The sequence below is a fragment of the Helianthus annuus genome, chromosome 17, assembly GCF_002127325.2.
Source record: "Helianthus annuus cultivar XRQ/B chromosome 17, HanXRQr2.0-SUNRISE, whole genome shotgun sequence".
Taxonomy (NCBI): domain Eukaryota; kingdom Viridiplantae; phylum Streptophyta; class Magnoliopsida; order Asterales; family Asteraceae; genus Helianthus; species Helianthus annuus.
The window spans coordinates 102,059,539-102,131,627 of NC_035449.2; the positions used below are offsets into that span (position 1 = coordinate 102,059,539).

The 72,089-nt window shown below is 39.3% G+C and overlaps 1 protein-coding gene across 5 annotated transcripts; it reads left to right on the forward strand.

Annotated features, from left to right (window-relative positions):
* The first annotated feature begins 24,550 nt into the window (after positions 1-24,550).
* On the forward strand, positions 24,551-28,027 carry LOC110926348 (chloride channel protein CLC-e). 5 transcript variants are annotated; one of them, XR_004887237.1, is made up of 6 exons: positions 24,551-24,922; positions 24,994-25,558; positions 25,672-26,570; positions 27,137-27,381; positions 27,506-27,690; positions 27,775-28,027. XR_004887237.1 is itself a non-coding variant. In XM_022170095.2 (6 exons), the coding sequence occupies exons 1-6, from the start codon at positions 24,662-24,664 to the stop codon at positions 27,815-27,817; spliced, it is 1,938 nt and encodes a 645-aa protein (XP_022025787.1). In that variant the 5' UTR covers positions 24,552-24,661; the 3' UTR covers positions 27,818-28,027. The 5 variants fall into 5 exon arrangements, 3 of the variants coding, with proteins under 3 accessions (XP_022025786.1, XP_022025787.1, XP_022025788.1); XM_022170095.2 differs by having other exon boundaries at positions 24,552-24,922; positions 27,137-27,206; positions 27,591-27,690; XM_022170094.2 differs by lacking the exon at positions 27,137-27,381.
* Positions 28,028-72,089: the final 44,062 nt, after the last annotated feature.

The window sequence follows — 72,089 nt, forward strand, 5'->3', positions numbered from 1 at the left end:
TCATACAATCACAAATCAAATAGGGGCTACATCACCCCTGTCAAAAACAATATCACATCAGTGTCACATACATCCAGTACATCAACAAATATCAACAAAAATCAGTATCGTCAGATGGTCTCCAAAAGGCTGTGCAGTCACAATCGCGGTCGTCTCACCATCGTCTACCACTATGGCACCAATGAGCCCTATGCGGATGGGGGTGGAGGAGGGGGAAAGTGAGTGTAGAGCAAGCGGCGTAAATGAAGCCAATCCTCCTCCATCGCCTGCTGAGTGCGAATAACAGATGCAATCTGCTGCTCCAAGGTCGTAAGTCGTGCAACATAGTCAGGAGGTAATGATCGAAAAGGCTGAAAAGATGAAGATGTCTGACCAAGATATGGACCAAAAGATAGCTGAGCTCTCTCGAGCTCCTGGAGTCGCTGTGTATGGGAATCATGCTGATGGACAAAGGACATCAAGACGTCCTCTATGGTATGTCCCATATGGAATGGATGATATGGATCAGTAGGTGGCATCGGTGAGGAAGATGACCAAAGCAGTGGCATGCTGGTGGGATCGAATGGTGCTACATGAACAGAAGATGGAACAGGTGTCACCTGAGGTACGAAAGGCATAGGCATCGGTATGTGCCCAAAGGGGTGGGCTGAAGAGCCCTCTCCAGGCCCTGCTGGAGGTACAAATGGTGGGATCTGAAACGAAAAATCAGTATGATGTGCCTCAGTGTGATGTGGTGGAAGCGGTGGAACATCCTCGTCAGCCGGTATCCAACCGTGCTGAGCCTCCTCATCGGGTGGATCCATATGCTCTGCAAATAGAGCGTGCTCAGGCTCAATGGGTACAGGATCAAAAGGAGCAATGACAGGATCAACATGATCAACATGGTGGTCAACAGGGACGTCAGCAATCAAAGGTGGGTCAACAAACGGGTCTACAGCATGATCAGCAACTAACAAAGGGACATCATCAACAGGAAGATCGCCAACAGGCGGGTCAGCCAAAACGGGCTCAACAGGAACGTCAGCATGTACCAAGTCATGCTCGTGTACAGGATCGAGAGCAGCTGCCTGCTCTGGGGCTACGGCAGGCTCCGGGTCGTCAAAAGCCATGTCAAAATCAAACTCTGGATCAAAGGGATCTATAGGATCAACGGGATCAACAGGGTCCTCCATATGCTGGTCCATAGGAATATACTCAATATCGCGGTCAGGATCAAATCCTGGAGGAAAAACGGGATCGGAATCCTCAATATCATCGTGCTCGAACACAAGGCTCGGAATGGGGGCGGCAGAAGATGCCTGATCGGGGTCCGAGTCATGAACAAAATGCTGAGTGCTCACCTCGTGAGACGATACCGATGCCACATACTCAAAAGAGTCTGGGACTGGTGAGTGGACGGGCGAGTCTCCAGCTGGGGCACCAGCGATCATCAAGAGACCGCCAGCGGGTAAAGGGGCTGCATCAGGAACCTCGTCCTCAAAAGGCTCGTCCTCGTAGAGATCAATGTCGCCGTCAGCCTCGGCGTCTGGTAATAGCTCGTGTGCTGGGTAAGAAGAAAGAGGAATCGGAGCTGGAATCACAACAAGGGGAAGATACTCAGCAGGATCGCCATCAATAGGCTCATAGGCACCCTCGGGTAAGGCGAAGGGCAAGGAGTCATCAGTATGCTCATCAATGTCGTCGAGTAGAGCGAACGGCTGGAAGTCATCATCATCCGTGCTCGTGTAGTCTGAGGTATGCACCTCATGCTCCGATGACACAATGTCATCCGACACAATGGGTAGAGGTCCAGTGGTATCTGAGTCACCCGTGGCTGGTGAGTCCATGGGTCTGTAACATAAACACAAAATATGCACAAAAATTAGTAAATCAGGTAATCACATAAGTTACCAAATAATAATCACATAATCCACCTAGTCCCACTAGCCTCCCAGCCTCCCAGACTGTCCTTCCTAGTCCCACTAGCCAACTTTCCCAGCCTCCCAGACTGACTCCCTAGTCCCACTAGCAAATTCTCCCAGCCTCCCAGACTGACTCCCTAGTCCCACTAGCAAATTCTCCCAGCCTCCCAGACTGACTCCCTAGTCCCACTAGCAAATTTTCCCAGCCTCCCAGACTGACTCCCTAGTCCCACTAGCAAATTCTCCCAGCCTCCCAGACTGACTCCCTAGTCCCACTAGACAACTACCTCGATCCATCAGATCGAGCCTCGGCCTCCCAGACCGAGCCTCAGTCTCCCAGACCGAGCCTCAGCCTCCCAGACTGAGCCTAAAAATAATAAATAAAATATGCTCAACATTTGTTTATAAAAACGTTTTGGATCTGGACTTAAGTGGTATGCAGTAAAAATGTTTTCGTGAGAGCCCTAGTGATCATAGTCTAGACTCGAGAAGGAATCCTAGTTCGCTATGATCAGAGCTCTGATACCAAGCTGTCACACCCTGGCTTTGCGGAAGCGTGGTTAATTTGGTGTGACTTCTTAATACCATAGCTTAATCATAACAAGCTATATGAATTAAAAAGATGCAAGATCATCCATTGATATTAAAAATAGTAAAACATTGTCTTAACGGGTTAACACCCAACAACCATAACTTGTCTAAACATTACAAATGCAACTTAAAGTAAACATGGTTCAGGGACTGTGACTTGTCCAGGAAAGAGTCACAAGCCTCGAACCCTGGATGACCTCGGGCCTAATGCAGCGGAAAACAAGCCATACCGCGCCAGATCGTTAATTTCCTGAAATACATGTAAGTTGAAAAATCAACAATAATGTTGAGCGGGTTCATGCGAAAGTGCGTAAACAAACCTTTATCTTTATCAAAAACCTGGTATGTAGCAAATAAGGAAAAAGAGATCACCAATGGTTTGCAAGGCCATTGATATGTGTGAAGTGCAAGTAGGGATGACTCAAACCTAGCGGATTTATGCGTCGGGCACTAAGTCACCCCGAGGTCCGTTCAGCTGGACCTGGGGCTGGGCTCGCTACACCCAGATAGATCTACCGCTCCTGTCCCTCGGTCCTACTACGAGGATTAATGGCCTCAAGTTGTGCCTACCCACTCACATGATCTGAGTAACAAACCTCCTTACGCTAACCATACCATGTATCAAGTATTCATAATCATAGTAACATGTATTTCACCCCCGCAGTTTATAAAACTGAAAACAGTTAAGAGAAAAGGGGGACATGAACTCACAGTGAGTGCGTCACAATACCAAGTAATCCAAATATCCAACTGCTGCGCAACGACCTACATGTGCTAATTCTATTAGACGGATGGCCGTGCCTTAGCTTTATAGTTTAATTTTCGGGAAACGGTTAGACAACCGTTCCGTGTATATACTTGGTAGAAAATCTCCTTCCCAAGGATGGGGGATTTAATACATGTGCGTTTATAACATTAAGTCTCACTTAATATATTTTATTTCTCATTCCCAAAATATAATTATTTTTCTCAAAAATAATATATTTTCTCTTCACATAATACTTTCCAAAATAATATGTTGACAACATACGCGTTTATGAATATTTCCGTATAAAGCGTAAGTTACGTTTTGGCGGTTATGTGGTAATAGTAATTACCGTTGTAACTTATATGTTCGTCGTGTAGGCGTTGGTATTATTTTGGGTTCGACAAAGTTAGTAAATATTATTTTTACTCTAAAAATAATATTTATACATTTTCACAAAATAATCATAAACAGTGTTGTGAAAAATATATTTACCGAATATATATTTATCACGTTTAGTTTCTGTGAAAATCCCACCTCCGATTATTTAATAAATAAAGTCATGGCGAAATAAATTTTGTAAACATTTCAAAAATAACTCTAACACTTGTAAATAATTCTAAGTGTTAGTTTTTAGAAAAATTTCGCCAGAGTTTCCCCTGTAACTGGAGGTGGCCACGCTTTCAAGCGTATCATTTTCTTTTACAAAATCATTTCAACAATTCTTCAAATCAACCAATCAATTTCCAACACATTAAACAAGTTTCAACAAATCAACTTGTAGACTAGTATGTAAAATCGCATTATTACATGAACTTGTAATTTTTCTAGAACTATTGTGTAGATCTCGTTATATTTAGTGGATCTATGTATAAAATAGTTTAGTCTTGCAAAAACCCCGTTTTTGGAACAAATCACTCTTTACAACTTCCCGACAATTTTTATAAAAATTGCTATTTTGTCGGATCTTTCGTTTCACAAGTGTTTATACACTTGTAGTTTATAAAAATCATCTTTGTTAGCATGTTATCCAACTTATATAAAACATGATTTTCTCGACACTTGGTTCTACGATTGTACCACTTATACATACGTAGATCGGCCCGTTTTAAATACCATTTTACATGTCAAAACACTTTTACACAAGTTCATGCTTCCCGTGTGGTGGAGTTTCACCTTTTAACCCTTGTACAAAAGAAACAAGTGTATGTCAAGATTCGGGATCTTAACAAAGTCGGGTTAAACGATGATAAGAGCCACCACATCGTAGATCGGGTCTCTACAACCAACATATTCAAATACTACGACTTTTACACGCGTTATATGCTTTTAACCAACAATATTCGAGTTTTAGTAGACTTTAAAGATTCAAAAGATGGGTTACCGACTTTTAACCGTTAAAAATCCTTTTAACCACTTTAGATACGATCAAGAACAAGTTTTAAATGTTATACCTCTAGCTCGGGGCTAGGGAAGATCTTTGGCGAAAACGGCGTGGATAAAAGCAAATGAACGTGGTCCTTCAACTTCCGCTTGCTTCAAGCTTCCTCGTACGTGATCCCCGACACTTGTATGAGCTTGGAACTTGCAAGATGAAAACCGAAACGGATGGATGGCTTGTGGATGCTCTCGGCCGAGAAGAGAGGGAGCAAGAGAGAGAGTGAAATGTTGGTGTTTGTGTGTGTGTAAACTTGTGTGGAGTGTGTGTGTTTATATAGAGAAATTATGCTCTTTTGTCCATCGGTTTCATGCTCTAGATATCCACGAACCCAAATAAAATAATAAAAAGTGTACTCCCCTTGTCCTTTCTAGTTGGCCGATCCCATTAGGGGGGGGGGGTATCCGGTTGGGTCTTGATCGTTCGGTTAGAGTTTAGTTTGGTTAAGTCGGTTAATTTTAGGGATTAATCCCGTTAGTTGTTTAATGCGTTATAAGGCGGGTGTTAGGGTAATCAGGGACCCTAACTGGCTCAGAAAAATACCAATAATATTTCTGGTAATATTTTTATGTTCCGGGTATAGTCCGGTTGTTCGGTTGGATAGTAATCCGTTAAAGTGCTTAAGTAATCCTTTAAGCGTCGTAAATAATATTTTTAGCGACACAATTTATTCTGCAAAGTGTCAGGAATAATTCCTCATGTTTTGGCACTTTATTAATTAGCTAGAAGCTAGTATGTAAATAAAAGTGTTGTGTTTCGTGCTTAGAGTACGTTTTAGGCACATCCAAATCTCTATATCTTATTCCTAGAGACGCAATTACACAACCCTTGTATCTCTACACACACTATGGGTGTAGTAAAATATTTCTGGCTCATACAGGCCTTTAGAGGCAGTGTTTGCCTGATGCTGGCTATATCAGCATGTTCAATAGGTTATCCGTTCAAGTGCTACTGTGCTTTTGTGCATCATGTTTGTCACTAGAGTTCAGTAAGTAAATAATGTAGTGACAGGAAAATCAAAGTATGATGCAGATAGGTACAAGTATCAAAAATCAAGTAGCAGTTTATCAGTAATCTCAGTTAAGCACAGTAATTAGGCAACAATTAATAGTTAATTTAGTCGTACGGATACCTGGTTTTGTGAGGGTTGTCACAACGCTAGCTACCGTAACTTACGGTAGCTTCTGCATTATTCTTGCTGCCTTGCTGTTTTGACCCGTTCACGTACAAATCAAACAAATGGGTTTATATGCTCCCTAAACTCATGAAATTCATAATTTTATTATCTCCTATCATATTAGGTTTAAGTTACGAGTTTCTTACGTTCTTAAAACCCGTTTACGCTCAAGTGCTTATTTTGACCCGTTAAGGGTATTTAAGCACTTTCAAACCTAAAATCGCATTCGATTGCTTCTAGCATTTCATTACCACATTTCTCATCATATAATCTTCCACCACAACTGTATTTATGGTGGGTTTAATGTGGTGATCTATATAAACCAAATTTTACCTCTCGAATCATTATTTTACGGCAAAGACTCAAATAGTAACGTTTGACTAACGTATTACCTCTTTCAGCTTCTACACTTATTCTAAGTATTTATCAAATCATAAAACTTGTTTCCAAACAACCTTTAAGGGTTGTTTGCTCAGTTTAACATATAAGGGCGTTTTAGTCCATCTTGGCCCTTCATTAACGATGAGGGATTACTATAACATGTTTGACCCGTAAGCCCTCTTTTTAACTATGATTTTATTTGAAAGGTCAATAGGCCTTTCAAACGTATTGACCATCATTTGTAACATTCGGTTTACCTATTTAAGTGACCAAAATCTATTTTAGACTCCAATTAACTCTCATTAAACCTTAAGTTTAAATGGGAGTTATCCTATTATGCGTACCTGGCTCGGATCATTATGTTGACCCATTTAAATACCTTGTCTCAATAGCCGCTAAGTAATAGCGATGTAAATAACCACTCGATAATTATTTCTGTAATCATGCAACTCAACAAACCATTAGTCGATACTGTGAAAAAGTGATATTTTCACCTTTTGACCCGTTTGGTCTAAATGACCGATTATATTAGCGAGATGAAGCTTATTGCCATCTCGTCTACACGACTCGCTCCGGTTTACACCGCGCGGTCATTTTAATTGTAAGTCACCTCTTAACGCTTTTTGGCCTATTAAGGCTTACGAAATAAGTATCTTTCAAGACCAACAATTATTGTCAACGAGTGACCAAATTACAATTTTACCCTTATTGGTTATCATGATTTACCTTATATTATAACCTTTAAAAGTACATGTTTCATTCGTCATAATATGATTGAATTACCGATTTAACTCATTTTTAACCATCAATATGGTTTCTTATCCTATTTGGTTATCTTGTTCCGTACAACTACACGCCGGAACATCGTATCTCAATTAGGCACTTTTTTTTATTCGTAATCAATACGACAAAAGAACATTCTAAATTTATGACTAGTGTAAGCTATACTTACCTTGCATCCGAATTATGCTTTTCCTCCATCCTTGATTTGTTTGACCCGCTTTCTTTCCAAGCTTCCACCTAGCTTGTTAAGCGCCAAAACTATCATGTAATTTCCACAAGGTGGTTAGATTAGTCATTCAAGATCATAACCTTTACGCCTTATGACACTTTATACTACTTTTCTTACCGAACTCTATTATAGGTCGGTTTGACTTCCTAAGAGTCAAGCCGCCTTTTAGCATGTGAAATTGAGCAACTAAGTTTAACAAACTTATGTTGGCGTTCCACCCTTTACTCGATGGCTCTATTCTTAGGCCACCAATTGAACTAATATTTATTCCGAGTTCATGCTATTTTAATGCTAAGTTATCTTAGCTCTCAATTATTAACGTTACATTATTCTTTCATTACGCAAAATCTACGGGTTTTCATCTATAGATGAAACCCGTTTCACCATGCCATTAGGCGTTTATCCAAATACTTATTCTAATCAAGTTCTATCTACGAACTAGTAGGTACCCAATTTAACTTAAGCATTTTATCGAACACCTTATGGGCGAAATTTGTATACTTCTTTTATCAAGTTCATGGTTATTGTTTTAACCAAGTTTTAACATCGAATTCAGCCCTCTATGTCTAGTGTATATAGACATCATTCAGAACTATTATTACAACAATAATTTCACATAATTATCATCACTTTTCAAGTGTTCATCATAGTACCATAAAACCCACTTATCACCTACAAGGTCATTAGTTAAATCTCTAGTTTTATGGCACTATCAAATTTCACAAGTATCATCAAACATCGAAATTCAACATACCTTATGATCCCCTAAGCTTGGTGATCACGATTTTATCAAAAGCCCCAATTTCCCGCCTCGATTTCTCTTTGATTTTGGCAATTTTCGTGAGTTAGGGTTCTTGAAGAGAAGCCCTCTTTCTTCTACTGTATATATCGACCAAACACACACATATGTGTGTGTTTTGGTGTTTTTAAGTTTTAATTATAAAACTTGTTTCCAATTGCCCACTTTTAGTCCCTCAAAGTTTTATTTCGATCAATTCAAGCTACAATCCACTATTTATAACTTAATCACATATTATTAACTAGGTTAATTATTCCTAGTTAATTTAATGGGTTCGGGAAGTCATAACCCGTCTTATTTTATGTCCCGTTAACTCGGGCCTTTTTTTATATACTTTGTTTTCTCATGGTATTTATCCTCCTTAAAATCTTTTATTCACTTTTTATTTAATATTAGGATTATTTATTTAAATCCTAATATTTACCGGGTTACTTTTACCGCTAACGGTATTTTACCCATCTTTTAGTATTAATGGGGTTCGATTACCAAACCCGTTTTCGGGGTGTTACATAAAACACCCAAATTATCACTCATCTCCCCAACAGGAAAATTCACGGACCCTATTCCCATAGCTTTCCCATACTGCTATTGTTGACTATAATTCTCTTCAATGTTAATACCAGCATAGGTGTATCATGATGATGTGACGAATTTGCCCAAAACGGTGGCCCATTGTCACTTTTAACTCTCAAAATAATGAAACCCACTTGTTTCATCTATCTGGACATCTAAATTTCGATTTGAGGAATCCCAGTTTGTTATAAATCTACAAACATCACAGCCCAAAAATAATAAAAAAAAAACTTTTTATATTCTCGGCCTAGTAATCTTCCCTTTTAATCATCTAGATTTCAAATTCCAAGAGTTCTCGACATGAAATAGAATTTAGAGAAAACGTAGGTGATTAGATGGTGGTGCATGTGATTCGGAGGTGGAAACGGTGGTTGAACGTATGGTACGTTGGTTGAATCAGTCGCCGGAGGGGGTGGGGGTGGATTGGGAGTGGTGGTCAGAGTTTTATATATCTGCAGTATTACATAAGGAAATGACCCAATACAAAACAATCTTAACCTAGGAAGTGTAGGAAACCAGGTCAAACGAACACCAATTGACCTCGTTCCAACGACGTGGAACCGACTCGTTGAACCCTATCCATAACCCTAATTTAGGGTGCTAATCCGCAAATGTACTAATCAATGCGTTTCGATTCAAGTATGACCATGTTGGGCACTAAGCGTGACAACTCATGAAATCGGTTGGTGTACTCTAGATGCTCAGCTCGAACCTTTGTGAGATTCTAGAATTCTTTCTCTAACTTTTGCATCTCATTTTCAGGGCAATACTCCTCGATTATCAGTCTTGAATTCTTCCCAAGTCATTGTTTTACCTCTTCTCTACCCCTAGTCCGGATCTTATTGTTTCACCAAGTAAGCGCTTTGTCTTACAACGAGCATGAAACATACTTTACTTTCAGATAATCAGCACAGTGACTAGCTCAATCTTTTCGATCCATTTAAGATGCCAACAACCCCTTCAGTACCATGGAAATTATTGGGATTGCATGTGACAAATGGCAAATAACCAGAAATTCCGTACAGTCTAATCACTATTTTTAGTATATAATCTCATGCATTTAACGTACTTTAATTACGTAATTGTGCCGAACATTAGATAACAATGTTAGGACAAGAAAACAATGATATAACATTTGTTGGTTTTCGTTGTGTCGCGAAACCAATTAAACTATGTCCTAAAAATGTTGGTAGAAAGTGTTGCGCGCACTATTCACGGTTACACTATTCATTACAGCAAAACCGTGAAAACAGAACGAAACAATGAAAAATGACACACGAATAACATAACTGAGTCCATATATATAAAAAAACAGAAATTTTGTACAGTCTAATCACTATTTTTAGTATATAATCTCATGCATTTGTTTGGGTAAGGATAGATAAATGGTTTTAAAGGAAAAGATTCACCTAATGCCTTAATCATTCTCGTGCTTGTATTCGATCTATGGTCTCAAACGTATCAAAAGTTACAAGTTCTACAATACGTAACTAATGGTCCACTCAAACAAAGAAACATGTATATATGTAAATCTATGATGTAAAAGTGGCTTAAAACCTCACGTATAAAGGGTATGGTAGGTGACATGCATGATATGTTAGTTTCTTAGGCAGATTATTCCCTAATAACCACCCGCTAAATACCCTTCATGTTAATTGTTTGAACTTGACCATGACAATAGACCAAATGGGTGTGTCATCCCTCATCGATTTAGTTACTTGTGTTTTTTAGATCGCTTCAAACAAAGACATTTTTTTTTTGAAAATTTCCCCCATCCCCACACTTGAGGTCAACATTTTCCTCAATGTGTAGCGTTTAAATGAACGGGTCAAAAATCGAAAAACTTTTACTCCCCCATCCCCACACTTGAGGTCAACATTGTCCTTAATGTGTAAGAATGGAGCTTTTAAAACGCACAAGGGATGTGACACGGCTAACCTCTCCAAAATTTCACCCCGGTCAATAATGTACAAATTACAATCCACTTATTCGCTAACTAAAAATCAAAGATAAAAAGAAACATATGCACCTGCTTTTTCGCTAGTTCCTCGTTTGCTCTTCATCTTTTCAACAAAGCGGTCGTCTCACGAACATAATGTACCTACAAATCTTAACCCTTGTGTAGAAGCATGCTTCTCACAACCATTAAAATTTGTTAGTTACCTAGTCCTTCCACTTTTATGAAAATATTACCAATCCATACGTTAAATTGCTTTGATTTATGTGAAAAAAAATAATGTACAACAACAACAAACCTAACTCACTATCGTAGGAATCACCGTTGCATTTAGCGTATGAAACAAGCCCTTTTAAATCTCCCGATAACTCAGGAGACGAGTATGTCTCGTGAGGGTTATATAGGGAACACACCCACAAAGTTCATTTAGCTACTAAAACGGATAAGAAAAAAATAAAAAAATTAAACAGATAATAATACGAACTCTACAACAATCATACCTGATTTGCCTCTCATGGTGGTCGAAGTGAACATTTGCCAACCGAGTTTCCAACATACGCTCGGTAGTTGGCATGCCGAATCCACTCTCTTTTTCTTTTACACGACATGCGCACAGTACAACTTCGGGGTCGTTTCTTAACAAATTGGCCAATGTCTTGCAATGCCACCCTTCGAATCCTTATACCCGAACCCTCATCCCCAACTTTGTTGGTTGGAGTGGTAAGTGTGGGAGAAGGATAGATATGAATTTGGGATTCTTTTGGCTTTGACCCGTCTCGTGGCGTTATGTCTTCCGCTCGGTTCAAACATTCAGTTTCTTGCTTCGGAAGATCTATAACCTCTTCCACCACATCACCATCCACCATTGCACCATCAGCCAAAACCTCTTGGTCTTGCCTAAATTGGGCCATCTCCTCGGTTGGTTGACCAACTTGAATAACCAAAGCCTCAAATGATTTGTCTCTCAGCTCGTCTTTCTTTTTCATTTCTATCATCATGTCCATGATTGCATCGATCTTAGAGTTTAATGAATCTTGAGGCTCCTCGTATGTCGGCTGAGGGGGGTCATGATAATAGTCATCATACTCCTCCTGGTAATTTGGGAAATGTGGCAAGTCGGGTTCATCGTTGTTGTAACCCTGCCCTTGCTCATAATGGTAACCCATCTCTGAATAGTAATAGTCTTGATAATTTGGTGGTGATAGTGGTCTAATGTATGGAGAATGTGAGGATGGACCATTGAAATCTTCATAATCCGCCCTCCCATATCTGTACAATCCGCTGAGGTAGTCTTCCTGATCCTTGTAGGCTTGAACTTTCTCGTAGAAAACAAAGCAATCCTCTAATAGATGCTCTCCGCTTTCGCAACACTCACACAGATCATCATCTACCCAATTCATATTGAAAGATGGTGCCTGCAAAACATGTACCTGCACAAACAAACTCGACCACCCAAAGTAAAATCACACAAATACAAGAAAGAAAACTAACACTAAAATCGAACAACCAATAAAATACTAAGCGCACTAGCTCCCCAGAAACGACGCCATTTTGATAGACCGTGTCGTCCCGATCAGTCAAAAACCCAATTAACCTAGGTACCTAGGGTAAGTCGGGTATCGTTTCCACGAAGAGCATGTGGTCAGTATCGCACGACCTGTTCGATTATCTAAACTATTTTACAAAGCACGTCTGCAAAGCAATTATGAAGTTTGCTATAAATGATTTTTGTCTTTAAAAATGTTTGGTTAAAGTAACTACTTTTAATTTGGTTGAACACAATAATATGGGAAAACAATCACACCCGGGTTCGAAATCATAAGCAACAAGGGTTCCTACATGTTTTAGACTTAATCTAGTTGCACTTGATCATTAACGGGTTTAGTGTTACGTGCCTTAGGTGCCGATAGCTATCAACGTCACAATGAACGGACAAAAATGCACTTTGTTACCAAGAACATGTAAACCCTAGCCTATAGCAAAGCATAATTGCACATATTCATTTCACAAAGTCAAATTTCATAACTCACTCGACAATTCGTGAATTCAATACAAATGCAAGACAATTGATATAAGCTTCAAATATTTAATCACAACTAGTCACAAATTAAATCATAACAAAATATTGAAAACCTAGAACGCTTACAACCCTACACCCGAGGATGACCACAAAAGATTAGTCGTTCATCTTTTTGCTCTCGGTTTCCGTGCAAAAAGCTAAGACCACCACAGCCCTAGAGGCTTGCGACCTCCTCTGTGCATTACCTTCTCTCGTAACCGTGCCCCCCTCTTGTTTTCTCTTTTTTTTTGAATGGCTAAATTTGCATGTCTTGGGAATTGAACCCATGACCTTCACCTATTCTACACCTTATCTAACTTACCAGTTCTCTTTTCTTTTCTAATAATACCATGAGCAAAAGGCCTTGGAATTGCAGCCCATTGCCACCACACAATTCAACCGAGTGGTCTTTTGATTTAGATCCAATATTACGAAAGCCCATCTTCATTTGTTTTAACTCAAGCCCAAATCCAACTTTTTAGTTTTAGAGTTTTCATCTCCTGAACATAACCCTAGTGAAACAACAAAAATCAATGTTTCTTCAACAAAATTAATTACACATTCAATTTAATATATAATTGTTTCATGATTATTTATTCTATTCTTTTGTTTTCTCATGAGAATTATCATGACAATGAAACAAAGAAAGGTCAACATGCATTCATCATTTATTTACTTTCTTAAATGTGATGAATTTCAACGGTTGTAAATATGCTCTGCCATTTAGTTTTCAACATTTACTTGTAATCCACTTAAACTGTTAATCACTTTGGCTCATTTTATTATTCAACCTATAAAATATAAAAACTGACTAAAGTAGTATTTTTTTCACAACAATGGTACATTTTTATTATAATTAATATCAACAAGAGTGTACCTGTAGTGCACCGATTATAACCGATTTGATCTTGCAACCGTTTTGGAATTGATGGGTGTTATGTTTACGAAAAACAAGAAAAGAATTGACTAGGTCAACCGCACAGTGCTGCTCGCACACTCTTAGCCGTACAGTAGGAGCGACACACTCCCGGACAACACACAGATTATTCGACAATCATGCTTAAACATGTCGCACGCTTCAACATGTATACCCTTGATACACACCGCACACTGAAGGGTCGCACAGTTAGGGTTGTACAAACTATTGATGCACCAAAATACAAATCAATCATGCATGACCGCACACTATCAGGGACCGCACACTTTCTGGCAGGCCGCACACCTGATAGTGGGCCGCACAGTCTTTTAGACTAATGTCTATATGGGCCGAACACATTATTGGGCCGCACACTGGCAATTGGGCGACGAGTAGAAATCAGACCGCACACTCAGGACCCAGCCGCACACCCTCGTTGGGCCTTGGACTGATTGAGCCGCACACTTATTTGAATGACATATTGAGTTGTTAAGTTGATATTGTGTTGTACGTTTGTGTGATGAGTTGTATGGGGCCCAAATGTGCACTATGTGATATGTGATGACTTGTATTGTTTAAAATATTCGGATCAAATCCTAACTGTTATTGATAACCATATTAGGACGTGGTTGATCAACTATTGAACAAGTAACTAAACTTACCGAGCAACCTAAGGTGAGTTCACTGCTCTTTTCACAAGCATGCGTCCTGTGGGGACAAACAAACAATCTTGCATCCCTGTAGGGGGTACTGTACACACTTACATCCCTGGATGGGATACGTTATAACTATTGATTAATTTTGATGTTGGATAATACACTCAAAACTATCACCATAAGTCCCATCTTACTACCGAACTAGTTGCTTGGAGGGCAACAGGGTTATCAGTTGATAGCGCTATTAGGTTTGGCACCCTCACGACGTACCTGGATAGGACAGACGTGAACTAATGACCTTAACCACTCGACCAATGTTGATAGGCATTGGGGAAGGGCAAACAAACAGCCGTCTTGCGATATCGAGTTATTATCAACATGTTTCTAAACTAAACACTTGGCAACTAAACGTTTTTCAAAACTGTGAACTCGCCAGCTTTATGCTGATACACTTGTCTGCATGCTTGCAGGTCGTTAGATATGTTGATGAGGAACTTGCTGTCTGGGATGCTGGAGTGGTTATGGGTTGTGATACAAGGGAATCCGAGACGAGTCTATCTGTTTCATACACTTGAATTTTGAATTGCTTAAACAATGAGTTATACTTCCGCTGAACATATTGAGTTTTAAACTACTGTTTTGTGATAAACTATTTACATTGAATGGAAACTTTATTTAAAACTAGTATTAAGCCCCTGCGTTGCAGCGGTTGACAAAAAACTTTGTTAAGTAGTAGCACTACACCATTGTCAGCGACCACCAATACCGGAAAAGCTCGTAAAACAAAATAAATAAAAACGTGAAAAAAATAACGCCGAGCGAAAAGCAGACGTAAAATCTTTGAATCACGCACGCTCGTTGCTGAGAAATTAAACCGAAACGTAAAACATAGAAAAAAATAACTAAGTCCATCCAGGACCCGCATGTTGGACGAACTTGTCAAACACAGAAAATAGATTTGACGCGATGGACCAGTCAAACGGGAAAAAATATACGAAAAAATGTTGAACCCCACACGCACGTTGCGGTGTGTTAACTCACAAAATTTAGAACGAAACGAAAAACTTGGGAAAGATGAAAAGTATGGTGAACCAAAATTGAAAATAAAAAAGAGTTGGGATTAAATTGCAAAAGATGAAAAACTTTGGGTTAAAAGTAAAAAAAACAAAGGGTCTAAATTGCAAAATTAAAGTTATTTATTAATTTAAGATAAAGATAAGGATAAAAATTAGTGTTATCTATATATTGGTTATTAATTAATATTAATATTAAAAGAAATTTATTAAACAAATATAAATAAAATTTATGAGGTTGAAGTAGAGAATGCCATGTGGCATTATTTGGAGTCTTTTATTATAAGTTAGATTATATTATTAGTTCAATGTGATTAATGGCTAGATCCTGGTACATCACATGCCTCGCTGTTGGTGCACTTATGTCTGTACTTTGTCTGTATTTCGTCATGATACAAAACGATGTCTTTTGTTAGTCTGGGTTACGTCTTAGGTTTGTTAATATGTGTGTTTCAATGTAAGTTTGACCAAGTCAACCATCCTCCTGGTTTGACTTGGCCAAACAGTTAACACATAGTTTGTAAGCTTGTTGTGTCGAAGGATGTCATCGAAGGATTGTTTGTATCCTTCGATGACCTCGAAAGATAACCTTCGATGGATACAAATGGACCTCGAAGGATATACCATCCTTCGAGGTGTATGTAGATCCTTCGGTGAGTTTCTGGTCGATAGATGATCTTTCGACCAGACATTCTGATCCTTCGACGAGTGTATCTGTTATGGGTATATATATACTCATGTAGTGTTCACTTAAGACATTGAGAGACAGAAGACAGAAAGATACGAGAGATAGAGAGAGTATTCTGTCAAGAACACACACACACTTAGAGAGTTTACAAAACAGATTTGTGAACATTGAGCTTGTAACCGAACCTTTCATTCGTATTAATACAAGTGGTGTTAATCGGTGAATATTGTGTGTCTTGTGTTTGTGCTTGTTTCATCTCGGTTTGCACTCTAGCTTGGATTCCGCACTTGCTAGTGTGTTTCACATAACAAGGTTAAGGTTTGACCTCATCCTCCGAGGGACCTACAAGTGGTATCAGAGCTAAGGCTCTTTTCCTTGTTAAAACCGAGTTTTTACAAGACTTTGGAGTGTTTGAACACATGGTTTAGCACCCGTTTTTAGTGTTCTCTCGCATTTCTAGACGTAAAAACGTGTTCTAAACTAACCGGGTGTGTTCAAGGACGGGTTGGGTAACTTAAAACTTGTTTTTAAGAAATTTGGTGATTTCCGGCCAAACTCCGGCTTGCTCCGGTGACCGGATTTTCTGGATAAAACTTTCCTTTTAAGGAATATTTTATTTGTCAAATCTGAGTTGGTAGAAAGTAGGGTCTGACCATACCTTTCTGCCGAAAGTTGACTACCAACCCATCACCTTTTTCACCAACCTGTCATCTTTCTGTCAACTGTGTCAGAAGAGATCGAAGGATATCCTTCGAAGTCTAAAGTTCATCTTTCGATCAAAGGAAGTTCGATAGATAAGCATCTTTCGAACATCCTTCGAAGTTTGTGACATATCCTTCGATCCTAGGAATATTTTCGAAAGATATATTCGAAAGATAAGGATCCTTCGATTGGAGAATCTTTCGAAATCGTTGTTCGAAATTCTACAGTGATCTTTCGAACACTGTTGATCCTTCGAACAAGTACTATTATTCGACCCTTATCTGTTTAAGTTTAACAGTTTGTGTTTTTCAGGTCTTTCGATCAAGGATCTTTCGGCTGTTTGTTATCATTCAAGCTTTTAACATAGTTTGTGAAAAGTAATTTTTCAAATTTTAAATCAATTTTCACTTAATATATTAATTTTTATAAAATGGGAACAAACGGTCAGTGGGATCCATCCGCGTGGACTACAACAACCTTGACTCCACAATCATCAGCTACGCAATCTGCGTCAGATTTCGACAAAACTGCATGGATGCGAGCTATTACCCCACCTCAAGCTGCAATGATAACTGCAAATCAATGGGCATTGGTCACAAATCAAAGCAGCAGCATTCAAGCAATGATGCAGAACGACATTGAAACTGGTACAAGCACAAAACCGCCAAAGCTAAATCACATCAATGATTGGGGATGGTGGAAAGAAAGGCTGGGAACTTATGTTCAGGGGCAAGGTCAAGATCTATGGATGTGTTTCTTCACTCCATTTGAAAATGAGTTGGAAGTTGCAGGATCCAATCCAGAAACTTACAGCACTATGTCTAATGATGATAAGAAGAAATATGAGTTAGAAAAGAAAGCATTCATGATTCTCACACAAGCTCTTCACAGAGACATTTACCACCAGTTTGTTTACTGCACGACCACTAAAAGCTTGTGGGATATGCTCACGTTACGATGTGAAGGAAAAGCTCAATCTAGAAAGATCAAGCAAGAATTACTGAAGAAAGAGTTTGAAGGATTCACGTGTATGGAGAATGAGACTTTGGCAGAATTATCTACAAGGTTCCATCACTTGTTGAGCGAGATGTTTGCCTTTAAAGTCACTGCCACTCCACGAGAAATGGTGCAGAGATTCGCTGATAGCTTACCAGCAAAGTGGAGCAGTTTTCTTGAAATTCTCAAAGAAAATGGTGTTCTAGACACAATCACCGTTTATGAGCTAATTCAAAAATTGGAGAACAAGGATGTGGAAGAAAAGCTTAAGGCAAAAAGAACACTAACTCCTCAAAATCCAGAGATGTACTTTGGGATTGCAGGTGGTATCAGTGGAGAAAAACCAGCCTCTCAACATGCGAAGCTTCAAACAGCTTTTATCTCAAACACCGGACCTTCCACAACAAATCAGTTTGATCCTTCAGCATACACGAAGATGTATTCAAGACCAGATTCTTCTTCTCAACAACAGTATGTGCAACCGCAACAGCAAGGGTTTTATGGAAGTTCTTCAAACTTTCAAGCCACTTCCAATCCAAACACAGTCAGATTAGACACTTCCAACTTTTCAGTCACTGTCGAAATAGCCAAGGAGCATATGGAGATGTTGAATACCTTGGTTAGTGCTTATTGTGGATTAGTTGCAGGTCAGATTGGGAATATCAATCTAACCAATGAATATTATCAGCAAGTGGATAAAGAAGAGTTTGAAATGATGGATATCAAATGGGCTCTTGCTAGTGCAATTCGAAGAGCAAAGGAGTTTATGAAAAGGACGGGGAGAACCAACTTGGAAAGCAACAACAACACCAAGTATGGTTTTGATAAGAATGCTGTCACTTGCTTTAATTGTGGTGAAAAGGGTCACTTCAAGCGGGAGTGTCAGAAGCCACCTAAGCAAGGAAATCAGAATCCCTTCAGGAATCAAGGACAGCCACAACAGCAACAGAACAACAATTCTGTCAGATCAATAGTTCCTGTTGGAGGAAATGCATCTGGATCCACAAACACTAATTCCCATAGAGGATTGGTTGTTCAAGCTGATGAAATCTGCAACTGGAATCTTCAGCTTGGAGAAGGAGGAAATGGTGGAACAGCATGTTATGCTAAAGTGGTTGAGAAGGTAGTAGAACCCGTGTCTGCTGGTGAATCTTCAGAAGATGAAGATAGTTCGGGTTATAGTGGGAGCATGAATGGGGAATCACGTGATGCTGGTGATTTGTCAAGTGATGCTTTGGATTTGGAAGTTGATGAGCTTTTGGCTGAAGCTGAAGCATTATGCAAGAGGAGATCTATTCTCTGCCAGAAATCTGCTGGAACTTCCGAAAAGCTTGCTAAGTTTTTCTCTGAAAATGGATCTTTTTCTTTTCATACAGCCTTTATGGCTCACGTAGAAGGTCAGACTTCTCAGGTATGTGATACTAATTCTGACTCTATTTCTGCTCCTATTGAATGTGCAAAGTGTTTAGAATATGCAGAAAAGGAAATTCAGTTTGAAATCACACACAAACACAATCAAGAATTGATTGTAGATCTTTCTAAAGCAACTGAAGCTAACTTGTTTTTAACAAGAAATGAAAAGGAATTTAAAGCAACAATTGCGTCATTAAGACATGATGTTTCAGAATTACAAAAGGCTGTTTTGCGAAAACAACATGCTAACAATAATCTTATTGACACAATTGAAAAGCAAATGGTAGAGTTAGCAACAGCTCGATGTGAATGTGAGACAATTAAGCAGAAATTGGAAAGCTATTCCAATTCCCGCTATGTATTGGATCACATCATTGATGTTCAAAGGAAAAAGGGGGATACAAAATGTATAGGATTCAACTCATGTCCTCCCCCAATGAATCACAATTACTCCAAATTGCCCGATGACGAGGATATGCCCCGTTTTGAACCTACTGTGCCACTCGGTCTAGATGACTTTGCAGCAGGCCTCGGGTTCACAACTGGTACATCATCCTCGGGTCAATCAGAATCTGAGAATGTGACAGATTCATCATGTGTTAAGGAACAGAGTCCTCCCATTATTGAGGATGCTGATTCTTCGGACGATGAATCGGAAGAAATTGTGAAACAACAGTCTAACTCGGTTACAACAGATATTCCTATCGAGAATCACATTCTGTGTGATCCACCAGTGAAACCGAGTAAGACTGAAATGTCAAAAGCAATGGAATCCCTTGTAGTTAGCTCTGAAGGGAATAACTTGTTGTATACGCTCAAAGGAGATAGCAAAATCTACTCTAACAAAGATTTTCCAATTAAAAATGTAAATCAAGATTTAATTGAGCAAATTTTTGAAGGATGCACTGATAAGTTTTTGGGGAACAAAAGTGCCAAAGTAACAGTCACTCAATGTGATCCAATTCCGTGTGAACAAATTAGAAAACAATACGGAAACCAAAAACTACCTATTGAGCGAAAACAACAAGTCAACTCCGGAAAGGGTAAGGTACAGGGAAAGAAGGCTCAGAACAAGAATGTTCAAGCACCTAAAGTCCAGCAGACTAAGACTGAACAACCAAAGGTTCAACAACCTAAAGTTGAACAGTCTAAGGCTACTCAACCTAAGGCTGCACAACCTAAAATTCAACAATCAAGGGTTGAGCAACCCAAGGTTCAACAACAAAAGGTGCAAAACAAAAGAGCTCCTGTTAAGAAACAAGAACCAAAAATGAACTTTGTTGGATCCACTGGTTCAGACAAACTTGAAACATTTCAGGATAAATCTAACGTTGATTTTGTAAAACAAGTTAGAATTTTAAAACGAAATGATCAAAATAATTACACCCAACACACCAACGGATGTGATTTAGGTCCTAGTACGTCTAGATCACAAAGTTCATTGTCTGGTTCTCCGTCTGGTCATCAACATGTTTCTCCGAGGTTTGTAGAGCGGAGAACATGTTTTGAATGTGGCACATTTGGGCATATTGTAAGATATTGCCCATACCTGCAAAAGCTGAAGTCAAAAACGAGTGCTCCCCAAGAAATCAATTACCAAAAACGACCAGCTTCCCCGAAACAGGACCCACGTGTCTTGAAAGAAAGGGAAAAGAAGCTAAAGCAAAAGAATCAAAAGGTAATTGAAAAGGCCTTAAAATCAGAGGTCAAAGAAGAAAAACCTGCACAAGCAAAACCTGAGACTGTAAAACCAGTAAATGCTAAAACAATAAATTCAAATACTGGTAAACGACAAACAGCTTGGAAGCAAAAGCAGGTAATTCAATCAGGGGTAGCACCACAAGTTCTTTTTCCTAATCATCAAGTGATTGAGATCACCTTCCTTGATGATCAAGGACGACCCAAGTCCACAAAGGCTTGGGTCCCCCTCTCCAACTAATCTCTGAATGAGTGTGCAGGATGTTCCAGGAGGAACTATTGATAGTCTTAGGATTGTTGATAGTGGAGCGTCCATGCACAAGATTGGCGACATAAAGCTCCAAAATATTGTTACAAACTAGGAGAATATTGTTGCCATTGGTGGAGAAAGGGAAAAAGAAAAAGAAGACAAATATGTTGGTGAAAGAATGTGGTTGAATGAAGTTGCAAAATTCGATCAGATAAAGAAAGTGCCAAAATTTGGTTGTTATGGTTTTTGATCGGGTCCTCAGGAAAGATTCCAATGAAATGTGTGCGGATGCTTTGGCATGGATTGAACAACCGTACGCCACTTCTGAAAGAGATAGACAAAGACCTTCGCTGGTGGAATATGGAAGACCAGCCGGACCCGGAGGTTTATAATCTTGTTGCTGTCAAGAGATTTCTCAGTAGCTGCACATTCGACTTTGAAGTCCACACCGGGAGGATATCCAATTTGGGAGAGCACTCAGATTCCTTGCAATGCATGAAACAGTTGCAGGATACGGTTTTGAATTTCCAATCTCTCCTATGCTTGTCGATATTTAAGCTGCTTTATGAATTATTATCATCATCTCATACAGCACTCTTTGACCTGACACATTGATCTCGAATATCACCTTACACGTGATTGTTTCACTATGAAACTCGTCAATGTTGTCATGGTCCGCACCGCTTACCGACGTGCCAACTGATTTTTCCAAAATTCGATAAATCTTTTCTGATAAAAACTTAATTTTGGTAAACGGCATTAAGGTCAAGCAAGAGTAAAACCAACATCGGAAAATCATTTTTGCAAATATCTTTGTGTCTTTTAAATTTGTCTTAGTTTATTGATTTTAGGGGGAGTAAATCCAAAATTTGAAAAATCCAAAAACATTGAAAAATTTCAAAAACACAAAAACAATAGAAAAACAAAAATGAGTTTCCTGGCGAGCAAAAGAGAAAATGATAGTACATCAGTGGTCTATCCAAACCTCTTTAAACCTTAAATGAAAAACGATAAGCAGCTCTATATAAGATGTATCGGTAGGCTCACAATCATTTTAAAGTGTGCAGGGTGATATAAACTTAAATCGACTGAAGACTAGGTGGGAACCATTCATTGGCATATGGTCTTAGTACCGAAATTTCGTTTGATAGATTGCCGAGATTCTGAGATATTCGGTCTTTATGCTGCTTATCATCTGGGTATCATGGTTGTTTCTTTTACCGAAAAATAACGGGGACGCAAGTCTAGATCTTCCATGATACTATACATACGTGTACATATTGCATACGACCTCAATAAGTGATAAACAATCACATGTCCAAACAAATAAGTGATAAAATATCACATTTATCCGGGAGTCAAGTTCGCCTCTCTGCTGTACGGAAGTACTGACCTGTTCACGGACTTGCTCCTGTGCCCTCATGCATATGAAAATCAAGTTCCTCATCAATAAGTGATTATATCACATAGGGCTTGTTTTCAAATCAAAATAAGTGAGAATCTCACATCATATACGGTCAAACAGATGATAATCGGTATACTCACCGGTAAGATGAACCCTCGTGCATACCTTGATACGGGAATGTGTCGTGATGTGGATGAACACCGGTCGGTAAGTATAAATCATACCTTAAACGTATCCCCTCGCCATGATTACATCTGATAAGTTGAGCTTAAGTGGACAACAATACCGATAATTGTTATAGGATGCTTATCTTAATGTTAACTAACTGAACAACAAGAGCGTTTTGGCATGACCGTACACTGATATGATTCTCTTACCCTCGAAACTCGCAAAAGGAATGTCTGTATATATTTATTTACTATTTTCAGTCTTTACATTTCGAAATATTAAAACACACCTAAAATCTGTTTTAATATAAACTTTATAAAAGCCAAAAATATTTTATTTCTATTTTATTTTCGATCGTACGATGTTGGATCTCGAGTCTTCGTTACCTGAAACCTGACTGAAAACCGAATTGACTAAATCTTCATAAACGGTCGAAATTTGCAATTCTTTGAAAGTTAAATCTAAAATTGACAAATTTATTAAACTTTCAAACTGTCGGACGGTGTTTGATTGAAACATGGTCATACGTGTGTCATTTGTTTATGTTAACTATATTCCAAGCAGTTGTTCTCATTACGCGTTTAGATTTCTTGCATGTGCAGATTCTAAAGGCAAGGAGAACATAGTCGATGACAAGCTTCGGAATGAAGACACGACGTGAAGGCCCTCAAAAGATGAAAATGATCGAGTTGCCGCTGACCATCATCAACACCACAAGGATCTCAAGCTTTAAGGATCAAGTCTTTCACGAGCATAACTCAAGGGGGAGCTTATGTTAAGGGGGAGTTTGTCAACACACTTCCTACATGAAACAGGGAGTTTGTTGATACACTTTCTGCTTTCAAGACGTGAAGACTTTGAAGATCCTCCGACATTGAAGACTTGAAAAGACGTCAGAGACTTGAAGACATGAAAATCGAGACAAAGCTACAGCCAAGGGGGAGTTTGTTGGTGCACTTATGTCTGTACTTTGTCTGTATTTCGTCATGATACAAAACGATGTCTTTTGTTAGTCTGGGTTACGTCTTAGGTTTGTTAATATGTGTGTTTCAATGTAAGTTTGACCAAGTCAACCATCCTCCTGGTTTGACTTGGCCAAACAGTTAACACATAGTTTGTAAGCTTGTTGTGTCGAAGGATGTCATCGAAGGATTGTTTGTATCCTTCGATGACCTCGAAAGATAACCTTCGATGGATACAAATGGACCTCGAAGGATATACCATCCTTCGAGGTGTATGTAGATCCTTCGGTGAGTTTCTGGTCGATAGATGATCTTTCGACCAGACATTCTGATCCTTCGACGAGTGTATCTGTTATGGGTATATATATACTCATGTAGTGTTCACTTAAGACATTGAGAGACAGAAGACAGAAAGATACGAGAGATAGAGAGAGTATTCTGTCAAGAACACACACACACTTAGAGAGTTTACAAAACAGATTTGTGAACATTGAGCTTGTAACCGAACCTTTCATTCGTATTAATACAAGTGGTGTTAATCGGTGAATATTGTGTGTCTTGTGTTTGTGCTTGTTTCATCTCGGTTTGCACTCTAGCTTGGATTCCGCACTTGCTAGTGTGTTTCACATAACAAGGTTAAGGTTTGACCTCATCCTCCGAGGGACCTACACTCGCAGAGATTTTTCGCAGGTGGTAATTTGGGGGTGTGACACCCTTCTTCTTTTGTTTCTTATATTTTTACTTTTAATTTTTTTAATTGTTGAGGATAATTTTGTTATTAAACATCAACTTAACTGAGAAATTTAACTGAGCTTAGTAATAAGGACTATCCGAGTGCAAAAATTACCAACTCTGTAATTGATGAACTACTGAATTCAAGAATGTAATTTTCTCAAATGCACAAACCAACCAGGCATTTAACTCTTTTTAAAATCTCAAAAGCAAAAGAGCATATTTAAGGGTTACTTTTGAAGTGAAAGTTTCCCGGAATGCTTGGGATGTGAAAAATAAAAAAAGGAAGAGTAGAGATAAGATGATGGTTTAGTGGCATGGAAGAAAAGAGTGGTGTGAAAGGTTTAAGATGTGGTGGGGGTTTGCAGAATGGGGAGCGTAAGGGCGTGTGGGTACTCTCCAATAGTTGTTGTTCGGGCGTCGCGTCATCATCGCGTGGGCGGTAAGAATGGTTTATTAAGTTTGCAGCCTCAGGGGGCTCGTGGGCACTCTATTTCATGGGTTGTTAGAGCCGGAAAGGGTCCTCCATTATTGCCCCCGAAGAAGGAAGTAGTAGAAGGCGGAGGCATAATTTCCGCCTGTTTTGTTGGTCTGCTCACGGGTCTCTCTGTCGTCATCTTTAACAACGTGGTAAGTAATTCTATCCTATCCTCCAGTGTTGGAATTGGAACGTAACAATCAATCTTTTGGTCTGGTGGTAGGTGCATGAAATTCGTGATCTTTGCTGGGATGGACTTCCGTCTCGAGGAGGGTTGAGAGAGTTGGCGCTTGAGAATAAATGGGAGCGCATAATCTTGATACCAACCTGTGGTGGATTGGTTGTTAGCCTGTTGAACGTTTTTCGTAGTGCTTTGGAAGATGGGAATTCAGGCTTAAAAGCTCTTCTCAAGGCGGTAGCTGCTGCTGTCACACTTGGAACTGGGAATTCTCTTGGTCCTGAAGGTCCGAGTGTTGACATTGGTACATCAGTCGCTAAGGGAGTTGCTTCATTGTTTGACAAAGATGCTCAAAGAGAACTTTCTCTTAAAGCTGCAGGCTCAGCTGCTGGAATTTCATCAGGTTTCAATGCTGCTGTTGCAGGGTGTTTTTTTGCTGTCGAGTCGGTTTTGTGGCCATCACCTGCTGCTGCTGAGTCATCCTTATCACTCACAAATACAACATCAACAGTCATTCTTAGTGCTGTGATAGCCTCTGTTGTGTCAGAAATTGGTCTTGGATCTGAGCCTGCATTTACAATTCCAAACTATGATTTCCGTTCACCAACTGGTATCTTTTCATTTCTGTCCTGTTTTTGTTATATGGATGGATATACTTGAGACCACAAACGAAGAAGAAACTATTCTAAATTGCTTCATAGTTTGTTTGTTTGTTTGTTTCAGAACTTCCACTGTATCTTTTGCTGGGCATCTTTTGCGGGGTGGTTTCTTTGAGCTTATCTTGGTGTACATCGTGGATGATAGTGGCTACTGACAAGATTCAGAAGACACTTGGGATGCCAAAGGCAGTTTTTCCTGTAGTGGGTGGTTTTAGTGTTGGAGTGATAGCCTTGATATATCCTGAAGTTCTTTACTGGGGTTTTGAGAATGTGGACACCCTCTTAGAGACACGGGCATTTGTGAAAGGCCTGGATGTAGATCTATTGTTGCAGCTAATAGCAGTCAAAGTAGTGGCAACATCCTTGTGTCGTGCATCTGGATTAGTAGGAGGCTACTATGCTCCGTCGCTTTTTATTGGGGCGGCTACAGGAATGGCGTATGGAAAATTATTATCTTCTCTCATTTCTCACCTCAATCCAATCTTTCATCTCTCAGGCATTCTGGATGTTGCATCACCACAAGCATATGCTCTGGTTGGCATGGCTGCTACTCTTGCTGGGGTTTGTGAGGTGCCTCTTACTGCGGTTTTACTTTTATTTGAGCTTACACAGGACTACCGCATAGTGCTACCACTTCTAGGTGCTGTGGGGGTGTCTTCCTGGATCACATCTTGGTCCGTTAAGAGTAAAGATAATTCACCCAAACCTGACACTGACCACCTAAGCATGCATAACTTTGATCAATGCATCACAAAGAAGCTTCTGGTCTCACAGGCCATGAAAACCCAGTATGTGACTGTGCTCATGAACACTCTGCTAACACAAGTAGTGACTCTAATGCTAGCAGAGAAGCAATCTTGCGCTATCATAGTTGATGATCATAACCTATTCATAGGTTTACTCACTCTAGGAGACATACAAGAATTTTGCAAATTATCAAAAGAAACAAACAAAATTCCTGAGGTATTTCTCTCTCTCTCTGTCTGTCCCCAATATAGATGTAGGTAGGTACTTGTTGATGGGTGGGTTTGTTATTACTCATATCTGGTGCAAACTGACTGATCGATCACTGGAGAATATGATTCTTGGAAAGGGTACTAATTTAGTTAAATAAATAAGATAATATAATCAATGGGCCAAAAGAAGAGAACCATGTAACATCTCTACAAGAACACTCATTCACTGCATCTTGGAGAAGTAGAGGCTATATTAGCAGCCAATGATAAAAACTTCCTCATGAAAAAAAAAAAAAAACCTGTAACATTTTGTATTATCTCAATGACATCTCTCTTCTACCATCACATGATCAACTCCGTTTCACGACCACCATTTTGCTTACTCAAAACACACATGTTTCTTTAGATCTACCTCACATAAAAAACCTTCATAGACCACAACAGCAATCAGCTGTTGTATGTCAGTCATCTATCAAAGCCATAAAAAAAACATTCTCTTTTTAGATTTGTTTGGAAACCGTTATTGATACAGTTAGCAATCCATCTCACATAGATTAACTCTAATTTCAAAAGGAAATGCTCGGCCAACAACTAATCAAGAATTCAGCTTTGGAGTTTGGATCTCTACAGTGGATCTGGAAAGGTGTTTTCAGCTACTACGTGTTCATCTTCAACTAGCCGAAGATATAATAGGATTTGACGCAGACTGACCACAAGGCTGTTCATTAGTCATCTATCGAATGCCCCATACCATATAGAAATCAGATTTTACTATTTTGATAATAGAATTTAGTACACCCATGTCGATACATATACAAGTAAGTTGTATAGTTGATATTGTCCATTCCTGCTCTTTAGCTTTTGAAAATGTAAGATTTATTATGTATCTAGAGTGGAACAATATTTTTCACCTAATAAATGAGGATGGTTTTGATGTTTCAGGAACTCAAGGTGTCTCAAGTATGCTCTATAAATGATTTTTGTGAGACTGCAACACTAACACCCATGATGAATTTACACTCTGCAGAGCTGATTATGAATACACATGGTGCAAACCAGCTCCCAGTTATTTCAGAGGACCTCCCTGTTGGTATTTTAGACAGAGAATGCATCAATATAGCTTGCAGGTACCTACAAATCTATCTATCTTTTTTATAAACTCAAATGATCATCTTCCTTGGTTAAATCAATTGTCCTTTGTCATGGTGCAGGGCTTTGGCAACAACAGAATACCTTTCCACACTCACAAATTGATTACATTGTGTTTCCTTTTCTTCTTACACTGCTCATAAAAACACCCTCTTGTGGTGAATGTAAATATTCTCACCTGAGTGTGAGAATTTTGCACCTTATCAATTGGTCTCAAGGGGGAGCATCGTGGGGCTTAATAATCATATTAGGTCATTTCGATTGTGTTGTAATGAACTGTATTCGACTTCCGTGTCAAAGTTTTTCTTTTAATTTTCCGGAGAACCGAAACCAGCTAGGTTAACTAGGCGTTTCGATTACGCGCGTTGCGAGATAGTATTCGCATAACGTAACAGAAGGATAAAATTCAATTGCTGGTTAACTACTAGTTATAAAGTAAACAGTAGTGTATGTTTTAGTTAACACCAAGTTATAAACCGACCAGGGTTATCAAAATGGGAGGCTGTGTCTCAACTCAAAAGCGATAGAGAGACAACACACACAAACTTAAAGAAAAATTACAAGTTTTGTCCTTTATCTATATACTTTTTTTTTTTGCCTTTTCAGACGGTGTCCTTTTCAACGATTTTTTTAACAGGTTTTGCCCTTTATAGGGAATTTTGTTATACATTTTGTCCTTTAACTCTAATCAAGTTAGATTTTTTTTTTGTTAAATTTGGTTACCTAAGGGTATTTTGGTCTTTTACCTTTTTATTTAATATTATTTAAAAAATAAAACAAAACAAAACATTTTTAAAATTATTATTATATATATTAAGTCCCTTTCTCTCTCTATATACCACTCTCTCTTCCTCTCTCTTTGCACAAACTATCTCTCTACCACACACTCTCTCTCTCTCTCTCCCTCACATATTCAGATCCGACCACCCTTCTCACCACCATCAACCGACCACCACCATTAACCACCTGCCACCGCCACCGCCACCGCCATCAACCCACCACCACCTGCCACCCACCTGCCATCAACCCACCACTATAAATTAGAATATTGCATAACTCACAGTCAACATGAGTAAACATTTGAATCATCCATCATAAAGTCAGATGTAACATACCTATGATTCAAAATTCAATTACACCATATCCCCTAAAAAAACCCTAATTAAGTAAACCCTAATTAACAGGTAGCAATACTTCGAGGACTATTCAGTGACATATTCGAGGACCATGTTGACATAGACATCAAAACCCTTGAGGGTTCCAACGAGCTCCTTGTCCCCTTTCATTATCACCCATATCTTGGAGCCTATGCATCGATCTATCAGCTCTACATCAACAACACAATATTTATGTTTGATTTTCTGTAAGATGATAAAATAGGGTTATGAGAAGATGAAGAGAACCCGAAGAAGCTGTGAAGGATTGTGCGCCATGGATTCGCTTCGAAAACTCAAGTGGTGTGTGTTTCGGAGAGAGAGCCCCTTTGCCCCTATGAGCGTCGAAAGTTGAATTGTGGGTAGATCCAGTTCACTTTTAACTTTATACTCTGCTCCGAAAGATCGTGGCTACTCGGTGGTGGATGCAGGAGAGGCGGCAGAGAGAGAGTAGGTTTATTTTATAGAGAGTGAAGAAAGACAGAGATATCTTCAAATTGTTTGATAGAGAGAGAATATACAGAGAAGAGGGAGAGTAGGTGTTATTTTATTTGTATATCTTTTTTATTCTTTTATAAAATAGGCCTTGAATATAAGTTATTTACATAATATACTCTAGAAATGTGAAATTACAAGAATGCCCTCATGTGTAACACATGATCAAATTTAACAAAAAAATCTAACTGGGTTAGGGCTAAAGGACAAGACGTGCAACAAAATTCCTTATAAAGGGCAAAACCTGTCAAAATTCGTTGAAAAGGAGACCACCTGAAAAAGGGTATACAGATAAAGGACAAAACTTGTAATTTTTTGCAATTTTAATACACAACTTATACAACAAAAGCAACAACAGCTTATAGATGATCAACAACTGCAGGTGGTGTCCTTCTATAAGATCAACAATTGCAGGGGGCGTCCATCTGACATCATCCCAATCTTCTGGTTGAAATGTTAGCTATCTTACTTAGAAATTCAATAGATAAAAGGAGCCATATGAATCCGAAATGTAAAATGCATTCTATCAAGTCCCTGAATTCTGGTACGTTGTAACGGATCAACCTTGTCCACTTAGAAAACAAAACACTGTTAGCCTCGCCACGGAGGACCCCGGGGGGGGGGGGATCCGTGACCAAGCTCCGACGTGAGAATAAGAAAACTTGCTAGAGAAGGAGTTTATTCCGACGAGTTTGCAGTCGCCGGAATATCCTTTCGGTGTGAATCCTAGGCGAAGAGCGTTAAATGTTGTCCAAAGAATGTTCGGATTAAATGTGTAGTGCAAATGTAATCAATGAGAATCGGTATTGAATGCTTACTTGGGATGATATTGGGCCTGACTTATATAATAGAGACGACCTATCTCCTTGGTGGGAGCTCCGATGTCATCTAACGGTATTGTAAGGTCTTGGGGAGACTCAAACACGTCTCCGATCCCCAATAGCTTGATGCCTTGATCATTAAATGAAGCCAGCTCTTTCATCGTACCTTTTTCCGACGAGACTTGTTTCACAAGTGCAGGCATTAAATGCCTCCTGCAAGGGAAGTGACAACCACTTTCCCGCTCTTTCTTTGTTTCTCTTTTATAAGGATTAATAACCGTCTTTGGGCCTGTCTGGGAATCCCAACTGAAAGAAGCCCAAGACGAGGCATCCTCAATCTAAGTGAGCCTCGTCGACAAGTCATCTCTAGTCCTGAGCTACAGGATTCGAGACATGTGGGCTTGGACTGAATTACCGCGGTGCTTCAACTATAGGAGTGGGGCCCTCCATGATGACGATAGTACCTGGCGATTCCCAGCATCGAGAAACCCCTCAATCCAACGGTCAGGGTTCTCAACCTGTGTCCACGTGCATCAGATCAAGGGCTGTGTTTAAAATATTGATTTGACGGTTACCGGCTTGATCAGAGAAACTCTTTAAAACCCCTTGATGGTTTTCAACGCCGCCATTACATCCTCTTTTTTCTTTTATCACCTTCTTTCCGATCATCTTCTCCGTATTCCGATCATGAGTAGAAAAGGACGATCATTGATCCGTTCCATTGTTACCAGAGAGGAGAGGATCTGGAGTCTTTTGTTACTGTTTATAAAATCCCTCGGAGTTCACTCCGAGTCTTCTTGGTCCGAATGATACGGCCGTTTGTTCGCCGGAGAGGATCGTCGTCTATACTGTTTTGGTCAAAAATCACACAAGGATAATGCAACCAAACTCTTTGTAAACGGGGAATGATGCTTGGTATGATGAACAAAGTAAAGGATCACTTAAATGTAGATTGCACAAGTGACACAAAGATTTATACGAGGAAAAAGCCCTTGATCAATGAATGATCTCCGGCATAAAAAACCTCGGGTGATGGAAACTACCGATCACCAAACTCCAATATAAGAAACAATGTTTACAACTTCGGATGGTAACGAGCTAGGTACAAAGATCGCTATGGTGTGGTATGCTAGAGTGTGTAAGAAATGTGTTGTGTCTTCCAAATGGCGAAGAGTGCCTTTTATATAAGTGTGTGGGGTCGTATTTTAGGTATATTACCTAACTACTAGCTCGTTACCCCTTTAGAAATAGAAGTAAATTTAGCCTAAATAATTGCCCTTGAATTGTGCTAAGTTTCCATATTCTCCACAACGTCTATTTCTGGTAATACGTGTGCGAGATTAGCGTGGAGGATTCCTTAATTACGTTGCCAAGACCAGGTCCAACTCGTAATTCCTGCAAAACAACATTAAATATAAAGAGAACAATCGTTAGTATGAGGATCCTTAGGATGATCCATGATCCTGATCCTGAAGCTCTTCTGAGGATCACTATCTGCCAAAGAAACAAGGATCACTTGTTAGGATATCATGTAAGGATCATATGTCATTAAAAATCCAGCCCTAACAATTGCCCCCAAAATATAAGGAGTATTTATCTAATATAGACGAGTTATATTTTGCCGGTCTTATCCATAACTAACTCAACGGATATATAGCCGTTAAGATGGAACTATCCGTTGCGATCTGACGTCATGGAAGTAACAGCCCTGCACAAATCATCATTATAAATAGAAATAGGGATAGGATCTGTTAGGGCTGGATTTTTATTATAGGTGATCCTTATACGTGATCCTAACCAGTGATCCTTGTTTCTTTGGCAGACAGTGATCCTCAGCAGGACTTCAGGATCAGGATCATGGGACATTATAGTGATCCTTATACTAACGGCCACTTCCGCTTAATACAATATTGTTTTGCAGGAACATCTAGCAGGATACGCTCTAGGCATCATGATCAAGGGACGCGTCTTCACAATTATGGCAAGAGCTTAATTGAAGATAGACGTTGCACAGGATATGGAAACTTGGCTTGATTTATGGGCGGCTATTTAGGCTAGATTGTATCTCATTTCTAAAGGGGTAATGAGCTGAAAATTAGTCCTTTTACCTAAAATAGGTCACCTACACTTGTATAAATACCACTCTCCATCATTTGGAAGGGGACACACGACATACAACGCAACTCTCACACACTTAGACACCAAAAGCAATAGTGATCCTTGTACTCAGCTCATTATCATCCAAAGTTGTAACCATTTTGTTCTTATATTGAAGTTTGGTGATCGGTAGTTGCCATCACCCGAGGTTTTTTGTGCCGGAGATCATATATTGATCGAGGGCTTTTTCCTCGTACAAATCATTGTGTCTTTGCATCTTTATCACAGAAGTGATCCTTTACTTTCATAATTAACCAAGCATCATACCCCGTTTACATAAAGTTTGGTTACATTATCCTTGTGTGATTTTTGACCAAAACAGTTTGGCGCCCACCGTGGGGCAATTGGTGCTTCATTCATAAGAAAATCTTTTGTTCGAAATCATTTCAAAGAGTTACATGGCTTCATCATTGAAGAACACGTCCACGGCGATGTCTGCAGTCACCTCATCACAGACCACTTTGCCTCCTCCACCGGCAGGATCTCAGAAAAATACTGAGAAGAGATCAACTCCCACTTTCCCTAAACCTCCATCTTCTTCTGCTATGAATTCTTCTATTCCCAGTACTAGTGATGTATTTGCTTTAATTTTGCAGATGAAGGATCGTATGCAGCGGCAGGATGAGACTAATGACAGGATCCTCAGGGAAATTGGAGACCTCAAAAGACAAAAGAAAGCGGCAGAGGATCATTCCCCACTGATGCCCAAATCCTTGAGCTTCGATACTCCAATGATCACTTCCCAGCCATCAGGGATCCCGGACGTGCAAATCATAGGGGAGTCAAGAGGATTACATCTCAAGTCGGCAGCAATGACTCAGACATCAGGTTCACATTTTCAGCCAGTAGGATCCTATCCTCAGTACATGGGATCCTTCATGAATTCAGGAGCCTATCCGGGGGCACAGCAGTTTCAAGGATCCTACTTTGTTCCAGGATCATTCCAGGGCCAAGGATCCTCCTTTGTTCCAGGATCATCCCAGGTTCAAGGATCCTCCTTCGTTCCAGGATCATCTCAGACACCAGGATCCTTCCAGATACCAGGATCCCTAAAAAGTTTGCAAACAGGAAGTCTAGATGTCCATCAAGGGGACTTCATTCCAATGCAGACCATTGCTTCCACTGGTCCCTCCGTTGTTCCAGAATCCCAGCAATATGGGTTCCCTAACTTGAACCCAATGGGAGGTAACACTTTAAATAATTATCCTACCACTAACCATGGATTCATGCAGGATACAGGTACCAATCATGCTATGGCCAGGGAGTTGCAGAAGCTAAAAGATATGATCTCAAGTGTTCCAGGGGTAGTCAAGCCTATCCCAGAGATTGCAGATGGAAGCCACAAGGTATCTCGCTTTGCACCACCAATTTGTGATGCAGAGGTACCCAAAAGGTTCCATATCCCTACCATGAAGCTGTATGATGGCACAACGGATCCAGAGGAGCATATAGCACAATACAGGGAGAGGATGGAGATCAATCCTATCCCAGAAAAGTTGAAGGAAGCATGCCTATGTAAAGGATTTGGATCCACTCTTACGGGATCAGCTCTTAAGTGGCTGCTAAGTCTTCCCCCCTACTCTATTACTTCATTTGCTAATTTAGTTAATTTATTCAATAACCAATTCTCTTGTAGCAGAAAATTTGAAAAATTAACTAGTGATTTGTACAGGATAACTCAAAATCATAATGAATCATTAAGGGATTATATAACTAAATTTAGTAAAGAATCCTTGGACATTCCCAACTTGGATATGGCTACGGCTGTTGAAGCCTTCAAAATGGGACTGCTTAAGGATTCATTATTCTATGATGATCTTGTTATGACACCATGCAGGAATCTAGATGAAGTAAGAACTCGAGCACTCAGGTTCATCCGGCTAGAGGATGACAAGAGGATCCAGGAGAGACAAGTAGGATCCTCAAAACAGGAGAAGCAAGGATCCTCCTTCAAGAACAACAAATTCAAATCCTACCATAGAAATGAGAACAAGAATGTGCATGCTGTTGACCAAGAAGAGGATGATGAAGAATATCCTCCAATCTCAGAATATTGTTTTTCCGTTGATAATCATGAACTAATCCTTGCAATGCAGAATCTAGGTGAAAAAGCTAGGTGGCCCAGGAAGAATGATAAACCATCCGGGACTAAAGACAAGTCAAAATGGTGTGCATACCATGAGGATTTCGGGCATCTAACTGAAGAATGCATAGCTTTAAGGAAAGAGATTGGATATCTGTTAAGCAAGGGGCACCTAAAAGAATTATTGGGAAGAAAAAAGCAAAGGGCTCAGGATCCTGAAAGGATCCCCGAAAAAGCTCCAGCACCTCCGGCAAATGCACAAGTGATCAACTTTATATCCGGAGGATCAGACATCTGTGGTACATCCTTCTCGGCGGCCAAAAGACATGCAAAAGAATCAAAAATGGATAATGGTGAAAGGCCTATTAGAACATCAAGTGTCTCAGAAGGGAAGATGATAACATTTGATGAGGATGATCGCATTAACATTCAGGATCCTCACCATGATAGTTTAGTTATCACTCTCTTTATCTCTAACCATTTTGTCCGCAGGATCCTTATTGATGGAGGGAGCTCAGTGAACATTATCCAGCTTGATGTCCTGAAGAAGATGGGAATCCCAGAATCAGACATCACACCAAGATCCTCCGTGCTTGTAGGATTCAGTGGGGAAACGAAGAAAACTCTGGGGGACATCAAACTCCCAATCTACGTGGAAGGATTACATAATTACCAAAAATTTTGTGTTATTGACTGTTTATCTTGTTGCAACGTTATCCTTGGCAGGCCTTGGATACATGATATGAAAGCAGTCCCATCTACCTACCATCAATGTGTGAAGCTCCCTAGCCCATGGGGAATAATCAAGATCGACAGTGATCAGCAGGAGGCTAAGGATTGTTATACCTCATCCATGAAGCCAACCTCGAAGCCAAGGGAGCAATAGCAATTACAGTATCCTCCGAGGGATGTCTTGGAGGCAAGGGAACAAGATGTGGACGAAATCCTTTTGGATCCTAATGATCCTGAATCAAAAATCTATATCGGATCAGGGATCCTTGGCAAGATGAAAGAAGACTTAATATCCTTCCTCAAAAGAAGAAAACCTACCTTTGCTTGGAAACATGAAGATATGACAGGTATATCTAAGGATATTATTACTCACAAACTTGGCATTGACAGGTCTATCAAACCAATCCATCAAAAAAGGAGGAAGTTTGCATCAGAAAGGAATGCCATTATTCAAGAAGAAGTAGAGAGACTACTTCGAGCAGGTATGATCAGAGAGGTAAAATATCCAAAATGGTTAGCCAATGTGGTCGTTGTCCAAAAGAAAAATGGAAAGTGGAGGGTATGTGTCGATTTCACTGATTTGAATAAGGCATGTCCCAAGGATCCTTTCCCATTACCCCACATTGACTCCATGGTGGATGCAACAGCGGGACATGAACTGTTGACCTTTATGGATGCGTCATCTGGATTCCAACAAATTCAGATGGAACCATCTGACCAAGAGGATACAGCCTTTATGACCCCAACCGGTTTATATTGTTATATTGCCATGCCTTTTGGACTAAGAAATGCAGGTGCAACATATCAAAGGCTGGTAAATATGATGTTCAAAGATCAAATTGGAAAAACTATGGAGGTGTACATAGATGATATGGTGGTCAAGTCAAAGAAAGCTGAGGGTCACCTAAGGGACTTGGAAGAAGCATTCGATATCCTTGATAATTACAACATGAAACTTAATCCTTCAAAATGCCATTTTGGTGTTAAGGCAGGAAAGTTCCTAGGATACATGGTAACTCAGAGGGGCATTGAAGCAAGCCCGGAACAAATCAAAGCATTAGTAAATATCAAATCTCCTGCCAATGCCAAGGATGTTCAAAGACTGACAGGCAGGATAGCAGCTTTGAACAGGTTCATATCGAAATCCTCAGAAAAATGCAAAGAATTCTACGATATCCTAAGGAAGAATAAGAAGTTTGAATGGACTGAGAAGCATGAGAACGCTTTACAAGCCCTTAAAGAATATATGTCCTCAGCACCAGCATTAGCAAAACCGGAAAAAGGAGATGTGTTATCCTTATACCTGGCGGTATCCTCAACCGCTGTAAGTGCTGTCCTTGTCAAGGATCACGAAGGTACACAATATCCTATCTACTATGTAAGTAAAAGTCTACTTGATGCCGAATCCAGGTACTCACACCTCGAAAAACTTATTCTTGCATTAATCATGGCATCCACTAAGTTAAGGCATTATTTTGAAACCCATACTATTGTTGTTAAAACTAATTTTCCAATTAAGAATGTCCTCAGGAAACCGGAGATGTCAGGGAGAATGGCTAAGTGGGCAGTGAAGCTTAGTGCCCATGATATAAGATATGAACCAAGAACAGCCATTAAATCACAAGCCTTAGCCGACTTTGTGGCTGATTTCAGTAGTGATCTACAAAAAGAAGCAGAATTGGAGGTCCAGCAGCTGGATGAAACCAAGGATCCTTGGATATTACACACTGACGGATCCTCAAATGTCAAGGGCACAGGGCTCGGGATCCTACTAAAATCGCCACAGGGGGACATAATACCCCACTCCATAGCCTGTGAATTCCAAGCAACTAACAATGAGGCTGAATATGAAGCCTTAATTGCTGGCTTGCAAATCGCTAAGGATATGGGGGTAAAATATCTCGAAGTATATGTAGACTCATTGTTGATCACTAATCACTTTAATGGGTCCTATGCTGTTAAAGGTGAAAAACTAACCAAATATTTAGAGATAGTCAAAAAATTGGCACTCTCTTTTGTTTCTTTCAGCTTAACACAGGTACCGAGGGAGGATAACACGGAAGCTGATGCATTGGCCAACTTAGGATCATCCTTAAAAATTCCAGAAGACATAAGTATCCCTATCATCCATATCCTAGCTCCTGCTATTGAAAATCAAGTGGCCATGGAAATAGAAGAGGATACTGCAATAATCCCTAGTGAAGAAGCTCAATCTTATTCAGGATCATGGGTCTCACCAATCATGAAATACTTGCAAAACGGAGAGATTCCAATGGGAGAAAATCCTAGAGCTTTCCGGATCAAGGTATCTCAGTTTACAATCTTAAATAATGTGCTATATAAACGATCCCTTGCAGGACCATACTTAAGATGTATTGAGGATCCTGAAATTGAAGAAGTGTTGAGAGACTTCCATGAAGGAGATTGTGGAAACCACACTGGGGGCAGGGCATTATTCTCAAGGATCCTTAGAACAGGATACTACTGGCCAACCATGAAAAGGGATGCTGTAGAATATGCTAGGAAATGTGATCCTTGTCAAAGACACAGCAATATCCTTCATCAACCACCTGAACTGCTACACCCTATACCATCCTCTTGGCCATTCATGAGATGGGGAATGGATATAGTGGGCAAACTTCCTAAAGCACCTGGTGGAAAAGTATTTATGCTTGCCATGACTGACTATTTTTCTAAGTGGATAGAAGCTGAAGCCTTCGCCCAAGTCAGAGAAAAGGAAGTCATATCCTTCATCAAAAGAAATATTATAACTAGATTTGGCATTCCCTCTGAAATTGTATGTGATAATGGCTCCCAATTCATTGGAAGCAGAACCACTAACTTTTGTGACAGTTGGGGAATCAAGATGATAACATCAACACCAGTTCATCCACAAGCCAATGGTCAAGCAGAATCATCCAACAAGATCATCATTAACAATCTGAAGAAGAAGCTAGGATCCAAGAAGGGGAAATGGGCAGAGGAGTTACCTTATGTGCTATGGGCTGATAGAACAACTCCCAAGAATGCCACTGGTCAAACACCTTTCTCTTTAGTATTTGGGGCAGAAGCAGTGATCCCAACAGAAATGGTGATCCCAACTGCTAGAACAAGTACTCGTGATCCTGAAGAAAATGCTACAATTCTAGCTCAGGATTTGGACACTATTGAAGAAATCAGGGATCTAGCTAGGATAAGGATGGCAAGCTACCAACAAAGAATGGCTGGTGCCTACAACAAAAATGTCAGATTAAGGAAATTCCAAGTCGGAGATATGGTGTTGAGAAAAGCATTTCAAAATACTATCAATCCTGCTGACGGAAAGTTAGCACCAAAATGGGAAGGTCCCTACTTGATTGAAGCTGAAGCAGGAAAGGGGGCATACAGGTTGCTAACCATGGAAGGAAACTTGTTGCCAAGAGCCTGGAATGCTGTTCACTTAAAGAAATATTTCATGTGAACATGATCCTCCGTGCACGAGATCCTTACATTGAAGTATCCTTAAAGGATCCCGGTGATATCAGTGATCCTTACTCTGGTAATATGCTTATCCTAGAAACTATTGCATTTTCTTACTTTTTACCTAAGGATAAGGATCATGTATCCTTCATCCTCTACTCACGAAACATTTGAGTTACGATAAGTTCAGGTATCTTCAGCATATCGTCAAAGATCTTCAAAAGCACCGCAGATCCTTGGGTCCAACCCCAGTTATCCTTGGGATTATCCCCAGTTTCCGCCAGCAGCGCACGACGATCCTGATATAGTTCACGTCTTTGGGACCAGTACCCACTTCCGGGGCTGACAACCTCATCGTACTGGCTATATTTAGGATCCTACGTATAATGGTAGACGTACCATACATCCGTTCCTAAGGTTTCTAACGTTTTCACGTTAGCTAAGGTTTTGACATTTTCATGTCACTAAGTTTGGATAGTCGCCGGAAAGGGCCATACTCCAGTTTACATACGATCCTTTGGGCTTGTCCCCAGTTATCCTTTGGGCTTGTCCCCAGTGATCCTCCGGGATCATCCCCAGTTATCCTTTGGGCTTGTCCCCAGTGATCCTCCAGGATCATCCTCAGTTATCCTTTGGGCATGCCCCCAGCTACTAATTTATCTCTTACATTGGCTTAGTCCCAAGATATGTTCCATTTTTCAGGTTCTCGAAGTTAAACAAATAAGGATCCTTAATCCTTATCATCCATTAAAGTTTTACTTATGGTTACCCCGATTAAAGGTTAGGATCCTAACTCGGATCCTCAGGTATGATCCTTAACTATTTTTCATTATTCATTTGAAAAACCTTTAGACCTTGACAACTGAACCTATGATCCTTAAAATAAACTACCTTGAAAATTTTCGATTATAGGATATTTGATCCAGGATCATATCCTATATTTCTCGAACATGGTTTGCTTAATTATTGTTATTGGAAACTAAAAAGATAAACAAAGGATAACAACACAGGATAAGCCAGAAAGATTAAGCTTATATTATTAGCAAAAGGATCTTTAACCCTTGCAAAAAGTTGTCAAAATTGCCAACCCACGTTTCTACCAGCAAAACGTGGCCCGTCCACATGGGTTGGCAAAGGGTGTCCATTGTCTATGCGGTCTTAGCAGGTACAGGAAAGTAAAAGCGGCAGGATCACAAAGGCTTCATCCCCCAAACAGAGGATCCCTCCACCTTTTGTAATCCTACCTATTGTTCAAAGGATCCAAGATCCTTTACCCTAAAAACTATTGTTCAGAGATTACAGACCATAATTGTTTCAAACCATCAACAACCACAAAAAACCACTACCAAACCTAAAAAATTGGGCTCCGGCCTAGTCAACAATATCCATCATCGCCCAATCATGCAGCTTACTCCTTCGCTGCTCCATCACCACCAGCATCTCCACCTTGATCCTTGTCAGCATCACCTCCCTCCAGCATTGGGATATCCTCAGCATCATCGTCATCTTCCAACTCTGCTAGCCTTGCCTTCCAGCCTTCAACATCCCATGTGCTCTTCTCAAAGGAAGGATCCTGAGCCTCCGTAGCCATCTGCAGTTGTATCTTGTACATAGCTATCGCGGCAGAGACTTTAGCGTCCTGGGTAATGTCATGCTTCTCATAATCAAACTTGATCAGCGCTTTGACAGCTTCATCCTTAACTGCCCGGATCTCCTTCTCAAGATCGGCAATCTTGAGATCCTTCAGCACACCCATCTGTTGAAGGCCAGCAATTTGACGATCTTGATCTTCAACCTGGTTAACGTAAGTCTCCATTTCGGAGAATTTCTACAAGGAAAACAGGAAAACAACATCAGACATATATGATCCTTAGACTTGTCGAAGACAATCAACAGGGGCAGTGATCCTAACCTCATCAAAATAGTCAAGGAATTGCTGACGGAGGAGGGGAAATCCCTGGAGATCATCTGAAGCCTTCCTCTTCTTCCCTTTGCCTCGGATAGGTGCTTTAGGAGCTGATACTGAAGGACTGGCAACAGGAGCCTTCTTCTTCGAAGACTTAACGTTGGCAAGGTCGTCTATCCCAAATTTAGAAGCAGACTTAACAGACCTGGCAGACTTTCCAGCACCTACATAATCAAAAAAAAAAAAAAACAAAACAAGATAAGTTCCCTTATTAATCGAGCAATTTTACATATAACTTATTTTCTATAAGGATACTTACTTGACATGGTGGCAGACGCAGAGGATACTTCTTGTGAATCTTGGATGGTGACTTGGAAGTTTCTAACTTCAGGATCAAGCTTTTTAAAAGCTAACACTCTTTCTCTCGCAGCAGGGGTCAATTTTAGGTGAGCAACGGAGATAGCTGCATAAAGGAAAAAAAGACATCAGTGATCCTCATCATATGAGACAGGACTGATAGTGATCCTTCGAGGATCCTCTACCCTACCATGAGTGGCCCATTCCTTGGGCAGATCCTTCCCATCCGGGATGGAATCCCTCCTAACAAAGAAAAAGCGACGCTTCCAGTTTGTATCGTTCTTAGTGACCTTGAAGACAGGATGATCCTCCCCGGCTTTCCGTTTCAACAAATACCGGTGAGAACCAAAGGTGGTGAGATCGTAAAACTCAGCTAACTCCGCCATCCCCAGATCAATCCCTTCCTGCTCGATGATCCTCTCAAAGGTATACAGAACCCTCCAGATCATCGGCATAGCTTGGATATACGAGATGCCGGTTAAGGAAAAGAAAGATTGGGTGAACGATGGAAAAGGATATGAATACCCTATAGTGAATGGAGTAGCAGGAAAAGCCACCCAGGTATTCGAAACAGAGTCACTCAGAGCGGTAGGTGTGAAGGACTTGAAAACAGCATTCGCCGGAAAGCAATGACGAATTTTGTCTATGTGAACATCAGTAAAGCAGCACCTCTCCGTAGGAGAATCCTTGATAATCCCCTGGCTTTTTAAGGGACTATCCTTCTTGGAATCCTTGTGTGGAGAATTCCGGAGCAACATATTTGTGACGGGACGGAAACAGAGTAGGAGCAGAAAACAGAGCAAAGAGAAAAAAGAGAGAAAGAGAAGAATACCTGATCAATCTTCGGTGCAGAATATAAAGGGAGTGTATCTTGAATTTAAATACAAACTGATCCTCACCCTATCTCCTATTTATAATCATGATCTGCAGGGATTGTCACATCTATGACGTGATGATCGCAACGGCTAGTCCGGGTGTAACGGCTAGTTTCTTGGAGTCGCCCGTTAGAGATAAGATCGAAACAAAATATAACTCGTCTATTTACAATTAACTCCTTATATTTTGGGGGCAATTGTTAGGGCTGGATTTTTATTATAGGTGATCCTTATACGTGATCCTAACCAGTGATCCTTGTTTCTTTGGCAGACAGTGATCCTCAGCAGGACTTCAGGATCAGGATCATGGGACATTATAGTGATCCTCATACAAACGGCCACTTCCGCTTAATACAATATTGTTTTGCAGGAACATCTAGCAGGATACGCTCTAGGCATCATGATCAAGGGACGCGTCTTCACAATTATGGCAAGAGCTTAATTGAAGATAGACGTTGCACAGGATATGGAAACTTGGCTTGATTTATGGGCGGCTATTTAAGCTAGATTGTATCTCATTTCTAAAGGGGTAATGAGCTGAAAATTAGTCCTTTTACCTAAAATAGGTCACTTACACTTGTATAAATACCACTCTCCATCATTTGGAAGGGGACACACGACATACAACGCAACTCTCACACACTTAGACACCAAAAGCAATAGTGATCCTTGTACTCAGCTCATTATCATCCAAAGTTGTAACCATTTTGTTCTTATATTGAAGTTTGGTGATCGGTAGTTGCCATCACCCGAGGTTTTTTGTGCCGGAGATCATATATTGATCGAGGGCTTTTTCTTCGTACAAATCATTGTGTCTTTGCATCTTTATCACAGAAGTGATCCTTTACTTTCATAATTAACCAAGCATCATACCCCGTTTACATAAAGTTTGGTTACATTATCCTTGTGTGATTTTTGACCAAAATAGGATCGAATGCATTTAAATTCAAAGCAACTCCCTTTATAACCGTATTCAGAAGGTCAACCAGGTATTCTCCTTTTCATCTTCTTCTCTCTTGCTCTGTTTTTCATATCTCGTTCAGTATGTTGCTCCGGAATTCTCCATGCAAGGATCACAAAAAGAACAGCCCCTTGAAGGGTCAAGGGATCATCAAGGATTCTCCCACCGAGAGGTGTTGTTTCACCGACCCTCAAATCGACAAAATCCGTCATTGCTTTCCGGCGAACACCCTCTTCAAGTCCTTCAGTCCTACCGCTTTGAGTGATTTCATCTCTGAGACTTGGGTAGCTTTCCCGGTCACTCCTTTCTTGATAGGATATTCGTATCCTTTTCCTCAGTTCACTCAATCCTTTTTCTCCCTTACCGGCATCTGCTATATCCAGGTGATGCCGATGATCTGGAGGGTGTTATACACCCTTGAGAGGATCATTGAACAAGAAGGGATTGACCTCGGCATGGCAGAGTTGGCTGAGATGTATGATCTTACCACTTTTGGATCCTACCGATATTTGTTCAAACGAAAAGCTGGAGAGGACCGTCCTGTTTTCAAAGTTACCAAGAATGACACGAACTGGAAGCGACGGTTCTTTTTTGTTAGGAGAGATTCCATCCCTAATGGGAAGGATTTGCCCAAGGAGTGGGCTACCCATGGTAGGATAGAGGATCCTGGAATGATCACCATAGAACTTGTTCCTTAGGATAAGGATCACTGATATTCTCTTGTTTATTGTGCAGCTATATCCGTTTCACATCTGAAGTTGACACCTGCTGCAAAAGAGAGACTCTTGGCCTTTAAGAAGCTTGATTCGGAGATAAGAACTTTCCAGGTTGCCACCCAGGATTCTCAAGAAGTATCCTCTGCCTCTGTCACAATGTCAAGTAAGTATCCTCATTTAAAAAGTAATTCTGTGTAGGATTTCAAATTTAGTTAGAATACTTATCTTATTTTGGTTGTGTAGGAGCTGGAAAATCCTTTAAGTCTGCTTCGAAGTTCGGCATCGATGATCTTACTAATGTTAAATCCTCAAGGAAGAAGACTCCTGCTAGCCCAAGTGCTTCCGTCCCCAAGGCACCTGTTAGAGGGAAAGGAGGCAAGAAGAGAAAAGCCTCCGAAGCCGAGGATCTTCAAGGTCTGCCCCTGCTCCGCCAACAATTTCTGGACTACTTCAATGAGGTAAGGATCACTGCCCCTGTTTGTGTATCCTGATAGTTTTGAGGATTGTTTCTGATATTATGCCTTGTTTTCCTTGCAGAAATTTGCTGAGATAGAGACGTATGTTGGCCAAGTCGAGGATCAAGACCGCCAGATTGCTGACCTCCAACAAGTTGGTGTGCTGAAGGATCTTAAGATAGCTGATCTTGAGAAGGAGCTCCGGGCCACCAAGGATGATGCTGCCAAGATGCTGATCAACTTTGACTACGAGAAGCATGAGATCACCCAGGATGCCAAGGTCTCTGCTGCAATAGCTATGTACAAGATTCAACTGCGAATGGCTATGGAGGCTCAGGATCTTGCTTTTGACAAGAGCACCTGGGATGTCGAAGGCTGGAAGGCTAGGCTGGCTGAATTGGAGGATGATGAAGATGCTGAGGAGGTCTTGACGCTTGAGGCTGGAGGCACTGGCAAGGATCAGGGTGGTGAGGCAAGTGGAGCCGGTGGTGATGGTGCAGCGAAGGATTGAGCTGCAGGATTGGGCGATGAAGGAAACTTCTAGACATAGCCGGAGCCCAATTTTTTGTTTGTTGGTTTGGTGGTTGTTTGAACAGTTTCATGGCCTGTACTTATGAACAATAGTTTTTTAGGGTAAGGATCAATGATCCTGTGAACAATAGGTAGGATTACAAATGGTGGAGGGATCCTCTGTTTGGGGGATGAAGCCATTGTCATCCTGCCGCCTTTTAATTTCCTGCATGCTATGACCGCACAAACAATGGACACCCTTTGCCAACCCATGTGGACGGGCCACGTTTTGCTGGTAGAAACGTGGGTTGGCAATTTTGACAACTTTGAAGGGTTTTAAACCTTTGTTAATAAAATAACTCTAATCTTTTTGGCTTATCTTGTATTGTTATTCCCTTTAATTTCCAATTGTTTTTGATATATATTTGTCTGAGTAAGAAAAGTTAAGCAAATTATGTTTAAGAAATTTGGGATACGATCCAGGATCAAGTATCCTATAGTTGAAAATTTTCAAAGTGGTTCATTTTAAGGATCATAGGTTTAGTTGTCAAAGTGTAAGGGTTATTCAAAATAATGAATGTAATCAACACAGTTAAGGATCATACCTGAGAATCCAAGTTAGGATCCTAACCTTTAATCAGGATAAACATAAAAAAAAACTTCAATAGATAATAAGGATTGAGGATCCTTAATTGTTTGACTTTGAAAAACTGAAAACAGAATATAACTTGGGACTAAGCCAATATAAGATATAAGTTAGTAACTGGGGAAAAGCCCAAAGGATAACTGGGGACAAGCCCAAGGATAACTGGGGACAAGCCCAAGGATAACTGGGGACAAGCCCAAGGATAACTGGGGACAAGCCCAAGGATCGTATGTAAACTGGAGTATGGCCCTTACTGGCGACTATCCAAACTTAGTGACATGAAAATGCCAAAACCTTAGCTAACGTGAAAACGTTAGAAACCTTAGGAACGGATGTATGGTACGTCTACCATTATACGTAGGATCCTAGGTATAGCCAGTACGATGAGGTTATCAGCCCCTAAAGCGAGTACTGGTCCCAAAGACGTGAACTATACCAGGATCATCGTGCGCTACAGGCGAAACTGGGGACAAGCCCAAACTGGGGACACGCCCAAAACTTTGGAGGGTTGGCCAACCACTTTGATCTTCTGTAAAATGATAACAACTCTGCAAAAGCTTAAACTTTGTGAAAATAGATGTTAACTGATTAACATCTTTAACTTATGATAAGTAATGAGTATAAAATGAGTGAAAATGAAAATGAAAGTAATGTGTTACCAAATGTAGAATCATATATCCTTTGAGGATCCTGGATCCTTAATCAGAATACCGGTATCGCTGAGGATCCCTGATCCTTCTTACTTAAAGTATTTTTTGAAATGAACAGCATTCCAAGCTCTTGGTAGGAGATCACCATCCATTGTTATCAAATGATATGCCCCTTTCCTGATTCAGCTTCAATTAGATAGGGGTCTTCCCACTTTGGTGCTAGCTCGCCATCAGAAGGATTTGTAGTGTTCTGGAATGCTTTTCTTAGCACAAAATCACCAACTTGAAATCTTCTAATCCTGACATTCTTGTTGTACGCTCCAACCATTCTTTGTTGATAACTGGCGATTTCCTTTTTTCTGTCTTTGAGCGAAAGCTTCTTCTTAGGATGCAGATGTTATGTTGGTTGGTGTAGAATATTACTGTGTCTTTGACAAGCATCACACTTCTTTATGTATTCCACAGCATACGTCTTCATGGTAGGCCAATAGTATCCTGTTTTAAGGATCCTTGAGAATAGTGCTTTGCCCCCAGTGTGGTTTCCACAGTCTCCTTGACTTTGAAAGCTTTAGGATTTTGTCTTGTAGAGATCTCTCCATGTTGTATATATCTTAGGATTGGAGGAATCCAGGATCCTGAATTCGACTGTGCAGGATCACCAGGTATGATTGCAGAATCCTTCACTATCTCCATGGCTATGTGATCCTCAATTGCAGGAGTTAAAACATGGGTAATGAGTATTTTTCACATCTTCTGGCATCTTTAGGAATGATCCAAGGTTAGTTATTTTCTTCCCTGGGTACCTGTGGTAGACTGAAAAAGCAAAAGAATCTGCCAGCTTCCTGACTATTTCTAAGTACTTGATTAGCTTTTCACATTTGACAGTGTAAGAACTATTATAATGATTAGTAATTGATAGAGAATCTACATATACTTGAAGATACCTGATCCTCATATTATTAGCTAATTGCAAACCTGCTATCAAGGCCTCATACTCTGCCTCATGATTAGTGGTTTGGAATTCACATGCAATGGATTGGGGTATAATGTCCCCCTGTGGCGATTTAAGTAGTGTGCTTTGTCCAGTTCCTTTAACATTTGAAGCTCCATCCATGAAGAGTGTCCAAGGATCCCTGGTCTTCTCAAGTTGTTGAACTTCTAATTCAGCTTCCCTTTGTAGATCACTACTGAAATCAGCCACAAAGTCAGCTAAAGCTTCGGACTTGATGACGGTCCTAGGTTCATACTTAATGTCATATGCATTAAGCTTGACTATCCATTTTGCCATTCTACCTGCTATTTCAGTTTTCCTGAGAACATTCTTGATAGAAATGTTAGTTTTCACAATAATGGTGTGAGTCTCAAAATAATGTCCACGTTTAGCAGAAGCCATAATTAAATCAAGAATTAATTTCTTCAAATGAGAATACCTGGCCTCAGCATCAAGTAGAATTTTACTTACATAGTATACCGGATGTTGAGAGCCTTCATGATCCTTAATTAGGATCACACTTACTACTTTAGCTGAAATAGCTAAGCATAAGGATAACGATTCTCCATTTTCTAGTTTCATCAGGGCTGGTGCTGAGGATAGATGATCCTTAAGAACGTTAAGTGCAGCTTCATGCCTATCAGTCCACTCAAACTTGTCTTTGAGCAATTTGTCTACCTCTTTTTGGATAATGGCATTCCTTTCAAGTGTAAACTTTCTCCTTTTTTGGTTGATTGGTTTGAATGACCTGTCAATGCCAAGTTTATGAGTGATACTATCCTTAGATATACCTGTCATATCTTCATGTTTCCAAGCGAAGGTAGATTTTCTTCTTTCCAAGAAGGATACTAAATCCTGCTAAATACTATCTAGGATCCAGATCCTATAAAAATTTTGGATTCAGGATCCTCTGAGTTCAACATAATATCCTTGACGTCTTGCTCTCTTGCCTCCATGATGTCTTGCTCCTTGGAGGCTGGCTTCTTTGAAGAAGTGTAATAGTTTTTCTGCCTCCTGCTGATCACTTTCTATCTTCACCGTATCTCATAGAGTTGGGACCTTGACACATTGATGATATGTTGAGAGGGATTGCCTTCATATCGTGTATCCATGGCCTTCCAAAGATAACGTTACAGCAAGATAAGCAATCAATAACATAGAATTTTTTTTTAACATAATTTACTCCCTCTATGTAGATAGGAAGTTTGGTGTCCCCCAATGTAATCTTTGTCTCTCCAAGGATAGATGATCTTTGGACAATATCGGATTCAAGGATGTCCATTCTATCGAGGACATCCAACTGGATTATGTTCACTGAGCTTTTCCCATCAATGAGAATCCTGCGAACAAAATGGTTAGATATAAATAATGTAATAACTACACCGTCATGATGAGGATCCTGAATGTCCGCACAGTTATCCTCATCATATGATATCACTTTCTTCTGGGTAAGGATGGAGGTCCGAACAGGTTTGCCCCCATTCTCCATCTTTGTTTCCTTTGCACGTCTCTTAGCTGCTGAGAACCTCTGGAGATGAAATGGATGATTCAAGCATCGGATGGTGGAGGAGGAGCTTTTTCAGGAATTTTCTCAGGATACTTGATCCTTGACTTTTTCCTTCCAAGCAATTCCTTCAAGTATCCTTTGCTCTAAAGATAACCTATCTCCTTCCCAAATGCTATGCACTCATCTATGAGATGACCAGAATACCCATGGTAAGCACACCATTTCGATTCGTCTTCGGTGGCAGACGGTTTGTCATTCTTCCTTGGCCACCTAACCTTGTCACCTAAACTCTAGAAGGAGGAACCTTAAACCTGCGAGGATCCTTGAGCCTGAAAGGATCCTTGAACCTGCGAGGATCCTTGAGCCTGAGAGGATCCTTGAACCTGCGAGGATCCTTGAACCTGAGAAGATCCTTGAACCTGCGAGGATCCTTGAACCTGCGAGGATCCTTGAACCTGAGAGGATCCTTGAACCTGCGAGGATCCTTGAATCTGAGACATTGCCGATGATCCAGAACGTATTCTTGTTGATCCACCCTGGTATTGGACATGTGGAGCTGCAAAGTTCTGGGAAGTTATGACCGGAGTGTCAAAATTCAGCGACCACGACATCAAAGGGGAGTGATTCTCTGCTGATTTTATCAATTTCGCGAAGGATCCTGCCATTAGTTTTGACCTGCTGCATGTGATCCTTCATCTGCACAATCAAAGCATAAAAATCGCTGTTAGTAAGTGTAGAGGAAGAAACAATAGTTGGTTTTGTGAAAACGGGGGTTGTCTTTTTCGGAGAATTCTCAGCATTTTTCTGGAATGCAATGGGGAGATGATGCAAAGGCGGAATGCCCTGTGAAAAAGTGACCGCCGACATAGAGCTTGGAGTGTTCTTCGCTGGAGAAGCCATGTGGTTGAAGGTAATGAACCGAAATAAATGAAATGAACAAAATTTCTCAGAATTGAAGCATCAATTGCCCCACGGTGGGCGCCAAACTGTTTTGGTCAAAAATCACACAAGGATAATGCAACCAAACTCTTTGTAAACGGGGAATGATGCTTGGTATGATGAACAAAGTAAAGGATCACTTAAATGTAGATTGCACAAGTGACACAAAGATTTATACGAGGAAAAAGCCCTTGATCAATGAATGATCTCCGGCATAAAAAACCTCGGGTGATGGAAACTACTGATCACCAAACTCCAATATAAGAAACAATGTTTACAACTTCGGATGGTAACGAGCTAGGTACAAAGATCGCTATGGTGTGGTATGCTAGAGTGTGTAAGAAATGTGTTGTGTCTTCCAAATGGCGAAGAGTGCCTTTTATATAAGTGTGTGGGGTCGTATTTTAGGTATATTACCTAACTACTAGCTCGTTACCCCTTTAGAAATAGAAGTAAATTTAGCCTAAATAATTGCCCTTGAATGTAACGCCCCAAAACTCGGGTCTAAATATTTTATTTGGACATTTTATTTGGTTGGCATAAGTAAGTAGGATTTATTAGTTAAGTGGGATATTTCACAAATAACCAAGCTATCTAACTTGGTTAGATAGTGTTGGCTATCAATTGAGAATGGAAAATAATGGGGGTTAAATAAATAAGAGAGAACATGAGGGACTAAGGTTGCCAAATATGAATCTGAATTTAATTAAATAACAAAATCTCACACACACTAGATGGGTGTGTGCGTGAGAACGATCAGGGAGAAGAAAAAAGGGGTGAAACCCTAGTTCTCAAGAAAGCTTCAAATTGACAAGGAAATTAGGCTCAAATCCGATGCATGAACTCGTTTTCTTGATGATCTAGCCCTAACAAACATGTGGTAAGTTGTATTTTATGATTTGATGATCTTGCTATGAAGTGGGTTATGGTCAATCCATGAAATTGTATGAAATTGATCATGTAGATGTGTTAGAATCACATTATAGAACATGAACTATGCAAGATTCTAAGTAATTTGATGATTTTGGATGAAACCCACTTGTGGTAGTGAAGATGATGATATGGATAATCATGCATGTTCATTTGTTGTGTAAGATTGATGTATGATGTTGTATGTAATGAGTGATGGTCAGTTAATTTGGGTATAGTATGAAAATTACATGATTCTAGTGGAATTTGATGATCTTGATATGAGTTAGTAAGAATTTGCAAAGAATGCTTGTACATAATGTTTTGTTAGTAGTACATCCGCCAAGTGTTCGATGAAATGCCTAAGAGAGCAAAATTTGTGAAATTGTATGAAAGTTATGGGTAATTATGTATAGAAGGTGCTTATGGTGTAGCCATTAGCAAAATAATAAGTTAAGTATGCTTAAGGTGGAGTCATTATGAGAATTCGGATTTGAATGTATGGTTTGGTAAAATTATGCATTAGGAACTTGTACCTTATGTCCCAATGATGTAATGCTCGCCATATACTTTATGCATTTGATTCATGGTGATTGAGAGCAAATGTGTACGAATATGTGATGCGTAGTTTATTGATAAGTGATAATGTTGGAATTATGTCGTGTACATATGTAAGATGATAATTTGATTGTGCGAATGTCGAACAATGCGGTTGTCGAATGTAGAGTTAAGAAAGCATAAGTATGTGTATATTGTGTAAGCGACTAGGCGATCATATAGTTGTATGTGTTATACGACATTATGTATGAAATTAATATGATGTCATTAATATGATCTAAGTGGTTGACAAATCATGTCGTATGCGTGTTAGTGGAAGTCAATGTAGATAAGAGTTGGAAAAATGTATGTTAATATGAATAAGTATAAATACTAACATTATTATGGCATGACGGCATGAAAGAATAGGAACCACACTAGCATGGACCAAGCATGGAAGGCCAACGGGTCAAGATGAGGCAAGGAAGCGGTTATGAACACGGATGCACAAGGTAAGTGATTTCCGTAATCACTTCGTAGTACAAGTAAGTAATAAAGTGTTGTAATGAATTAAATATGATGTTTGAGGTCAAATATGTGTTAAAGTCTTTCGTCGTAAATGATGGGTTTAAGGTTGACCAAAATGCCCATGATGGGTATTTTGGGGTAAACGAACTTAAAAGTGGTTTAGAAGCAAGTTATTCGATTAGAGTAATGTTTTGGACAAGTATGGAAGTGGGGATGATGGTTTGGTCAGTCATAGACCAATTAATGCGCGAATACCCTTAACGGGTCAAATAGTTAGAAAATAGTTAAGTCGAATATATGTAAGTTAAGGATTTCCGTAATCCGGAGGTAAGATTTTAAGTTCATATGATAGAATGTGAATTTACAAGCATGTAGGAAGAAACGGGAGGTCAAACGGGTAAACGGTTCAAAAGTTACGTGCGTTTTAGTGCGTACGGACGACGTAACGAACCTGCAGAAAACTGCAAAAACTAGAGGGCGTCGCCGACGGGTAGGGTACCCAAAGGTGGGATCCTAAAGAACATGTAGTAATATGGTACCCAAAGGTGGGATCCTAAAGAATATGTAGTAATATGGTACCCAAAGGTGGGATCCTAAAGAACATGTAGTAATATGGTACCCAAAGGTGGGATCCTAAAGAATATGTAGTAATATGGTACCCAAAGGTGGGATCCTAAAGAATATGTAGTAATATGGTACCCAAAGGTGGGATCCTAAAGAATATGTAGTAATATGGTACCCAAATGTGGGATCCTAAAGAATATGTAGTAATATGGTACCCAAAGGTGGGATCCTAAAGAATATGTAGTAATATGGTACCCAAAGGTGGGATCCTAAAGAATATGTAGTAATATGGTACCCAAAGGTGGGATCCTAAAGAACATGTAGTAATATGGTACCCAAAGGTGGGATCCTAAAGAATATGTAGTAATATGGTACCCAAAGGTGGGATCCTAAAGAACATGTAGTAATATGGTACCCAAAGGTGGGATCCTAAAGAATATGTAGTAATATGGTACCCAAAGGTGGGATCCTAAAGAATATGTAGTAATATGGTACCCAAAGGTGGGATCCTAAAGAATATGTAGTAATATGGTACCTAAATGTGGGATTCTAAGTTAAGAATTTCCTTAAGTAGATACGTATGAAGGTATGTATGTATGTATGTGTGAATATAAGTGGTATGTATGAATGAATGTATGTATGTATGTATGTAGGTGTGTATGTGGGTAGTATGTGTATGTGTATATATATATCCAAGTAAGTATGTACGAAAGTGTGTGCACGTATGTAGGGTTGTGAGAAGGCATGTAATAGGTATGTATGTAGACATGTATGCATGTATGTATGTAGGTATGCACGTATGTAGGAACGTACGTATGAATGTAGGTACGTAGGTTTGTAAGCAGTTATGTGTGAACGGATGCACATATGTAAGTATGTATGAAAGTATATACGCATGTATTCAATGAAATTGAGTATTGACGATAATAATAGTGTGCCTTGTGAACGAAGTGTAACGCAGGTACAATGAGAAAGTCTCACCACGGAATGTACGATCAAATGGAAAGCTGGGATGTAAAGAATTAACGGAACAAAAAGTAAACGTGAATAAATCTTGTATGTTTATAATGCGTACTAATGTTATGAATTTAATGTGGTGAGCGCAGGTAGTACGAGTCATGAGGATCATCAAGGAACAGAGATCGAGGATCGAGTCACTAGTGAGATTGTACGGGAACGTTGATGTATATAATGTAGTAAACATAAGCTATGTTTCTACTTAGTAAATAAGTCGATTGATGGATTTATGTGAAAGAGTTATGTTAAAGTTAATTTTTAAATAAGTTAAGGTGTTTATAATGAAAGAAAGTTTATGGCTTGAACTTCCGCTGCGACTTTTAGTCAAATACGTATTAGGGTCTTACAAGTTGGTATCAGAGCCCTGGTTTGAGGGAATCAAGTACGAGAAGGTAGGTACTTGAACTCAAACCTATGTGCTCTTGTGATAAGGAACCTGTACAATCCATGACTCGATCAAGATCTAAAGGTAGAAATGGTATGAAAACGTATATGTATGTATTCATATGGAGAAGCTAACGGTTTGCTATGTGCAAGGTAAGCTTAAAAGTTTGGAGAGGATGATCCGTGAATGCAGTCTAAGGTGGATGCTAAGGCAGTTAAGGATGCGAATGGACAGACGGACCCCAGGTACACAATGTTGATATGTATGGGTACCGTTGTTAAAAGAAAAAGGAAGAAGTCTCCTTGGGAGGGTAAGTACTAAACGGAAGACAACGATATTGTCTTGGTAAAATTTAAAAAAAAAAATGTAGCACGAACTGAGACCCACTAATGCGGACATAAGGCGATGATTACCTGATGGCACGGAATTAGTATGTGAATTGCGCACCTGGCCAGTACGCAAGAAGCATATGACATTCGTGAGACCGTGGTAATTATCGCAGGTGTGTCCGTTAGAATTGGGTAGCAGGTGGGCGTGCGGGTGAAGTGGGTAGTAAGGCTCTCGGGAAATTGAGAGTACTATGTAGGAATGAAAAGTATGAGTGATAAAAATGAAGAATGTTGAATCCGTAAGAAAGTACGGATCAACAGGGTATAAATGAAATGTTTGAATCCGCGAGACGGATTCAAAGAATGAAAGGTGTAAAATGCAATGTTTGAATCCGCAAGATGGATTCAAGGAATGAAATGCAGAAAATGATATGTTTGAATCTGTGAGACGGATTCAGCACGTGTAATGAATGAAAGATGTGAATGGATGATGTAAGTGAAATGTTTAAATCCGCGAAAAGGATCTAAAGTACGAAAGGAAGAAAATGTATGAATGGTATGTTTGGAACCGCTAGATGGATTCAAAACATGAAAGCAATAAAAGGCATGAAGGTGACGTTTGAGTTCGCGGGACGGATTTAAAATATAAAAAGGATGAAATTAGTCCACATCACAATGTGTCGACAGTTTGACCGTGGTTGTGTCAAACGAGTCATACGGGTAAATGTAAAGTAATAAACAAAAGAATGATCGTAGTGGGCATGCAAACCTAAATTTTAAAGCGAAAGAAAGAAGTTCGAACAAGTTATGTGTTAAATGTGTTAGTAATTGACTCTTAGGAGTCATAATGAATTACGGGCTACGACCCGGATAATGATTTAAGTACGAACAAGAAGGGTAAGTTTTGTTAAGAATACCGAAATGATGTAATGAATGTCTTTGCAGGTAAGCATGAATGGAAAGAAGTATGAAGAGTACCTCAATACATCTATGGTAAGTAAGAAATGACAGTCCGACCTGGAAAGGTCAAACTGCAAAGGTTGATGAAATGAGGAACCAGAATAAAAGAATTTCATGTAAGGAATGAATTGCGAAATGTGTTAAAGTTTGTACGTAGGACGTTGAAAAAAAAAAGGAAATATAGGTGAGTAATCACCTAGTATAATGAATGCCCGAATGAAATGTGCTAACCGCTAAAATTTTAGATTATAATGTTAGGAACTATTGATGTGATGAAACCAAATGAATTGGTGGAAGGATGTGCACGGGCGAAAGCGCATTACGCGGATGAATGAAATCTAGCCTGGTATGGCTAGTACTCGGGAAGAATGCGGATCGGTCTGGGTTGCGGATCGTCGATTGATGATATGAGATGAGGTCAGTAAAAAGTTTAACTTATGTTAGATGAGTAAGAATTGGTATATCGAAAGTCTATGATATGCGTATAATGATACGTCGACCCTTCTATGAAGGTGAAATGTAAGTAGAAAGGACTTTAGTAACGGGATGATAGGATTTGCTCGTGGTGAGCAGAATGAAACAAGGTATATGATACAATAATAGAATGAAATAAATCACAAAAGTGAAAATGACACTAGTAAGGGCTCTGGATAAGTTTCTGACCGTTCCTGTGTTTGTGAAGGTAAAGTTTGCTTAATTTAAGAAAGTAGGGACAAAGCGTACAAGTATACTCAATTATGAGTAAAATTTTAGCCAAGATCGTGAATATATTCGTATTGTATTACGCACTCTAAATGAGTACAAAGAAAGGAGGGTAAGAGTAAGAATGAGCAAGGTTTCGGGGACGAAACCTCTTTTAAGGAGGGTAGATTTGTAACGCCCCAAAACTCGGGTCTAAATATTTTATTTGGACATTTTATTTGGTTGGCATAAGTAAGTAGGATTTATTAGTTAAGTGGGATATTTCACAAATAACCAAGCTATCTAACTTGGTTAGATAGTGTTGGCTATCAATTGAGAATGGAAAATAATGGGGGTTAAATAAATAAGAGAGAACATGAGGGACTAAGGTTGCCAAATATGAATCTGAATTTAATTAAATAACAAAATCTCACACACACTAGATGGGTGTGTGCGTGAGAACGATCAGGGAGAAGAAAAAAGGGGTGAAACCCTAGTTCTCAAGAAAGCTTCAAATTGACAAGGAAATTAGGCTCAAATCCGATGCATGAACTCGTTTTCTTGATGATCTAGCCCTAACAAACATGTGGTAAGTTGTATTTTATGATTTGATGATCTTGCTATGAAGTGGGTTATGGTCAATCCATGAAATTGTATGAAATTGATCATGTAGATGTGTTAGAATCACATTATAGAACATGAACTATGCAAGATTCTAAGTAATTTGATGATTTTGGATGAAACCCACTTGTGGTAGTGAAGATGATGATATGGATAATCATGCATGTTCATTTGTTGTGTAAGATTGATGTATGATGTTGTATGTAATGAGTGATGGTCAGTTAATTTGGGTATAGTATGAAAATTACATGATTCTAGTGGAATTTGATGATCTTGATATGAGTTAGTAAGAATTTGCAAAGAATGCTTGTACATAATGTTTTGTTAGTAGTACATCCGCCAAGTGTTCGATGAAATGCCTAAGAGAGCAAAATTTGTGAAATTGTATGAAAGTTATGGGTAATTATGTATAGAAGGTGCTTATGGTGTAGCCATTAGCAAAATAATAAGTTAAGTATGCTTAAGGTGGAGTCATTATGAGAATTCGGATTTGAATGTATGGTTTGGTAAAATTATGCATTAGGAACTTGTACCTTATGTCCCAATGATGTAATGCTCGCCATATACTTTATGCATTTGATTCATGGTGATTGAGAGCAAATGTGTACGAATATGTGATGCGTAGTTTATTGATAAGTGATAATGTTGGAATTATGTCGTGTACATATGTAAGATGATAATTTGATTGTGCGAATGTCGAACAATGCGGTTGTCGAATGTAGAGTTAAGAAAGCATAAGTATGTGTATATTGTGTAAGCGACTAGGCGATCATATAGTTGTATGTGTTATACGACATTATGTATGAAATTAATATGATGTCATTAATATGATCTAAGTGGTTGACAAATCATGTCGTATGCGTGTTAGTGGAAGTCAATGTAGATAAGAGTTGGAAAAATGTATGTTAATATGAATAAGTATAAATACTAACATTATTATGGCATGACGGCATGAAAGAATAGGAACCACACTAGCATGGACCAAGCATGGAAGGCCAACGGGTCAAGATGAGGCAAGGAAGCGGTTATGAACACGGATGCACAAGGTAAGTGATTTCCGTAATCACTTCGTAGTACAAGTAAGTAATAAAGTGTTGTAATGAATTAAATATGATGTTTGAGGTCAAATATGTGTTAAAGTCTTTCGTCGTAAATGATGGGTTTAAGGTTGACCAAAATGCCCATGATGGGTATTTTGGGGTAAACGAACTTAAAAGTGGTTTAGAAGCAAGTTATTCGATTAGAGTAATGTTTTGGACAAGTATGGAAGTGGGGATGATGGTTTGGTCAGTCATAGACCAATTAATGCGCGAATACCCTTAACGGGTCAAATAGTTAGAAAATAGTTAAGTCGAATATATGTAAGTTAAGGATTTCCGTAATCCGGAGGTAAGATTTTAAGTTCATATGATAGAATGTGAATTTACAAGCATGTAGGAAGAAACGGGAGGTCAAACGGGTAAACGGTTCAAAAGTTACGTGCGTTTTAGTGCGTACGGACGACGTAACGAACCTGCAGAAAACTGCAAAAACTAGAGGGCGTCGCCGACGGGTAGGGTACCCAAAGGTGGGATCCTAAAGAACATGTAGTAATATGGTACCCAAAGGTGGGATCCTAAAGAATATGTAGTAATATGGTACCCAAAGGTGGGATCCTAAAGAACATGTAGTAATATGGTACCCAAAGGTGGGATCCTAAAGAATATGTAGTAATATGGTACCCAAAGGTGGGATCCTAAAGAATATGTAGTAATATGGTACCCAAAGGTGGGATCCTAAAGAATATGTAGTAATATGGTACCCAAATGTGGGATCCTAAAGAATATGTAGTAATATGGTACCCAAAGGTGGGATCCTAAAGAATATGTAGTAATATGGTACCCAAAGGTGGGATCCTAAAGAATATGTAGTAATATGGTACCCAAAGGTGGGATCCTAAAGAACATGTAGTAATATGGTACCCAAAGGTGGGATCCTAAAGAATATGTAGTAATATGGTACCCAAAGGTGGGATCCTAAAGAACATGTAGTAATATGGTACCCAAAGGTGGGATCCTAAAGAATATGTAGTAATATGGTACCCAAAGGTGGGATCCTAAAGAATATGTAGTAATATGGTACCCAAAGGTGGGATCCTAAAGAATATGTAGTAATATGGTACCTAAATGTGGGATTCTAAGTTAAGAATTTCCTTAAGTAGATACGTATGAAGGTATGTATGTATGTATGTGTGAATATAAGTGGTATGTATGAATGAATGTATGTATGTATGTATGTAGGTGTGTATGTGGGTAGTATGTGTATGTGTATATATATATCCAAGTAAGTATGTACGAAAGTGTGTGCACGTATGTAGGGTTGTGAGAAGGCATGTAATAGGTATGTATGTAGACATGTATGCATGTATGTATGTAGGTATGCACGTATGTAGGAACGTACGTATGAATGTAGGTACGTAGGTTTGTAAGCAGTTATGTGTGAACGGATGCACATATGTAAGTATGTATGAAAGTATATACGCATGTATTCAATGAAATTGAGTATTGACGATAATAATAGTGTGCCTTGTGAACGAAGTGTAACGCAGGTACAATGAGAAAGTCTCACCACGGAATGTACGATCAAATGGAAAGCTGGGATGTAAAGAATTAACGGAACAAAAAGTAAACGTGAATAAATCTTGTATGTTTATAATGCGTACTAATGTTATGAATTTAATGTGGTGAGCGCAGGTAGTACGAGTCATGAGGATCATCAAGGAACAGAGATCGAGGATCGAGTCACTAGTGAGATTGTACGGGAACGTTGATGTATATAATGTAGTAAACATAAGCTATGTTTCTACTTAGTAAATAAGTCGATTGATGGATTTATGTGAAAGAGTTATGTTAAAGTTAATTTTTAAATAAGTTAAGGTGTTTATAATGAAAGAAAGTTTATGGCTTGAACTTCCGCTGCGACTTTTAGTCAAATACGTATTAGGGTCTTACATTGAATTGTGCTAAGTTTCCATATTCTCCACAACGTCTATTTCTGGTAATACGTGTGCGAGATTAGCGTGGAGGATTCCTTAATTACGTTGCCAAGACCAGGTCCAACTCGTAATTCCTGCAAAACAACATTAAATATAAAGAGAACAATCGTTAGTATGAGGATCCTTAGGATGATCCATGATCCTGATCCTGAAGCTCTTCTGAGGATCACTATCTGCCAAAGAAACAAGGATCACTTGTTAGGATATCATGTAAGGATCATATGTCATTAAAAATCCAGCCCTAACATATACTTTGTCTTTTTCTTTCTGTGGCGTTCGGTACCCTCTTTCGCCCTTTAAAATGGTCCTTCTGAAACATTATGGTATCCACTTTTCCTAGTTGCATCCTTTGGCTTTCATGAGGATCGTTCACTTTGAGCTCTCTTGTGCTGCTTTTGCCGGTGAACCTTCTCTGCCGCTGTTTCGTCGGTTTTACCGACTCCGGTCAGACGGGGATTGGTTTACGTTCGAGAAGAGGAAGGATAGTATTTTCCTTCCCTGGTATTCTTTCATTCCTACCTCCACATACCCGAAGGAATGGAAGAACAGGTTTATCTTTGTCTCCCCCTCCATGATTCTCGAATCCCTTCCTCTAAGGGACCCTGCTGCAGCTGTTGATGACGGTGTTCCCGCCCTCTTGGCTGCTGAGGATGTTCTGTGGCGAAAAATGCATGGTTGCAAAAGTCGCTAGGCGCTCCCTAGTCGGATTCAGGAGTACTCGGGAAGTACTCGGCTTAGGCGGAGATTACTCGGGGAGTAATTGGCCTGGGAGAACAGTACTCGTGCCTCGGTAGCCTACCTTGTAGCGAGTACTCGGAGCCTAGGCGGGACTTTTACAACCATGGAAAAATGTATGAGCATCCGACCAGGGCTTTCAACATTCCATAAGGGATCCTTGCCATGGGAGGTCTGAGCCCTTTCTATCCGATCCGCCCTAAGGCCTTTCATGAAAACAGAGCCGAGTCCTTGCTTTTATGATGATCTTGATCATGCCTGGATCTAAAACTTTTGTTTTCGTTTGCCCAGTCATCTCTTATCGTTGTTTGTTTGTGCAGAGATGACTTTATGGAGCATGCTGTAAGCTGATTGTATGGGGATATCATTTGTGGTTGAAGATGTAGTGAACCTAGAGATGGGTGGTGTTATTGGAGGAGGCACTCCAGATGTTGGTGGTTCTGCTGTTGGGGTGATAGAGGGGACTCGTTTTGTCAAGGAGGATTCCTCCAAGGGGTCGGAGGACTATCAGAGTTCCCCTCCAGTGGAGAAAGTAAGCAGTGGGGATGAGGATTTGGCTACGCGTTTGTCCCGAACACGCAAACCTGACCTAATGGTTGATGTTAATGCCGTCGTTCCAGAGCCTCGGAGTATCCGTCTGAGACTTCGTAGTGCAAGCAGCCAAAAATCCCAACCAGCTTCTCGAGCTGCGTCTGATGCCCCTCCAGTCAACACCAAGGGCTCTTTGTCAAAACATTTGAAGACTTTGCGGCCGTCCTCCAATCTTGTCAGTGGACTTTTTCTTATAAGTTAACTATGTTTCCTTGCCTTGCCTTTTCTTTGCAGTTCTCAGTTTCTTGCTTTTCTTACCTCTTTTCCCCTTCCTCTATCTCTTTATATATATATATATATATATATATATATATATATATATATATATATATATATATATATATATATATCCAGGGGAGTTCCAAGGCTCCCGTTGTGATCCCGACAGCTCCTGCGTCACCACAGGCGAAATGGAATGGTCCGTAAACAAGCGCGGCCCATGTTGGACCCAGTTGTTGGAGCCTCCCTCGTTCAGGCTACCGGTCAGAGTAAATTCAAGTTGCTGGAGTGCTTCCATGCTCGCACCCCTTTGGCACCTTTGTTTGCCGAAGGCCTTCCTGCCCCATATATCCCTCGATAGAAAATACCCCTTCCACAGTTGTCGGCACCCCCGAGGTCACTCGGGATTTCATGGCTCATGCTCTCCCTCCTTCGCACAGGTTCGTGAACTTTGCAGTGAATCCAGAGATCTTTGACGACCAATATAGTTTGTCTATTAGCGAAGGGTTTTTTTAGGGGTGTCGGTATGCTGCAAAGGGTCAATGCACTGAGGGACAAGAATGAAGGGCTGATGAGTAAGCTCAAGACTTCCCAGACCGTTGCTGCTTAGCTTCGGTGCCGACTTGTGAATGACGAAAAGAAGCTTTTGTAGAGGGAGGTGTGTTCCTTTTCCTCCCTTCCTCCCCCTTTTTTATATACTTAAACTTTTTTGTTGCTTTTCTTTTTCAGAATGCTAGGGTCCTGCTGGAGCAGAAGGAGAAAGTTTAGGAGAGGGAGTAAGCTGGATGGCTAGCTGAGAAGGAATGAATGCTCGTGGATGTAAAGCATTACAAGGGGGCTGCCTCCGTTTCTGCTGCGAATGTTGACGTTTTATATGTTGATATGGGGATCGCTTAGGAGGACAGTCAAAAGTTGGCCTCGGAACGTCATTGGCTATTATCCCAGTGGTTTGTGCGTTTCCTCTCTGCCTTTTCTCAATCCAAAGAGTTCAAGGGCAGTCTGGAGAGGATTTATAGGGACTATAGGGACGTGGGCTATAAAGCGGGTTTAAAAGATAGGTATTCTTTCTCCTCCCAGGGTCTGAAGAGGAAAGAAGCCCCCCACTACAATTCCAAGGCCAAAAAGAATTTGGCCAAGCTGGATGAGGAATTTAGGTACTGTTTGTTTTTTAAGAGGTAAAATGTCTGCAGTCTGCAGACCACATCTGCAGACATCTGTAGCAGAAGAGGTGGACCAAATGTCTGCAGTTTGCAAGAAGAAGACAGTTTGTTTTTTAACTTCTGCAGGCTTCTAAAATAAACTGATGGTGGTGTACGGACGGTTGTGGTGGGTGGTGGTGGTGGAGATGGACAGTGGTGGATGGTGGACGGTGGTGGGTGTTGGAGGACAGTGGTGGGTGGTGGACGGTGGTGGTGGACGGTGGTGGGTGTTGGAGGACAATGGTGGGTGGTGGATGGTGGTGGTGATGAACGGTGGTGGGTGGTGGATGGTGGTGGTGATGGACGGTGGTGGACGGTGGATGGTGGTGGTGGTGATGGACGGTGGTGGATGGTGGTATTGGACGGTGGTGGGTGGTGGATGGTGGTGGTGATGAACGGTGGTGGTGATGGACGGTGGTGGTGGGTGGTGGTGTTTAACCCTCTGCAGACCTTAGAAGATCATAGAAGTGGCTGGACCAAGTCTGCACCAAGAAGACCTCGCACAGATCTTTTTAATGAAACGTTTTCGGAAAAACAAACAGTTTGGACATCACAATGTCTACGCGTGGTCTGCGCCGCGCAGACAGAAGAGCCTGCGCAGAGGTTTTATGAAAAAACAAACAGCACCTTAGTGGTAAAACCCCGAACCTTGTTGCCAAAATTGTTGATAACCTTTTAATGTCCCTGGATGAACTTAAGTCTTTGCTTGATTCTACCAACCCTGTTTCTGCCAATTCCCTGTCAGGAGATGGTTCTTCGTAACTGTTTTAAAACAATGCTTTCGATATGGTTATAATTTGACACTTAACTTGCTATGGTTGGATAGTTTATGCCTGTGTCGGGGGGCCTTTGTGTGGGGGCCTTCCTAGGTTTTGCTGACTAATTTAATGTTATGTTGTCCGTTTTTGCAGCTATATGTGCTTGGGTGGTGTTTGTATACCCTTTCTCTCTCTCTCTCTCTCTCTCTCTCTCTCTCTCTCTCTCTCTCTCTCTCTCTCTCTCTCTCTCTTTTTGCAGGGGCTGTTTGCAGCTTCGACCCAGTTTTCATGTCTCCAGGGGAGTCAAGCGTTGCTGGTTTCTTGGGCCTTTGCTCCCTGGGTTGCATTTTGCTGTAGATCGCGAAGAATGAAACGTTGTCTCCCACTTTGCTTATGATGTGTGTTTGAACACACTTCATTTGTAGTTTGTTTACAAATTGTTTATTGTTTGTAAAAGGACAGTTTGAACTAATTTGTGATTGCTGTTTGTAGCAATAAACTGTTGTTTGTCTTTTTTGGACTAGTCGACTTCGTCCTGCCCCACGACCGGGCTTTTTAATTAGCATGTTTGTTATGCTTATGTACATGTGTGTATATTTTTTTATGTTATCTACCTTTTGGGGTTCGTAGTCATTGGGCACGTCTGCCTTAGTACGTTACCCCGTTGCTAGACCATGTTAAAACAGTCCTTGGGTGTTTGAACAATTTGCAAAATAGATCATTCATTACCAAAGTATTGGGGCGATGCCCCAATACATATTGTTATTAAAAAGAGAGAACTTGATCACAAGTTGTATTACAAAAGTGGCACTTGTGCCTTCTCTCCTGTCCTTCTACCTTGAGAGTTGATCCTCATACATAGTACTTCCTTAGTTGCATCAGGTTCCAGGTTCTTGGGACCTCTTTCTCCTGGAGCGTCTCTAGCTTGCATGCCCCTTTTCCGTTGGCCTATATAAACCTGTAGGGTCCTTCCCACTTGCCCTAAATTTCCGGTGTTCTCTTGCAAGCTGGCTTCATTGTCTCTTAGGACTAGGTCTCTAGGAACCAGGTTAAGCTTATTCATTCTTGCGTTGTAGTATTTTTCCATTTACTTTTTGTACCTGGTTTATTTTACAACTGCAATTTCCCGTCTCTCTTCCAAGAGATTGAGATTCATCCTAAGGTCCTGCTCATTTTCTGCATCCCGTAGCCTCATCCTTCCCGTGGTGGAGCCTACATCGACGGGGATGACTGCCTCCGTCCCATAGGTCAAACTAAAGGGTGTCTCCCCATTAGATGCTTTGGGGGTCGTTCTGTAAGCCAAGAGGACGAATGACAGCTTTTCTAACCACCCTTTTTGTTTTCGTCCCAACCTTCCTTTCATCCCTTTGATCAAATTTTGATTTGCCCTTTCCACTAACCCGTTACTTTGAGCATGGGTGACTGATGTGAAGACTTGACTTATTTGCATCTGCTCACACCAAGGTCTGAAAAGCTTTCCTGCAAACTAAACACCATTGTCGCTGACCAACTCCAAGAGAATCCCGAACTGATAGATAATATTATCCAGGATTGTGACAACCGGCAAAAATAATGGTAATTCCGTACAACTTAAACACTAGATTTAACGTTTAATTTCTCTCGTTACGATTTAATTATTGCATGATTAGATCGTACAAAGTCTAGCAATCATAGGACATGGTTAAAAAAAATGCTAAAGAAACATTAACACAATCGCCATGTCGCGAGAAAACCGCAAACTATGTCCTAATATGTTGGCAAAATGTTAAAAACACTATTCACCAGAACACTATTCATGCCAGCTAGTTCTGAAAACTGTCGGAACGAGCAACGAAGGGCACGGACGCACTTGGTAGATGGAATACAAATAAAAATCCCGAATTAGGGGCATTGAATCATTAAAACACTTTAACTTTCCGGAAAACACGTTTCGTTAAAATTCGTTCGAACCGCGCCAAATTATAAAAAAAAATAATAAAATGTCCGCGACACTAAAATTCAGCATTTTTAATGTCCGTAGAACTTGTAAATAATATTTTACATCATAAATAAGCCTAGGGATATCAATGGGATACCCGAAATATAAACTCCCGGTGCTACGCCGCAACTTTCACGCATTGTCCAAGTTCATGTCGATAGGCGAATAAATTATGTCTGTACCATCCAATCTCCTAAACAAGAATGCTAGTGAACTAGTTAGCGATATTTTGGCGTCGCAAACGCCTTGAATAAACGCTATAGTTTTGATGGTAAATTAGAACCCTAGCTCCCGGTACTACACTACAACTTTTGTATATCACCCGATATCGAACCGGTGAGCGAGCTAGCGGTATTTTTACCATCCAAAACCTATACCCACTAAACTAGTAAACTAATTAGAGTTCATTTAAAACTCTAAACTATTATTAACACCCTAATTACCCTACCTAAATTGATTACCTAAATATCTAGTATAACAAATTATTATATCTATATATATATGTGTAACAAAAAAAAATTAGAAAACCTTACACTTCTTTCCCCAAATCGGTCAACATAGTGGGCCCCCAAATGTCAACCTACAATATACGGAGAATGGCTATAATCTTTGAAAGTATGGCCTTGAGAAATTGTTTAATAACACCATCCTTATAATCATTTATCTTTACATCTTTCACTCATTCTTCCCATCAAAAATCAACAACCAACAACCTTCTTTCCTCCCTCTTGGTTTCGGCAGCCCCCAAACCCCCCAAACCCTTCACTTTGATCCATTAAAACCACTATTTTAACCCCACAAACTCATTTCAAGACCATCTAAGGAAGGTGCATGCATGGAGAACACTTAGGGCCTTGTTTGGAGCTTAATCTCTTCTAAATCATCCTCTTAAAGACAATTGCAAAGTTGTAAGCCACTAACTTATCATTTTTAAGTTTGTTATTACATATAGATTACAAAAGTACTTGTTGATCATCTTGAGGATTAAGAAAAATTTAACTTAAAACCCTAAACAAAACTTAAACAACTTACTAATCATGAAGTATTATGTGATTATTATGTGTTTTAGAGTTAAATAAGTGGTATGATCATGTTAGTTTATGTTAGAGTAGGATGTTTAGTCATGAGATTATGATGATCATGTTGTTTATTATGTGTAGTACACTAGATTAGTGTTGATCTTGTGAGATTAGTCTCAAAAATATGATTTAAACATTTAGGGGTTTAAATCAAGAAAGATCATCACCCTTAAACTCATGAGCTTTATATATATATGTGCTTAAACTTGAAAGATTAAAGATTTAAAGGAATAAACTTGATGATTAAAGACTAATAAGTGTGAATTTTTACTAAAAACAAGTGATTTAATAAATGGTTATGAAAACTACACTCAAAAGTCTTGGATTTCAAGACATAAAAGTGTTAGGATTTTTTTTAGAAACTTTATATATATAAGTGCTCATGATTTAAGAAAATAAGTAGTAGAAATTTGTTTACTTAAAGTTGTATTTTGAGGAGGTTAATACATTGATGATTATTTGGAAATTTAAAAATGGTTTTTAAACATGTATTAAATACATGGGAAAAATGCCATAGTTTAGGGAAACTATGGCGAAATTTTATAAAAATTTAATCACGATTAAAAAGAGATTAATGGGGTGATTAGCATGGTTAATCGTGATTAGTAACTTTAATTGCGGTTAACAACCTTAATCGTGATTAGACAAACCCTAATGACAAGGGTTAAGTTTTAACTATCAAAGAGTTTATGTTGACACTAAAAGGTATTTTTATTAAATAAAGATGGGTAAAAATTTCAAGGATAACAAATATAATTTTTGGAGAAAATTATATGTTTATATTCTAAATACTTTATTTGATGTATAAAATGTGTATATTATGTGTATGTATTAGCCTTAGGAATACATGCCAAAATGTTAAAAATAATACACATGAATGATATACACTTACAAATAACCGAAACCTCGCTAACGTTCGCAAGTATGACGATAGCCGCAAACCTTCACGAGCACTCGAAAAACACTTGTGTAGGACCATAACTCAAGGCGCGAGCATCGGACGACGCTTTTTGCATAATCGGCGAAACGGACCATTTCGACACCAAAAATATAAAAACAACTCACGGCGACAATTATAACAAACAAACATATTCTAGGCAATCAAAAATTTACATACACGACAACGAAAAACCGAAACGTTTAATGCAAAAATAGCACTAAGTATAGTTATAAAAGTTACTAGTATGATTAGTAAAAGTTTACCAAAAATGCATGAATATAAATTGTGGGCTAAACAACCACTATGGGCTTAAAATAACATACATATTGGGCTAGGCCTAACATCTTGAATACATGGGCAAAGGCCCATTCCATAAACACTAAATAAGCCCACTCTAATAAATAAAATGGGCTAAGCCCAAATACAATATTAAAGTGGACTAAGCCCACTAACTTAAAGTCATGGACTAAGGCCCAATGGCAAAAGGTATGAACCAAGCCCAAAACACTAAATCGTGGGCTAAGCCCAAAGTAAAATACATGTATAATTTTTATAAATATATTATAAAATTACATTATAAATACGGTATACCTACGTATAATACGGTATACCTACACGTATAAATACCGTACACGTACACGTATAAAGCCCACAAATACAAGTATACATACGGTATATGTATAGGTATAAAAGACTCTAGTACATGATGATATACACACATACACTTGTTGAAGTGTACTCTCTCACTAAGGTTGTATTCATACGACAATGTATCTTGACGTTAAAAATGAATATTTTTAACACTTTTTACACTTATATATGTGTAACAAATATAAAGTCTCGAATCGAAGTATACCAGAAACAAATGCCAACATATTATCATAAAATTTCGCAAGCGTTCCAAAAACAAAATGAAAACAGTAAACGTTCAAGATGAACAACGAGTACAAGGTCTAGGAAAGACCAACGTGTCTAATGAGTTAGAACCCTTGTAGGTTGACTCGCGTTACGGAAAACTTTGGTTGAATATCTCTCTCTCTCAGGAACGCAAAGCTGTGAGTTCATGTCCCCCTTTTCTCTTAAATGTTTTCGGATTTATAACTCTCGGGGGTGGAATACATGTCTCAATGGTATGGTTTAGCTAGGGAATGAACTGTTAGATCATGTGAGCGAATAGTAATCTCTCTTAAGTGCCATTAATCTTGTATAAGACCGAGGGCAAAAGTGGTAGATCTATCGGGTGTAGCGAGCCCACTCTTGGGTCCTTGTGTGGCCCATGTAGTGCTTTTGTTGTTCTGACCGGGTGGACCGGAGGAAATTCGCTAGGGTTGAGTGCTTCCTATGTTGCCACACATATTAATGTCCTTGCAAAACATTAATGATCTGTTCATAGACGCTATACATACCTGTTTGTTATAAAAGATCTCTCATATGTTTAAAGGTTTCATTGGAGCTCACTCAAAACACATGAACTCGCTCAACTTTTGTTGATGTCTTCAAACTCACATGTATTTAAGGAAACTAATGGAACTTAGGTGCTGGTGTTTACTATGAAGCTTTTGGATTACAAGTCATCGATGTCATCCCTTTTGGAGGGTTTGGTCCATATATCTCATCTTCAATGAGATATAGGATGCAAAGCCTTATGTTTTAAACTTATGTTGAACTCGTCTTTTGTAAAACTTATAACTTATGTCGTTTTTGAATTTAAAACAACTTATGATGTGTAATATTCTTATTATGTCAATGGATGAACATCGTATGTTTTTAGTCATGTAGTTGTTTACTTATATCGTACGCAATGAAAACTAATCAAGTTCACACCGCGCGCTTCCGCTAATGAACGGGTGTGACAAGGATGAACCTTTTCATTTGTTCCCCCCGTGATCTTTGCCAAAGGCCTAGCTTCAACCCATTTGGTGAAATAATCGATGGCCACTACAACAAATTTTACCTCACCCAGGCCTTCCGGAAATGGTCCATTAATATCGATGGCCCACTTCTAGAATGGCCACGACGTCGAGACCAGGACCATGGAGTGCTTGTGGCGATGGGTCATAGGAGCATGAATTTGGCAGTTGTCACATTTCCTGATTTCTTCTATGGCATTTTCACACATGTGATGCCAATCAAACTTGGCATTCATTGCCTTAGCCACGACCGTCTTGGGTCCTGAGTGCATTCCGCAAATCCCTTCGTGTATCTCTTGGATCACATACCTTGCCTCCTCTTCGTCTAAACACTTTAGGAAGGGTCCTAGGTATTGAGTGAACTAGAAGCATTGTTTTAATGTTACAAGATTAGTTGTTAACACTAAACACCATATTACACATCAAAACATCTAAACACATTACACCCCTAACTAAAACACTTAAGATCAAACTAAGTAACTAACTATCATTCAAAACTAACTAGATACCCCCTGGTGTCCGGTCAACAAGGGCCCCACCACCTCACCAATTTCTTGAATATTAAATTGAGAATTGTTGCATAGATATTGAACATAAGAACCAGTGTATAAACTTATGTTGGAGGATAAAGAACCATAAACCCTTTAGTCTTACCACACTTTCTCATACTCAAGATTTCAAACCACAAACTCCTCCATCCCCTTCCATACTCATGGCCCAATACCCCCACTCTCATCCCCATCTTTTCTTCATCTTCTAATCTAATCCAAGAGTGTCCTAAGGTGAATCAAGCATAGTTAAGAAGGTAGCAAGCAAGAGGAGTTGAAGGACCACCTAGAGGAGCTATTAACCGTCACTTATCTTCTTCATCTTGCATCTTGCTCATCTCTAGCCTTTGTGCTAGTAGTAAGTCTTCTTGATCTTGTTTTTACACCTTGTTTTAGTGGTTAAAGCATACATGTAACTAAAAATCTAAAGATTACACCAAAACAAGAAGATGAACATAAGAATAAAACTCAAGATCATAAGAATCTAAGTTGTTTAGTGTATGTGATGAACTTGTTTGTTGATTTCTTTTGTGTATGGTGTAGATCACCACATAAAAGCTTGCTAGATGATGATTTAAAACATGATCTAGCAAGTACGAGGATGGATCTTAAAAGATCTATGTTGATCATCCTTTATGTTAAGTATGAACTTGAAAATAAACTTAATTTTGTGAAGAATGATGATTCCTACAAGTTGTAAGTTGTAAAAGTGAAAGATTTCAAAGATAAAAGTTTCAAGAAAAGCAAAGTTTACTCCAAGATTTACATGATTTGGTTTTTAAAAGAAAATAAACATGTTTTAAGTGTAAAATGGAACCCTTGATGTATGGAAGACATGAAAATTCAAGAAGATGAATTTTTGTAAAAGTAAGTTACAAGTTGTGAAGATGGAAATTTTGTAAAAATGAGTTTTATGAAATAAAAACCATGGTTTTAGTGTTAGTAAATCATGTTAAACATCATGTTAAAATCCTACAAGATTTTATAAATCTTTAAGTTTATACCTTCATGTAGAAATGTATGTTATGGCATATGGTAAGTTATAGTATAATTGTTGATGATTGTTGGTGAATTTTTGAAAACAAAATGATATGCTTTAAGGATGGAAACCTCCTTTTTTCAAAGGAAACTATGGCAAAATTTTTGTAGAAATTCAACACTTAGAAAAATATGTTTAAACAAGTGTTTACAAGTGATTTTGGATCATGTTTTTAAATATAAAAATTTGCCATAATTTTTGTTATAAAAATTACAAGTATTGGAGGTTGATTTTCAAGAATAAAAATGACTAAGTATATATTTAGGAAAATATATATTTAGAAGTCACAAAAATTATGTGCTACATGTATACTACTTGTATTAGTTATACTAAAAATTAGGAACTTGAAAACTAATATACCACACCAAAATATAAAAATTATAATTTGAAGTATTACAAAAATCATAAGAAAATAAATATATAACTTACACACAAATATTGGACGATTCGGACAATGGATACTTTGGACTATATATATATATTCCGGAAATTTAATTCGTATCTTGACAAATTTGGTAAACGGTATTTTCGAAGCCGAACAAACGACAAAGTATGAATTTTTACCATTATTATAAGAATACATCATATTTTGTCAAATTTGAAAATATATTATTTTTGGAATGGGAGAAATATATATTTTCATAAACAACTCAAAAATATATTATTTTGGTGAAAACTAAAAATATATATTTTTCTAACTTTGATCTTAAAAATATAATATTTTTAAAATATATGTGGATGTATACACATTTTTATCAAATAAAATTATAGATATTTTTCTATAAAATTCTCTTAAAATATATATATATTTTAAGAATATAAAGTTGGTAATTTTTAAATTATGCAACAACAATATTCCGGAAAATTACATAAATTAAGTATAGAACACTTAATAAATACAAGAAAATACGTATTCCTATATGTATAAATACATACCGACATACACTACCAACACTTGGTAAAATACGCATATACAAGTACTATGCATAAATATGGAAATACAAAATAACATAAACATAATACAAGTATACCTATACTTGAAAATACGTAGATGAGAACCGTATGACAAAACAAGTTAAAAACATATTATTTTTTACAATATTCCGAATAATTGTATGAAAATAAATTAAGTTAAAATATCCTTATTTTAACTAATATATACAAATTTGGAAATTTTATAATTACGTATACAACATACACCAAGCGTGTAACTTAAAGTATACCAAAATTCCAAAATAAGTCTTAATAAATAACTAAAGCTAAGAGTCGTTACACGACCTAAGTGTCTAATAAAACTTAGCACGTGTGTAGGTAGTAGTACGATTTGAGGACATCCACTTTGAGTACACGAGGCTACGGACGCAAATTTGTGAGTTCATGTCCCCTTTTCTCATAACTGTTTTCGGATTTATAACTTTCGGGGGTGAAATACATGTTTCAATGGTATGGTTTAGCTAAGGAATGGACTGTTAGATCATGTGGATGGGTAGGCGCACTCTTAAGTACCATTAATCTAGTAAAGACCGAGGGGCGGGAGTGGTAGATCTATCGAGTGTAGCGAGCCCCACTCATGGGTCCTTGTGTGGCCGCATGTAGTGACTATGTCGTTCCAGCCGGGTGGACCGGAGGAAATTCGCTAGGTTTGGATACTTCCTACGCTGTCACACACATATTAATGTCCTTGCGAAACATTAATGATCTGTTCATGGACGCTTTACATACCGGTTATCAAAAGCATTCTCTCAAATGTTTACAGGTTTATTCGAGCTCACATAAAAACACATGAACTCGCTCAACTTTTGTTGATTGTTTTCAAAATACATGTATTTCAGGAAACTAGATGGATCTACGAAGTTGGAAATGTTTTCAAGGAGTAAATTTCAAGTTTAGATGTCATCCGTTTTTTGAAGGGTTTGATTTGTATATCTTTTCTTTGATGAGATATATGAAGCAAAGCCTTGTGAAACTAGTCTTTTGTTAAAAAGTCCTTTTATGGAACTTATTATCTTTTGATGGATTGTAATTTAAACTTAACATTGTGATGGTTGAAACTTAAACAACTTGTGTTTGTAATATTTTAAACTTATGAATATATGAACATCATTTTAGTCATATAGTTGTTTATTATAATCGAATGCAATGAAAACTGATCAAGTCACACATCTACGCTTCTGCAAAAGTCAGGGTGTGACATAGTGACGCTCGGAGGGATATTAGGAATTTCTGATAACAGTCGGGCGAGTTATTTCATGAAGCCTTCAATCGGTTCAAGATGTTGTTGAAGAATTACCCACACCATGGTGTACAACTATGGGAATTACTTAATGCTTTTCATGAGGGGTTGGCACCGGAGGATGCACGTGATCTCAGTTCCATATTAAATGGCACGTTCAGTACAAACT

Coding starts and splice junctions, on each gene's coding strand:
- LOC110926348 (XM_022170094.2), top strand. CDS start 24,662: ATGGGGAGCGTAAGGGCGTGTGGGTACTCTCCAATAGTTGTTGTTCGG. Junction 26,571..27,505: donor AAACAAACAAAATTCCTGAG/GTATTTCTCTCT, acceptor TTGATGTTTCAG/GAACTCAAGGTGTCTCAAGT. Junction 27,691..27,774: donor TGCATCAATATAGCTTGCAG/GTACCTACAAAT, acceptor GTCATGGTGCAG/GGCTTTGGCAACAACAGAAT.